The sequence below is a fragment of the Lissotriton helveticus genome, chromosome 1_2 (assembly GCF_964261635.1).
Source record: "Lissotriton helveticus chromosome 1_2, aLisHel1.1, whole genome shotgun sequence".
Taxonomy (NCBI): domain Eukaryota; kingdom Metazoa; phylum Chordata; class Amphibia; order Caudata; family Salamandridae; genus Lissotriton; species Lissotriton helveticus.
The window spans coordinates 247,601,703-247,673,791 of NC_136058.1; positions in this window are offsets into that span (position 1 = coordinate 247,601,703).

Genomic DNA, 72,089 nt, shown 5'->3' on the forward strand with positions numbered 1-72,089 from the left:
CCGCCCGCCACAATGCTAAAAATGCATGTTGTGCTTTTCCAAGCACAATGTGACAGGCCGCGTGCGGAGCCTGCCACGTTGTGCGTTGAAAGGCGTTGGGGGCCCGCAACGTGCGTGCGCAAGTTGAGGCGATATTTTCTCTGCGGGCACGCAAAAAGCGGCGCGAATGCATAAAAGCGTTCCCGAACAGGAAATACGTAACGCGAACGAGCGCGAGCATGCATTGCGTGACCCGGAACAGGCAGTAAGCAGCGCGAGCGGATGGGACAAATGAAAACAAGATGGCAGCGCCAATAAGCGACTGCATGGGTAAGTTAGCGAGACATTTTTCAACGCGATCACGCAGAAAATACAGTGAACGGCCAGGAAAAAACATCCACGTCTTTGAGATATTTCTGCATGATCGCGGAGATTTTTAACATTTTCGCGATACTTTGCGAAAGTGAATTTCGCAGATTCCGCCCACCCCTAATATCGGTAGACGTGGTATTGGTCATGGTGGTATTGGTGGTGGTATTGGTGGTGGTAGTATTGGTGGTATATGTGGTGACGGTGGTATTGGGGGGTGGTGTTGGTGGTGGTATTGGTTATTGTATTGGTGGTGGTATTTGTGGTGGTGGTATTTATAGTTGTGGTGATAGTGGTGGTTGTAGTATTAGTAATGTTGGTGGTAGTATTGGGCTGGTGGTGATATTAGTAGTGGTGGTATTGTTATTGGTGGTGGTATTGGTAGTGTTGGTGGTATGGGCATTGGTGGTGGTATTGTTGGTAGTGTCAGTATTGGTGGTGGTGGTATTGGTTGTGGTAGTATTGGTGGTGGTGGTATTAGTGGTGGTATTGGTGGTTGTTCTTGTATTTGTGGTGGTGGTATTGGTGGTGGTGGTATTGGTGGAGGTTGTGGTATTTGTGGTAGAGGTATTGGTGGTGGTATTGGTATTGGAGATGTAATTGGTGGTGGTGGAGGTATTGGTATTGTTGGTGGTGGTATTGGTGGTGGTATTGGCGATGTTATTGGTGGTGGTGGTATTGGTATTGTTGGTGGTGGTATTGTTGGTGATGGTTTTGGTAGTGGTGGTGGTGCTTTTGGTATTAGTAAAACACACAAGATAATGGACGAAATTTTGCACAATGGCATAACATTCACCCCCAGTCACAGATCTCAGTTTAATCCATCGTTATTTTGCTCACCAAGCCACCCCAGGTCAAACATGGCCATATGCAAATCAGTCTTGACCCTGTGCCTCATGGGAACAGTCTAGCCCGAACTGCCAAGCCATGTCTTCCCTGGACCAGAATCAAGCATCCTAGGACCGGTTTCTGGCTATCAGCCATCTTCAGCCAGGATAGCTTGACTCCAGTGGCTTAGTGAGCATGGAACCCACGTCTGGGCATACCCTTCCCACATAGGGTGAACAGCAAAACACACAAGATGATGGACGGAATGTTGCACAATGGCATAACATTCACCCCCAGTCACAGATCTGGGTTTAATCCATCGTTATTTTGCTCACCAAGCCACCCCAGTTCAGACATGGCCATATGCAAATCAGTCTTGACCCTGTCCCTCATGGGAACAGTCCAGCCCGATTTGCCAAGCCATGTCTTCCCTGGACCAGAATCAAGCATCCTAGGACCGGTTTCTGGGAAGGCTTAGCAGTTTGGGCTGGACTGTTCCCATGAGGCACTGGGTCAAGACTGATTTGCATATGGCCATGTCTGAACTGGGGTGGCTTGGTGAGCAAAATAACGATGGATTATACCCAGATCTGTGACTGGGGGTGAATGTTTTGCCATTGTGCAACATTCCGTCCATCATCTTGTGTGTGTTGCAGCTTTTGGTATTAGTGGCTGTGGTATTGGAAGTGGTGGTGGTATTGGTGGTGGTGGCCAGTGGTATTGCTGATGGTGGTATTGGTGGTATTGATATTGATGGTATTTGTGGTGGTAGTATTGATGGTGTTGTTATTGGTGGTGGTATTGTAGTGGAATTGCTGGGGGTGGCATTGGTATTGGTGATAGTGGTATTGGTGATGGTGGTGTTGGTATTCTGGTATTAGTTATGGTCGTATTGGTGGTGGTGGTATTTGTATTGGTGGTAGTATTGGTGGTGGTATTGGTGGTGGTATTGGCGATGGTATTTTTAAGTGGTTTTGGTATTAGTGGTATTGGTATTGGTATTGGCAGTGGTATTGGTGGTGAAGGTGGTATTGGTTTTGGTGGTATTGGTAGTGGTGGTGGCATCGGTAGAGGTGGTATTGGTCATGGTTATATTGGTGGTGGGATAGGTCGTGATAGTGTTGGTGGTATTGGTGGTGGTATTAGTGGCATTGGTGGTGGTGTTATTGGTAGTAGTGGTGGTATTGGTGGTGGTATTGTTGGTGGTATTGGTGGTGGTGGTGGTAGGATTGGTAATGTAGTTGTGGTATTGGTATTGAGGTGGTGGTGGTATTGTTGGTGGTGGTGGTATTGGTGGTGATGATATGGGTGGTGGTGGTATTGGTGGTGGTTGTGGTACTGGTGGTGGTTGTTGTGGTATTGGCTGTGGTGATGGTAGTGGTTGTGGTAGAGGTGGTGGCATTGGTATTGGTGGCAGTGGTATTGGTATGGGCATTGGTGGTGGTATTGGTGGTGGTATTGTTGTTTTTGGTGATGGTATTGGTGGTGGTGGTATTGGTGGTAGTAGTGGTTGTGGTATTGGTTGTGGTATTGGTGGTGGTGGTAGTATTGGGGGTGGTGATCAGTGGTATTGCTGGTGGTGGTATTGGTGTTATTGATATTGGTGGTGGTATTGCTGGGGGTGCTATTGGTATTGGTGGTGGTGGTATTTGGTTTTGGTGGTGGCGGTATTTGGTATTGGTGGTAGTTGTATTGGTGGTGGTATTGGTGGTGATGGTATTGGTAGTATTGGTGGTGGTGGTATTGGTGGTGGAGGTATTGGTGGTGGTGTTGTTGTTGGTGGTGGTCTTATTGGTGGTGGTAGTATTGGTGGTGGTGGTATTGGAAATATTGTGGTGGTGGCATTGGTAGTGGTGGTATTAGTTGTGGTAATATTGGTATTGGTGGTGGCATTCGTATTGGTGGTAGTATAGGTGGTGCTATTTTCAGTGGTTTTGGTATTGGTGGTATTGGAAGGGTGTTGCTATTGGTTGTGGTGTTGGTGGTTTTGTTATTGGTGGTGGTGGTATTGATTGGCAGTGGTATTGGTGGTGATCGTGGTATTGGTAGTGGTGGTGGTATTGGTGGTGGTATCGGTAGAGGTGGTATTGGTGATGGTAGTATTGGTGGTGGGATACGTGGGGATAGTATTTTTTTAACATTTTTTTATTGAGCGGAGCAGATGGCAATAAAACATTTATACAGTGAACAATGATCAAGAGATTGTAAAACATCAAGCAAAATCTAATAAAATCCGATAATTCATGACATTTAGCAATAATCATTAATCTATGGTTTGATACAAGGCAAGAAATACATAACAAGAAAGTGCAGAGTGAGATCATTTCACAGTCATAGTTTCAATAGAGTGCAGGTAGTGCAAAGTACAATTATCTAGCTAAAGCAGACACCCTTATATTGCTATTATAGCATTTACCTTTACCCACACGACAAGATGCATTTTATTAATTGATAAATCTTCTACTTAAGCAAGAACCCTGCCCAAGAGAAGTGTTACCGTGCCTGGCCTAGACTTCCTATATTAATAAAGTGTAATGTGCTAAAGTGCTACATATCCGAGATCTATTTTCTTAATTTGAAAACATTCTACTCAGGCAAGGGACCTGCCGCAAAGAAGTGCTACCATAACTGACCTGCACTTCTTATATTAACAAAGTGATGCTTGTTAAAGTGCTATGTGACGGTAGTGGGTTGATTACTATCAAAGAATTTCCAATTCTTGGTGAACTTTTTCATTGCCCCAACTCTTTTGGCGTAAGCCTCTTTAAACTTTTTTGTCCATCCTATTTTATTTACCCATTTAAAATAAGATGGGACCTCCTCTGATTTCCAGTTTTGTAGGATTAGGGAACGGGCAACTAAAGTGCTGATCGCCATATAGGGTTCTTCAGCACTGGATAAATCAGTTCTCTTTGTAAAGATGCCAAAAAGGGCATTCTCGGCTTCGGGTTCAAATACCTTATTAATAGCTTGGCTTATTGAAGAAAAGATTTTGCGTCAAAATATCTCGAGTTTCAGGCATGTGTAAAATATATGAAGCCAGTCGCCCCCCTCCTGAAGCTGACATCTAAAGAATTTGTTTACTACTCCCTGGAAGCATTTATTTAGAGCTTTTGGAGTGAGGTAGGCCAGCCAATGGGATAGAAAAGACATCCTTTTAAAATTGGTCGCTCTAAGAGCCTTACCTCCTAGCTGAGCGATCTGCTCCCATTCCTGCCTCGAGAAGGAGCAATTGGTTTCATGAGATATTATAGCCAGAATTTCATCGACCAAAGGAGATTCTTCACCCTTTCTCAGTGAGGTTTACTTATTCCCCAATCCTTTGAATAGTATTAGGAGAGTATTGGTGGAATTGGTGGTGGTAATATTTGTATTGGTGGTGGCATTAGTATTGGTGGTAGTATAGGCGGTGCTATTTTCAGTGGTTTTGGTATTGGTGGTATTGGATGGGGTATTGCTATTGGTTGTGGTGTTGGTGGTTTTGTTATTGGTGGTGGTGGTATTGATTGGCAGTGTTATTGGTTTTGGTGGTATTGGTAGTGGTGGTGGTATTGGTGGTGGTATCGGTAGAGGTGGTATTGGTGGTGGTAGTATTGGTGGTGGTGTTATTGGTGATTGTGGTGGTGGCATTGGTAGTGGTGGTATCAGTTGTGGTAATATTGGTATTGGTGGTGGCCTTGATATTGGTGGTAGTATTGGCGGTGGTATTTTCAGTGGTTTTGATATTGGTGGTATTGGCAGGGGTATTGCTATTGATGGTGGTATTGGTGGTTTTGGTTTTGTTACTGGTGATGGTGGTGTTGGTATTGGCAGTGGTATTGGTGGTGATGGTGATATTTGTTTTGGTGTTATTGGTAGTGGTGGTGGTATTGGTGCTGGTATCAGTAGAGGCGGTATTGGTGGTGGTAGTATTGGTGGTGGGATAGGTAGTGATAGTATTGGTTGTATTGGTGGCGGTATTGGTGGTGGTGATATTGGTAGTGGTGGCGGTGCTGTTTGTATTGTTGGTGGTATTGGTGTTGGTGGTGGTAGGATTGATAATGGTGGCTGTGGTATTGGGGTGCTGAGGGTATTGTTGGTGGTGGTGGTATTGGTGGTGGTGATATTGGTGGGGGTGGTATCGGTGGTGGTTGTAGTACTAGTGTTGGCTGTTGTGGTATTGGTTGTGCTGGTGGTATCGGTAGTGGTTGTGGTGGTGGTATTTGTGGTGGTGGTATTGGTGGTGGATGTTGTGGTATTGGTGGTGGAGGTATTGGTTGTGTTGATATTGGTGGTCGTGGTATTGGTGGTGGTATTGGTGGTGGTTGTTGGACTGGTGGTGGTTGTTGTGGTATTGGTTGTGGTGGTGGTATTGGTTGTTGTTTTCGTAGAGGTGGTGGTGTTGGTATTGGTAGTGGTGGTATTGGTAGTGGTGGTGATATTGGTGGTGGTATCGGTAGAGGGGGTATCGGTAGAGGCGGTATTGGTGGTGGGACAGGTGGTGATAGCATTGGTGGTATTGGTGGTGGTGGAATTGTTGTTTGTATTGTTGGTGGTATTGGTGGTGGTGGTAGGATTGATAATGGTGGTTGTGATATTGGTATTGGGGTGGTAGTGGTGGCGGTGGTGGTGGTATTGTTAGTGGTGGTGGTATTGGTGGTGGTGGTGGTATCAGTTGTTGTTGTAGTACTGGTGGTGGCTGTTGATTTTTTGGTTGTGGTGGTGGTATTGGTGGTGGTTGAGGTAGTGATGGGGGTATTTGTGGTGGTGGTATTGGTGGTGGATGTTGTGGTATTGGTGGTGGTGGTGGTATTGGTGGTGTTGATATTGGTAGGGGTGGTATTGGTGGTGGTATTGACGGTGGTTCTGGTACTGGTGGTGGTGGTGGTATTGGCGGTGTTGATATTGGTAGGGGTGGTATTGGTGGTGGTATTGGTGGTGGTATTGGTGGTGGTTGTGGTACTAGTGGTGGTTGTTGTGGAATTGGTTGTGGTGATGGTATTGGTTGTGGTTTTGGTAGAGGTGGTGGTGTTGGTATTGGTGACAGCGGTATTGGTGGTGGTCTTCTTGGTGGTGGTGGTTGTGGTATTGATGGTGGTGGTGGTCAGTGGCATTGGTGGTGGTGGTATTGGTGGAATTGATATAGGGGGTGGTATTGGTATTGGTGGTGGTGGTTGGTATTGGTGGTGGGGGTATTGGAGGTGGTAATGGTATTGGTGGTGATCATATCGGTTGTGATGGTAGCTATTAGTTGCGGTGTGTGTGGTGGTGGTATTGGTGGTAGTATTGGGGCGGTGGTGGTATTGGTGATAGCTGGTAGTGGTATTAGAATTGGTGGTGGTGGTTTTGGCTGTGGTATTGGTGGTGGTGGTGGTGGTATTGGTATTGTTATTGGCAGTAGTATTGGTGGTGGTGGTGGTATTGGTGATGCTGGTGGTGGTGTTGGTAGTAATGGTATTGGTAGTGGTGGTGGTATTGGTGCTGGTGTTTTTGTTAATAAAACAGGGTTTTGAAAACAACCCATCAGGTGTCATTAGACACAGATGTTCTGTTGTCAGCTTTAGCCCAGGATTATATGCTACCTGGAATTCACATGACTTTAGTTGCTAATCATTTCTAAATCCGTTTTTCTGGGGGGGGGGTTTAAACAGACAGGCTAAAGTGATTGAAAGCAGGCACCCTTGTGTCAGTAGCAATAACAAAGGTTCATGTAAACAAAAAGATTCTATCAATGTGTAGAGGTGCAAAATATTTTATGATTTTTTGTTTTTGTGGAATGATAGGCTCTCTCTTAACAATGGAAAGATGAGAGCACAGTGTGCTTTTTAAAATACCCCTCACACACTAAAAAAATCCGTTAGTGTCATGCTTCATCATAGGGGTCTTCCCGTCCCTATAACGGGGCGGGGCGTGCTACGACCAAACGAACTACGCGGGAGCACTATAGATATGACAAGGCTATGTGTGGGTGCAGTGGTGTAAGTGAAGTGTAGGGATCTAACAAGTGAATGCACAAAAAATTACAAAAATTAAAAATTCCCTGGCTAGTAGAACAAATACATTTTATTGGTTTCTCTAGCTGGAAATATTAAAAAGGGGATGTAAGGTAGAGCAATTACTAACTACCGAGTCGACATGTTTCATAGGCAGTCCCCAACTGCCTACACATCAGGACCTTATGGTGATCCCTACTGCTAATAGCTCGGTTCTACAGTAATAAGCCTACTGTCCTACAAATATAACAGCAAAAATAGGCTGAATATTTGTGCTTCAGGGCATGAGCTGGCCCAGGTGAAGCAAGGCACCAATAATCAGTGCCAAAAGAATGACCAGTGGTCTATTTCCGTTACTTTTCAGTGCCCCATGAGCTTGCAGGCGGAGGAGGTTTTTGCTCGGTCTAGTTACCGGCATAGGAATTTGCCTCTCGTTCCTACCGTGCAGCTCCGAGGACTGGCGGTCACTCGTCTGCCGCGTGACCGCCAGTCCTCGGAGCTGCACGGAGCCCAAAAACTAGAGGAATTTTACCTCTAATAGTAGTAAGGGAGGGTTCCCCAGGGGAGGGGGGTTGGATTCCACTTACAATGGAAAAAAGTGACATTTTCATTTACACATTGGTTGGGGGAGCAAGTGGTAGAAAAGCAAAAAAAATTCTCATGTAAAAACTTTAATCAACGGGATCTTTGTATATAAACATATAAATATTGCATCATTACTTCGAAAAAGACAGAAAAAATATCATCTAGGACAATTTAGACAAATTCATAATGCATTAATAATACACACAGCAAGGATCAATATAAACATTTACACAATCAAAAAATTCATAAAATTCAACACCGCGACCCGACCTACAGAAACAACATAAAAGCAGTCTCCCCCCCCTTGTTTTAATCAAAGTTGAAACCCCATATCTTGTAAAATTTCGTAATACTTCCCATTCGTGGTGCAAAAATGCGTTCACTTTTCCTAACTAATTTCATCTTCTGACCCCACTCCAAGACCGAGGGAATCAAGGCGGTGTGCCATTTTTGCAATAGCAGTGATCTAGCTACTGCCATTGCTATATGCAAGAATTTTATCAATGAGTCCATAAAAGAAAGGTCAGGATCAAAACCAAATAGAATTAATTTATAGTTAACTGCCAATTTGATATTGCACTCATGTTCCAAATAGCTGAAAAGATCTACCCAATACTTATAATCTTTTGGTCAGCTCAACATAGTATGCGACCAATTGGCTAATGAATGAATTGTACATCGAAAACATTGAGAGGACTGGTTCGCATACATTTTCGAAAGAGAATGAGGAGTTCGATACAATAACCATTTGCTGAAAAACAGCATCCTGCGCCAGTTTGCCCCTCTCAATGTGCTAAAATTAAGTTTATTAATAGTTGACCAAATATGGGGAAACATCGCGAAATTCTCATGATCCGACCATTTCTTAATAGCTTTCAGCTCAAGATCCACTCCCTTAGTCGAGGCTAGATATTTCTTCCAGGCGCCTGTTTTTTTATCCGATGCTCTAGCCAGTAGTTCATCAACCAGCTGGATCTGTTCAAATAAAAAAGAGACATCTAATTCTACAAAATATTTAACTAGCATACTATATGAATTTACCAAAGTAAAATCATTGGGGATCAACTGTGACATTTCAGCTATTGTCTTCCAATTTCCATTTCTCCAATAGTCTGAAACTTTGGTAAACCCAGCCGCTGCCCATTTTAACACCAGATACAAAGGCTGTCTTACCCCTGCCAAGGGCAAGATTCCTTCTACCAATGTGGCTGAATTAAGTGCAGGGACAGAGAACTTTTTGAGAAAGGCCTGTCGTTTTTAAAAAAACAGTGAAGGCACTTATAACGCACCAGTTTCGGGGATCTAACAATCAATAAAGGGGAGTGAATTCGACTGTCTTAACAAATTAAGTTCATACAATTATTGCAAAAAAGGTTTGGTTGCGGTGAGAGTTTGAATCTAGATAAGTATTGTGCAAAATAAGCATCATAGTATTCCCTTAGGTTTGGAAGGGCTAATCCTCCCTGATCCAAATCCTCATATAAAGTGCTGAGTGTGATTCCAGGGGTTTTCTTTGCCCAAAGGAATGCTGTAAACATGGACTCTACCTGAGTGAAAAAGGAACCTAATAAAGTGCATGGTATTGAGGAAAACAGAAAATTAAATGTTGGAAGAACAGACATTTTGATTAAGGCCACTCCCACCAAAATAGAAAGTGGGAGCATGCTCCACCGAGAAAGCAAGCCCTGCACTTTCTTGATAAGAGGAACAAAATTCAGTTGAAATACATCGTTGACAGATTCAGAAAAAATAAAACCCGGATATCTCTGATATTTACAGAATTACGAATGTCCGGGTGGAGTTCTAAAATTACCCTCCCACATTACAATACTTCAGTCTTCCCTTTATTTATACGACAACCACCTAATGCATCAAAGTCTTCAAACAACTGGAAGACTTTTGCTTGGACCTCAATTGTTGGTTTAATTATGAGCATGATGTCATCTGCATACAGTTTTAATTTTGGCATTGATAGAATTGGGGGGAAGATATCAGCACAGTTCCGAATAGCTATTGTCAAGGGCTCGATGAAAAAGGCAAACAGAACTGGCGATAAAGGGCACCCCTGCCTTGTACCTCGTTTAATTTTTAACGACCCTGTCAAAGCCGTATTGATAACTACATTGGCTACAGATTACGGATTAAAAATATAATCTGAGATGGAATACCAAAATGCTGCAAAATTGTAAACAGTGTCTCCCAAACCACGAGATCAAAAGCCTTCTCGACATCCAATAGTAAAACTAAGGCGGGTATCTTGTGTATATCAAAATAATCTAAAGCCTCTGTCAAAAAGTGGGTATTCGTAGCTAATTGTCTGCCAGCGATAAACCAGTTTTGATCCGGATGGATCAAATTCGCCGCATACTTATTAAAACTAAGTGATAAAAGTTTGGTGATGATTTTATAATCAGAATTAAGTAGCGTTATTGGGCGATAGGAATCGGGATCCCTCCTGTTCTTATTCTTTTTCACAAAACTCACAATATTCCCCTGTCTAAAGGATTCAGGTACTACCCCTCCTTCTAACATAGAATTTATCAACTGAAGAAAAAGTTCAGAAAATGAATTAAAAAAAACTTTAACCAATTCAGATAGAAGACCATCCGGGCCACAAGCCTTCCCATGAGGTAGGCTTTTCACAACTTCCTCCAGCTCTTTCAAGGAAAAAGCACTAACCATGGATGATTTCTCGGATTCCGAAAATTTAGGTGGCAGATTATCATGAAGACATTTTTCTATTAAATGATCATCCACCGTCCAAAGCTTGCTATAAATGGCCTTATAATGATTGAGGATTATGTCCCCGATTTTAACAGGATCTTCTGTACATTTGGCAGTCAAGGGGCAAGTTAGTGATTTAATTTGGTTCACAACTGCCTGCTCCCTGGCCTGCCACGCCAGGAGTCTACCAGTGAAGTTGCTCTCCTCATATGTCTTCTGACGAAACTGTTGATAAATGGTTTCGCTTTGAGTATAATACACAGAGTAAGGCTCACGCTTGGCCTGGTCAAGCTGGATTTTTATGGGAGCAGAGGGATTATGTAAAAATGACTCATGGAGTGCTTGGATCTTATTTTCCAATTTTTCTTTATCTAGCCGAGCTTTTTTTTAATTTGTTGCGTCATTTCTTATTATTAACCATCGAAAAAAAGCTTTGAGTGAGTCCCAGACTACATTTATTGCAGCAGACTTGATGTTCTGAATTAAGAATTCTTTCATCTCCGCCCCATAAACTTCACCAAATCCTCATCGTTAAAGTATTGTTTATTTTAAATCCAACGCTTCGGGTGTCTCGTACCTCCCCCCAGATTGATTTCTAGTGCCAGCATTGCATGATCAGAAAAACCATTATAGAAAAATTTTTGCTGGAAAAAATTAAGGGGCAGATTTATGATGGGAATGCGCCACGTTTGCTTCACGTAACTGCGGCGTAAACGTGGCGCATCCCTACGACCCATTTACAACGTGACGCATCTAGGCAGATGCGTCACGTTGTAAAGCCCTACGCCACTTGTGGGCGTTCCAACGTAATGAACAGGGGTTCTGCCCAAATTACCCTCCCATACCTGGGCAAGGAACATCACATGGATGAAAAAGTAGAAAGAAAGGTCCTGAGGGACAACTAAAGCAAATGCTACTTCAAAACAGGATAGTTTATTAACCTGTTTTCTTCAATATTTGTATCAGCAATAAATGATATGATTTTTTAAGAAGGACAATATAATGAATCACAGAGAAAGAGGTGACCAGAATATATACAGTAATCAAAAATTATAATTGCAATATATACAGAATATATACAAATGTGTACCCTAAACAAAAAGAAAAACAGGGGGGAAAAGAACACAATTAATTATCTGTCGACGCAGTCGCGGTCGCGTTTCCGCCAGTAGTATCTTGTGGCTTCATCAGGACAAAGGTACTTTGAAAAGATGTATAAGTGGCCCCCCCCATGAAGAGGGGACACCACCCTGAAGGATACAGCCAACCTCCTCCTATGGGACAAACAGCTCGATCTCTCCTAGATACTCCAAAAATATCAATTCAGGGTGTACAGAGCAAATTAATTCATTGGTGTGTATTTTTAGACGACAACCTAGGCGTATCACACAACCTCAGTAAAGTCAACAGGAACCACCTCTGAGACTACAGCTACCCCGATCACCAAAAGGCTAGAAAAGCACGCAGCGTTCGTCCTACCGATCCGCCGTCAGAGAGTCAAACAACACCTTGTGGGCGTTCCGGCGCAGGGTGGGCGTTCCGGGGCGGGGGCGCCTCGGAAAAGTGGCTGAGTGAAATCTATAAGATTTCACTAAGTCACTTTCAGGCCAATGCTGCGTCAAAACCCTGCGCCTGCTTGAAGCAGGCGTAGGTCTTGACGCAGCATTGTATAGATGGGGCACCCCCGAGCATTGCTGGAGCTGCATCGCGCTTGCGACGCAACTCCAGCAATGCGCCACCTTTACGGCACAGTTGCGTCACGCATCTGTGCCGTTATTTCCCCATGCGCCTCTGCTCCACCACCCATGGTGCGCCGCATCTACAATGCGGCGCACCATGGGTGGCGGAGCAGCGGCGCAAAATAACTGGCGCATCCCTGGGGATGCGCCAGTTATCATAAATCTGCCCCTAAGAACCTGAGATATCCAAAAGAAATCAATATGAGATGAGGAGCAAAACCGACCCGACCAGCACGTGAATTTGGTTTTCGAGAGAAACACTGCTCGCCAGGGGTTCCTTAGATCTAAAATTACTCCATAGTTTTGCAAGACCTTAATAGACTTAGGTTTTTTCTGTCTTTCCCCTGTACAGAGGAATCTAGTTAAGGATTCATCAAAATATTAAACCCCCCCCCCCAATTATATCACCAGGGACCTGAGTCAGTGATTGACAAAGCTCCTCATATACTTTAGGATTATCCTCCAACGGTGCATAAAGACTAACAAATGTCAATGGTCTGAGTCTTGCTCTTAAAGAACATGTACCCCAAGACCACCGCCCTTGTTGATCTTTACCTGAATTAATATAGTCGGCGTGTAAGTTTTTGTTTAAAAATATGGCAGTCCCTCTATGAGAGGCTGAGGATGACGAAAATCCCCTATAGGCTACCCAAGATTTAAACATTGAAAATTCTGAGAGTTTAATCATCGGAATGTGGGTTTCTTGCAAAAGAATCACCCCTGGACTTTCAGTTTTTAGCCAAATTTCAATTGCACGCATTTTTCTCTGATTATTCAGACCATTGACATTAAATGAAACAACTTTCAACATTGACCTGTTAGCAGTATGACAAACAAAATCCATAAACTTAACCCACCCACCATCTGACCAAAATTGCTTAGAAGTAGATGCAAATAATTAACACAACCTTGAAAAATAACCAGCTTCATTTTTCCCCTTTTTGTACTGTGCTCACCCCCATAAAAGTGGACCTTCCTCCCTCCACCACATCCACCACTTCTCCCTCCCCCAATTCAACTCGGGTGTTGTGTCGTTACACCCTGGTGATCCTGCCCCAGCCTCCCCCAGCATTGTGGCCTACCCTTCTCCCATAATGCCTTATAAATGACCCTCATGGTTAGACCTAACATGCTGTTTAATTTCACCATTCTGGCCATTCTAGCTTCTTAGTAATAAAAGGTAGCATTCCTTCCCCTAACTCCTCCTGTGGAGGGAGCATAGACTGAGCCAGGGATCTCACTAAGCATGGGCGGATTTTGCGGATCCACGATTCGCGGATTTAGCGGATCCACGGATCGTGGATCCGCAAAATCCGCCTATTTAGCGGATTCAGCGGATTTGCGGATTGGGGGCGGGGCTTCCTCGAGTGTGTGGGCGGGGCCAAACGGACGGGGCTTCCACGCGAGCGCACATGCCTCTTGTGTGTCTAAAAGGTCAGAGCAGCATCGATGGTATATTTGGGAAGAAGGCACATCTGCCCAGCCTCCCAACGCTCACGATTTTTTTGGGGCTGATGCATGAGTCACTGCATTTGCGCTTCAACTAGTTCCAGCGACCAAGTGTGTGTTACTATGCAATCGCGCCGAAGTGCGCAGGGGTCCCTTTAGTGAAATGTCCATCATAGTGGGTAAATGGCGGGAAGACGGTGCACACCTCGAGTGTTTGAGCGGGGCCAAACGGACGGGGCGTCCATGCGAGCATGCCTCTTGTGTGTATAAAAGGGCAGAGACCGATCAGAGCAGCAGATTAATTTTTGGGCTGATCAATGAGTCACTGAATTAAAGCTTCAACTAGGGCACCGTTGAAATAATTTACCATGGCGCCGGCAAGCTGCCAGCGCCTTCCTGCAATAGTTACTTAATTAGCTTCAACAGGAAGCTCCAACTGTTAAAATAAAGCAGGCGCTCGAGCCCCTGCTGTATCTTATCTATTAGAGCTTCCTGTCGAAGCTAATTAAGTAACCATTTGAGGATGGCGCTGGCAGCTTGCCGGCGCCATCGTAAATTATGCAGGCTTGAACTTTTGACCGCAAAATCCGCTCCGATCGCGGATTGCGGATTCTCGGTAAATCCGCGAGAGTTCGCGGATTTACCGAAAATCCGCAAAATCCGCGATCGGAGCGGATTTTGCGCTCATGCTTAGATCTCACCAAGGGTATCGGTACAATATCTAAACTTAGAGCATCTACAACCTGATTTATAGCCTGAGCACCAACTTGCGCATTTTCAGTATTTGACAAATTTGTTGCAATCAACTCGTCCTGATTAGCGAATAGAGCAGGCTCATGGCGAAAAGAGTTAGACTGGTCAGGCGTATCAATATTAATAGTAAAGTCAGCATTTGGGGCGTTTGGAGGTACTTGTGCATCACCTGATCTTGGGACTTCAGATCCTAATTCTGATACATCACTCCTTGCTGAGGTTCCGATGATGCCTGAATGCGCCTGGGTGTTCTGTATGCACAGACTGAGACTAGAACTAGGAGAGGAAACTTGCGGCATTGGTTTTTAAAAAAAGAGCGAAAACTGTTTGAGCTCCTTAATGGCACTCGCACTCTTTTGCATATGCAAGCCGCCTTCTTCTTGCAAATGTGGTGGGGGGCTTGTAGTAACTCCATCCTTACAATGTATTCCCCCTTGCTGGGCTGACTGTTGTATAGCTGCAGCCGCAGAAATCCCATCTTCTCCCTCGGAACTTTCGAATGTAGAATCAAGACCGTGTACATGAGGCGTACTTTCCAGCTCAGCAAAACGAGATGCCTCTTTTGCCTCTCTCACTTCCTTGGCTAGAAGTCGTGGAGTCTTGACCTTGGGAGGGTGAGTATTTAGTATTTTCCCCATTCTAGTGCCTTGGACTCAATCTCCCAGAATGCAATAGTTTTTCCAGGGGAATGCCCCACTTTACTGCTGATTCCCTTTCCCCTACTCGTCAGAATGTTCCAGTCGTATTAAACCCAGGGGCTTTTGCTGAAGCCAGTTCTCTATCCTGCTTGCTCCGCCGGGCGGCGCGTTCTGAAACCAAGATCTTACCGCAGCATGCCTGGGGAGTAGTCCGCAGCAGTCCGGAGCACTCCACAGCAATTTGTGGCAAAAGCCTTCCTGCCGCTCAAATCAATTATTGCACCACATTCCGTCTTCTCTCTTTCACGAGCTCCACCAGGTTCCGCTCGTTCAGCAGGCCTTCTATTGAATTACATTTGCGCAGCCGATTAACAAACAGGAGCGTGAAGATGCCGAACAGTCCATCCGTCCGGGCAGTCTGCCGTCGCTGAGGACGGGGGCCTGGATCACATGTGACTAAGCGGAGGCGTGGCTCTATGCAGTCATCCAACAACTCTTTCATGGCGCAGATAATTAAGAGCACTCTGACACCTTTGGCCTTCTTTTTTAAATGTCAGTAATGCCTGTTAAAACTCCTAGTATTCCATGGCTAAGAATGAAAGAGTAAAAGGCATGAGAATTATGTCTTGGAATGTTTTACGGATTAAGGGTCCCTTCTAGAAGAAACAGGATACTAGAGTATTTAAGACTATCGGACTGTAATATCTTCCTTTTTCAGGAATCACATTTACTTAGAGAGGAATGGATAATGGTTTTAAAACATCAGAAATGGATTGAACACTGTATCTGTACAACTCATTCCTGCACAGTGAAATAAGCAGCCATTTTAATTAAAAAAGCAGCCCTAGCGATGTTAGGTGAATGTATGGTTGACCCTTTGGGGAGGTGGGCAATTGCTAGGGTAAAAATTAATGGGGCTTGGTTGACTCTTGTAAGTTACTATGGGCCGAATTTAGATGATCCAGCCGCTCTATATACTCTACTTCTTTATCTAGCTAAAGTCATAGACCACATAATAATACGGGGTGATTTTAATCTGGTCTGTGACCCAAAGTCAAGATTCTACCTCACGTAGAGTAGCACTAAATACACAAAAATGAGAGCGGCTCAAAGGCAATTAATGTCGGACATTTGGCTAGTAGATATATGGAGAGAGATGGCCAATAAGTCCCAAATAAATGGCGGGAAATTTACGTTTCATAATAAGAAGTGCGGACACTGTTTAAAAATTGATTAATTTTTAGTGGACACAGTGGCAAGTAGAAACAGTATCTTAGTTAGCCATGTCCCAGGCCATATGTCAGATCATTCTGCAGTTATACTAGAAATAGCCATGAATGTGGCCCTCCCCCTCCCGGAGATGGAACATCAATCGAGCATTAGTATTAGAAAATACAATAATTCAAAAGCTAAAAGTAGAAATTAAAGAGTTTTTGGTTTTTGTTAACCTTAACTCAGCTCCATCTCAAATTGTTTGGGACACATACAAGGCTCACATGAGAAGCTCTTTAACAGCTATATCCATTTCTCAATCTAAGAAAGTATAAGAGGGGACCAAAAAGTTAGAGGCCAAGATATACAGGCTCCAAGAAAACCAAGTGAAAGATAAGGGGAACCCAAATATTTTAAGAGGCTAACAACTGCAAAGCATAAGCTTGCCAATTTCTTAAAAATTATAATTACAAAAAAGTGGGATGCTAGTAAGCTAGCTCACCATGAATACGGGGAGGGGTGTAGTGTGGAAAACAAAAGTTGATCAAACAAGAAATTGGATAAAGCATCTCTGATGTTCAGATACCGGCAATATAATCACAGACGACTCTGATATTGAGGAGGCCTTTCTTCAATTTTACAAAACTTATATACGCAGGAGATGATATTTGATAAAAATTTCATGGAAGAATTTCTATCAGAGCTAGCTCTTCCCTCGATTCAACAAAATGAAAAAGAGCAATTGTATCGCCCTATATCTATGGAAGAAATTATTCAAACTATCAGTTCTTTAAAAAAGGGAAAAGCTGCTGGCCCTGCCTTCATCCCTATTAGGATCTACATTATTTTAAAAGATGAACTGGCACCTATTCTTCTTCAACTATTTAATTAATCTTTTATAAAAGTTCCCCCCGTTTCATGGGAAGAGGCAACCATAACAATTCTGTTGAAAATAAATAAAAATCCAAGAATCTGTGAGTCTCATTGGCCTATCTCTCTTTTGAACTGTGATCATAAAATATACACCCAGATTATCACAAAACGTCTAGATAAAGGAATAGGCCCGCTAATACATCCAGACCAAAAAGAGTTTATGAAAGGGAGGCAGCTCAGTGAATTGACAAACAATCTAATTGAGGAAATAGATATGGCTCAGACTTAAAAGACCCCTTTGGAAGTAATGACATTCGATGCTGCCAAAGCTTTCGATCAGGTCAACTGGTCTTTCCTGTTCAAAGTAATCCAGCAATCTAATTTAGGCAAAACGTGTTTGACAGCAATTAAAGCCATATACAAACATCCTTCAGCAAAAATTCTCATTACGGGAAACTAATTAGTTCAATACAAATTGGAAGAGGAACCAGACAATGCTGTCCCCTTTCCCCTTTACTTTTTAATATCTACATTGACCCTGTGCATGTAAATTAAGAGCCTGCCAGAATATTATCGCCTTCAGATGTAATGGTAGGGACTAAAATTGGTCTGTATGCGGATGACCTTATAATTTACACTGGTAATTTGGAAAGATCGTACCAAGAGATGTGGTCAGAGATAGAGAGCTTTGGAAAAGTTTCTGGATACCTCCTTAATCAACAAAAAACAGAACTAATGAAATGGAATACTAATTTTAGGAGTATTTATACAAAAAAGGAAATTAGATATCTTGGAATCCAGATAGTCCAAAATATTGACAAAATGCCCCTTTAAAAAAGCTACAAAGAAAGTTAGCTCACAATTACAATCATGGGGGGCATTTTCACTTTCTTTCCTGGGCAAATCTAATTTATTAAAAATGTCAATCCTGCCAAAATACACGTTTTTGTTTATTACCAGCCCCTTAGATTTCCCACAAATTTGGTTTAAGACGGTGCAGGGGCTTTTTTCAAGCTTCATGTGGGGAAACAAAAACCCAAGAATAGCTCTAAAGAAACTTAGAAAGAAAAAAGAATATGGAGGCATAGCAACCCCTGAATTATATCTGTATTTGTGTGCCTTTAATTTAAAAAATGTCCTGCAACTAATGATGGAGAGTTCAACTTTTTAACCAGTCTATAAAGCTCTTACAACCAATTTTACTGAACAAGCAGGGTGCTTCCTTTTAAAATTTGGCCACCCAAAAGTTTTTAAAAAGGTAAAATTAAAGATTTTGTCATCAGCTATAAAGCTCTGGTCTCAGGTGAGACGCCTTCTAAAAATCCTGTATTATAATGACATCGCCCCATTGTGGGATTCCCCAGGTATGCCGCTGTGTTTGGAAGATGCCCTTGCGGTTCCCCTTCGAAGCTGTGGTATCATCACATGGCGGAACTTATCTCCTGGCCTCACCTTTCAGCGTTATGTTTGAACTCGGTCTCGAAGTTCAAAAATTACCAATTGTTAAGCTGGACAAAATCTATAGGTAAAGAGCTAAAAGGGAACTCAAATTTGGCATTAAAGATATGCTCCAGTCAAACAAAAGAATGACAGAGTGGTATTGGCTACTTGTCCAGAATGGAGAAGAGATGCAGGCTTTGTTTACTGAGATATGGAAGAAGGACCTGCCGGGCGAAGACCTTGAAAATATAGGGCAAGCATCTATGTCTTCTTTATGGTCATATGTAAATGCTGCACCTTTAAAGAATAATCTCCTTTTTACTGTACACAAAGCCTACTGGACACCTCTGAAAATATCAAAAATGGGGAACCTGGAGATTAAGAAGTGCCCTAAATGTGGAGAAGCTAGGGCAAATGAGGTCCATATGTTCTGGAGTTGCCCGGTAATACACTCTTACTGGAAGAAAGTGGGTAAGACCATTTCAGATATTATGGGGCTGGAAATAAAATTAACAACTTTGTCTATTATTTTTGGGGTATTACCAAGGGAGGTTGACGTCTTCTCACAAAAAGACACAATGCTCTCTTCTTCACTCTGATATTGTTAGCTCGCAGGGAGCTCTGTATTAAATGGATTTTGCCCTGCTCCCCTACGGAAGAAGAATGGATTCATTCCACCCAGAAGGTATCTGCTTTGGATCAATCTGGTAAACATAATAAAAAACAAAATACTGGGAAATATGGGATAAGTGGGTGGAGGCAGGCTCCCCCTAACACATAAAGTTTTAGACTGAGGCTTGATAGGTCTTTCGTCTCTATCTTTTGTAGGTTTATGGTATTTTTGTTGTTTTCCACCTTTTGACATTTTGATTTCTTGGTCCAATGATTAAGAATATGCTCTAGATAGAACCCTTTGATGGGGCAGTTACTATCCTTGAAAAAAAAGGATTATAATGGTCTAATCAGACAAAGCAAGATCAGGGGTTGGATGTCATATAAGAAACCGAAGGTGTGGTTCCGGAGATACGTGGTATCCTTCTCTAACTTGTGGAGAGACCAGGATTCTAAAAACTTCCTTCGGATACTTGAGATGTCAGAGTACCCCCTTGTTGAATTTATATCATATTGTGGTTAAATGAGGACAGAAAAAAAAATACACGCTTTGGTCACCAAATGAGATTACAGGAATTGGATCTTCATTTCGGTACCAGAATTTCAGCAGCCTGGGAAACTGAACTATATTCCATGGCAGGTCTCATTTCTTCCCACCCCCCCCACCTAGCCTAGCATGTTGCGAATTCCCCACTCAGACATCTGCGGAATACATTCAATACACTTTGCTTCCTACAAATATACACTCTGGCCTCACATCTATCACCAGTCATCTGCACGCTCCACACCCTGAGGTCCAAAAACCACCATTATACTCACTCCAACTTCAGCAGTAAGAGTCTGCCCATATCCAGTTAATGTTTTTCGCACTGCAGCCTAGCAGCTGCTACTCATCATCCTAAGCAATAGGTGCTGCGCTCCCCATCCCCTGCTCCATCCCAGCAATCACAACTCTGTGGCCCCCATGCCTCAGCAGTCACTTCTCTATGAATCTAATGACCGCAATCTCAGTCTGTTAACTCTTTCATCACTACTCACAAAAGTCAATCCCCCCTTATCCCTCACAACAGCATAAAGTGCTGATCCTCCACGCCTGGTCTCTAGGCCCTGCAAGCACGGTTCTCCCAGTGGCCGCCCACCACATTACTCTGGCTCTGTCTCAAAGGCCATTGTTGTATCCATAGTTTAGCAGTGACTATCACTCGCCTCAGCAGTCAGCATTAACCCTTGGAGTGGCCGTCACCAGCTCAAACCACCACAACCTTCACGCACCCAACATAACACCAACCATTGCTATGTGCAGGGAGGGCGGACAGCCACTGTTCTCCTCTGCCCCACCCCTCAAACCTCAGCACTCCTCCTAACCCCCGAGAAGAAGCACCCCCTTACCGCACAGCCCCCTGAGGACCGTGTTCCTAGCTTTAACTGTTACCGGTCTGCCTCCCTCGACCCTGCCACTGCTATGTCCTCACCAATCACCTCTTTTATGTGCAATCACTGACAACAACAAAAAGAGCAAAGGTCTATTTACAGAGCAGATTTGGACGTCTGATCTGGCAAATTCAGCACGGGGACAGGAATGACAAAAAACATTAAAAAGAAGAAATCTTTTTTTCTTCAAGCTCATCAAATGTAAAGATTCCACTACTAAAATATATGTTGTATATCTGACATATATTTTGACTTTTTAAAAATATTGTGTAATTGATTTAAAAATAAATAAATAAATAAAGCACATTTTTATGTTTATCTAATGATAACATGTGGTGTGGAGACTTTAGCAGGTGCGGTAGTCCCTGCACAATTGTCTGTAAATGCACCCTCTGCCATGGAGGTCCGTTCTCTCTTTTTAAAGTTTGAGAGTTTGAGGGATGAATCTCCGTCAAGCCTCCGTCTCCATCGACGGGTTCATTTTCGTCAGTGGAGTAAACTGCCAAACACAGCAGATAGATTTATCCCATGCTTAACTCTGTCCTCCATATTTAGATTTGGATTTCTGGGGCCTCATTTATGAGGCCCTGCGTGCCTTTTACGCCGCCGGTGCGTCACTTTTTGTGACGCACCAGTGGCGTAAACAATGCGCCTTGTTGCGCCATATTTACAAAGTGACGCATCTAGGTAGATGCGTCACTTTGTAAACCCCTGCGCTACATTATACCTGCGTCAGGTATAATGTATGCAAAGGGGGCGTTCACACGCAAAAAGCCTCGTAATAGTGACGCAGTGAAATCTATGAGATTTCACTGCGTCACTTTTAAGACGCTGTTGCGTCAAAATCTTGCGCCTGCCTCACAGCAGGCGTAAGACTGACGCAAGCCCTTTCACATGGGACTTTCCCCATGTGAAAGGACGCATTGCTGGAGTCGCTTCACTTTTGTGACACACCCCAGCAATGCGTGACTTTTGCGCTTACAGATACGTCAGAAATACTGATGTATCTGTAACTCCTTGCGACATGATGCGTCATATTATAAATATGACGCATCAATCATGTCGCAGGGAGAGCGCAGTGAAATGTGACGCATCGCTGTTTTCACGCAGCGATGCGTCACTTTTCATAAATAAGGCCCCGGATATCGTAAAAATGGCGGCCACCTCCGCAGCTGAGGTGCCAGAAGCAAAGTATAAATGGCCTAAAAATTGGCACAACTAATCCCCCTCAACTCTACAAAAATGCTGTTGTTGCGTCCTCCTATATCTAGCAATGCTCGATGAAGAGAAATCCAATCAAGTGGAAAATCGAAGGTAAGTTTATAATTTGAAAAAAAAAACAATATTTTAAGTTCCCCAAATTTAGAGATTGTCATACTAAAATGTCACACCGCGGGGGCTCAGATAGCTTAATATTTAGGTCCCCAGACTGGTAGCTGCTAGGAACACTACGTAATTAGGGATAGTTCCCCCGGGAGGGTCCGGAGCACAATCAAGCTATGACCGTCATCTTAGACGGCCAGCCACGCCCCCAACATTGGCTCCCTGTTAAACAGAGAGCCAAGTTTAAGGGCATCTACATTCGATGCCAATTTGGCTCTTGGGAGGGCCAAAAGGCCTGCTGTGGATGATCGCAATGTGCGTTCCGGAACATAATTCATGAAGCGCCTGGCCAAAAATGGCTTTATGGGCAATGTAGATGCCCTTAAACTTGGCTCTTTGTTTAACAGGGAGCCAATGTTGAGGGCGTGGCTGGCCGTCTAAGATGACGGTCATAGCTTGATTGTGCTCCGGACCCTCCCGGGGGAACTATCCCTAATTACGTAGTGTTCCTAGCAGCTACCAGTCTGGGGACCTAAATATTAAGCGGTGCAGAGAAGTACCTGGAGCGGTATCGGTGGCTGCCTGGCATCGCTGGCACAGTCTGAGGCCTGTACGCTGATTGCCATCACTGGAGGCTGGGGCACAGAGTAGAGGAGGAGCCCAAATGCGGCGTGCCCCGCTGCGTGGGCTACGGTACGGGGCTGCCCTCTTGGTCCAGGGGACGGTGGCTCCCTTCCTTCTGGTCCCGATCCGAGACGGTCCTTGTCTGCCCTGCAGCTACCATCGTGGAACGGACGCCAGGCTGAGGACCCCTGGTGTGCTACGGCTCTGCTAATCAAGGGCGCGGACGCCTACGGAAATGCGGCGGGATTATGGCGGAATCCCACTGAGTAAGTGTATCGGGGACTGCCGCGACGAGTGCGGAGGTCGCGTGGTCCCGCAGTGCTGTTCCCTGCCTGCCTCTTGTTCCATCTGACCGGGATGGGCTAAATACAGAGTCCCGGGCCCGGCCGAGAGAGGGCAGACTACCGCGAAATACCCCAGATGCGTGGCGAAACCCGCTGCTGCAGACTGGGCGGCCCCCGTATGTGCCTATTGTTTCATTGAGGAAAGTTGCTCTGTTGGGTTCCCCGGTGGACTGGCCGGGAGTACTTGTACGGAGTGGAGGATGGAGTGCGGAGGGAAGGAGGAAAGCGCCATAAGAAAGGACCCCTGAGGCTGAATCAGCAGTGAGTGCCGCAGTACTAAGACCTTGCCCAGGCCTGCACACATCACCCCGGGGCCTGATGGAACTGGGGGCACCTAGAGTCACTCCCCTACGGTGCACTGGTGCTTGGGGATCGGGGGTCAAGGCAACTTTTCAGACCCCGCAGTACTGTCCACTGAGCCCACGAGGTGGCGCTGGTTTGACCGGAGATCTCTTCTCCCCCTCGCTCTCTGCTGCAACACAAAGCTCCTGTCACTGGACACAGACACTTGCCCCCCCTGGTGCTGGGCCCACACACCGCATAGGAGGTGTACTTTGCCAGTCATCAGACTGTGGCCCTGTTCGACGCCCCTGAATACACCGGTCTCGCCCAAGCCGGTGCTGACCTTGGACGGCGGCAGAATCTCTCCTGTTCCCTACGTTGCAGGTGATACACTACCCACAAGAACACGCAGACGGTGCGACATCCGCCATCCGAGAATTCCTGCTGAGGGGGACCGGCGCCAGGACGCATGCTACAGCCACACCATGGGGAGAAACAGAGCAAAGCACTAGAAGGTCAAAAGAGACCGGACCTGTCCTCTGACATGCTGGGACGCAGTAGCCAACCACCCTCACCTGGAATGGCTTCTACTGATCATGCTGGCGGTGCATCGGACAAATGAAATCTTATCCTCAAGGAGATCCGTGAATCTCGAGTGGCGCTTGAATCACAGATAGGTACCCTCACCACAGGCCTTCCGCTACTTAAAGCAGATCATAACAAGTTAGCAGACACGGTCAAGACCCACGACCAGTCCATTGCGGATCTGACACCACAGGTTACGGACCACTCATCCACATTGCGGCAGCTGCAACAACAGGTGATGACACTTATGGATCAGGTGGAAGACGCAGAGGGCAGAAATAGACACAATAATATATGCTTCATTGGTCTACCGGAACGTAGTGAAGGGAATAAGGCAGCTGATTTTATGGAGCAGTGGTTTAAGGACCAAGTAGCCCCTGAGGACCTCTCCCCATACTTCTGCGTGGAGCAGGCCCACAGGATCCCAACCAGTTCACCTAGGCCAAGCGCACTACCTTGCCCTCTGATAGTAAACATTCTCAACTATAGAGACTGTGATACCCTCTTACAAAAAGTGAGAGAAAAGGCACTGATCCAGTTTGAAAACCAACGCATCTCCTTGTATCCGGATTATACTGTTATGGTGCAAAGACAAAGATCATCCTATCAAGCCGTAAAGAAAAGCTCCAGAATGCGCAACTCAAATATGCACTTTTATACACTGCCAGGCTGAAAATTATCCATGACAAAAAAACTCACTTTTTTGAAAGCCCTGCGGATGCTGAGAAATGGATGGAGGTGATGGGTATTGGCTCTAGCAAGGCTAGCCACGCAGACCTCTTCTCACAAGACTCTACTAGACCCCCACAACGGACACCTCCTCGATCTCAGAACACCAGCCGGAATAAAGGTTGTGCGGGCCCATCGCAGGAGCAGCAGCGACAAGATCAACAGGGAGCGATTGCTACAGCAGGCGCTTTCCGAGATGATACCAATAAAATCTCTACAGACTCGGACGAGAGTACCGTACATTCTGACTCTGAGCATAGTATCACCCTCTTCCCCTCCATCATGCCTGGAACGGCAGATGATATGCTTGATAACTGACCATAGACGCTGGGCACATGGAGACTGTGGAAAGCACAGTGACATTGCAGTTCATTGATGAGAGGGAATCCACGCTCCTGGAACTGGTATATCCTTTTATTAAGTTGATTTCTTTGCCTTTTATTACTTTGCTATGTCTGGTATAGTACTGTAGAAGGCGCAAATTGTAAGTTTTATAGATATAGGCTATTCCTTCTAGTGTGTTAAAAATATATAGTCCTTCTCTGTTGGTTTGGTCGGAAGGGGTATGCCCTACAAAAGTCTGTCAAGGACGGGCAGGCACGAACCCCCCAGGGGTACTGAACGCACCCCCCCCCCCCCGGATGGGGATCCGTAGAGCCGTCAAGCTGTAGACCCTGTGGTAAGCATGCCCGTGATTGGGGTTAAACACCTCCCTGTTAGCGTATGCACCGTTATCTGTTTTGTGTTATTTGTACACTATTGTTGGGCACAGCAGGTTTCAAATGTTGCCCCAAAGTTAGTTAGGGTTTTTGGGATGGGGGACTCCTGGTCAGGCTAGGTATACATATTCCGCATATGCGGAACTCTCTATCACTCACACAGACATGCCTGGGAAAGCTAGTACCACGGGGATGTACAACTTTGTCACGTGGAACGTACGCGGGTTAGGAGCCATCCAGAAGAGGCACCGTATTCATGCTTACCTTCTCAGACGACACACATAGGTGGCCTTCCTCCAAGAATCCCACCTTACTGATTCTGATGCTCAAAAAATGCGCAAAAAACGGAGAGGTCACATTTACTCGACCAATTACTCCGCCTTTGCTAGGGGGGCGACCATCTGGATACACCATGGGGTCCCATTCCTTGAGCTGGACAGAAGTGTCGACGATCAGGGCAGGTATGTTTTGGTGAAAGGCACGTTAGATGGCTCCGTAGTAGTCCTGGGCAGCATCTATGTCCCTAACTTTGATCAGGAACAATTTCTGTGTAGATTGGGTACAACACTGACAGACTGAGATGGCATACCCTGGATACTGGGTGGAGACTGAAATGCGGTTCTGAACACAGTCTTAGATAGATCATATCCCCCCTACAGGGCACAAATGTTGGTAAACTAGCTGACTTCTTCACTACGTGGACGGAAGGGTGGACACTCTCAGATGCATGGAGACACCTACACCCGACCCATAAAGAATATTCCTTCTATTCCTCCTTGCACAGTCTGCACACTAGAATTGATAGGTTTCTTTGCTCTAGAACCATCATTGATAGATCTCACCAGTCCACTTATTTAGCAAAAACATTCTCTGACCATAACCCACTAGAGCTCACGATTAGCTGGGGTCTAGTACCCACCCCAGTTCCTACGTGGAAACTGAACCCACAGCTGCTAGAGGATGGCCCGTTCTGTACGACCCTCTCTAACTGTCTCACTAATTATCTGACCGAAAACTGGAACACAGCCTCCTCCAATTTGATTGACTGGGATGCCCTAAAAGTGGTGGTAAGGGGGGCATCGATTGGTCAGACAGTCGGGGCCAGCCAGGAGACGCGTCAACGATTGCAAAATATAGTACAACGCTTAAACACACTGGAACGGGAAGCGATAGCCGACCCAGACAAGCGGGGAGCACTACAGGAGGCCCACATAGAACATGCAGACACATTGGACACATTGGACACATTGGGGACCATAGACCACAGTGCATTCGTCCAACGAAAACACTTTGACGCTGATAGATCAGGGTTACATCGTAACAAAACCCCTGGGATTGATGGACTCCCAGTGGAGTTTTACCATACCTACTCGGAGACCTTGGTTCCCACCCTGGAGTCTGTCTATAGGGTAGTCTTTGAGACCGGTCATCTCCCAGAATCCACTATGCAAGCTTTGGTCACATCGATACCAAAGCCAGGCCGAGATACCCTAGAGTTATCTAATTACAGACCCCTCTCCCTATTGTCTACTGAATACAACATTTTAAGTAAGGCCCTCGATAATCGTATACAACCACACCTTAATATGCTAATACATAGGGGCCAATGCGGGTTCTTACTGACTCGCAGTACTTCATTGAATATGAGACAATTACATGCCGTAATGCAGGCCACTCCTCGTGACTATCAAGCATCTGAATGCATAGCACTAGACCTTAAACAGGCTTTTGACTCTTTATCTGGGGATTTTATGTTTATGACGTTGCAACGCTTTGGATTCCCGAACGTATTCCTCAAGTGGGTCTATCTGTTATGTACGTCCCCCACGGCAAGGGCACGCACTGGCCGCTACATCTCGGGCCCCTATAATATCCATAGAGGCACTAGACAGGATTGCCCGCTAACCCCCTTATTATTTGTGCTCGCATTGGAACCACTAGCGATAGCCCTCAGAAGGTCAGCAGCTCAGCTCGGAATTCCCGATGCTGAGTCTCACCATCTAATATCAATCTATGCAGATGACATACTGTTATATCTATGGCATGTGACAGCAGACAATGCCCCTCTCCCTGACATCTTTGCCACTTTCGAACGACCGTCGGGATTGGCCATAAACCCGGAAAAATCGATCACTTATTTTTTTCCGGGATTCACATCATCCACCTCACATACAGTTTGGTAATTAGACAATACCGGTAGCCACCACCACCTTCAAATATCTGGGTATACAAGTATAGAGAACACAGATGGACCAGATTGAGGGTAATATTGCCTGAGCCATAACGGCCCTCTGCGCCAATGTGGCCTTTTGGTCTTCGCTACCACTCTCGGTGATGGGCAGAATTGCAGTCGCGAAAATGGTAACGCTGCCCTGCCTACTATACTATTTTGTAAATATACCTGTGGTTCTTCCCCAGTCTATTTTTAATACATTGAATGCTATGCTGATTATACTCATTTGGGGAGCTGAGCGACGTTGGGTAAGTCTTTGAAAACTCCAAAAGGAGACACGCAATGGCGGCTTGGGAGTCCCTGACTTACGAGGCTACTACTACGCCAGCCAGCTCCAATAGCTGTCGTGCTGGACGGCAGGGAGAAGTCTACAGGAGATTGGGTTCACACCACAGAAAATTGATAGAGGCGATTGCACTCCTTACTTATGCCAAAAAACAGGATTCCTCCATATTGCCCACCCCTATTGAGAACCACCCTGCAATGTTGGAAGAAGGCCCTGTTATACACCAACACAGCCATCCCTTATGCCCAAAAAATCCCCCTTCTCGGAATTCCTACACCACAGGGTAGATTATCGAAGACAAGGATGCGTGACTGGACAGATGCGGGGGTGGAGGACATAGGCGCCTTCTTTGGAGATGGCACCCTACTAGATCATGACTCCTTTACAGAGCACTGACACTCTTATTCCTAATGCATGCCACCGTGATAGACTACATATGGACTACCTGGGCCCCACAGAGGGAAGAGCCTCCACAACACAATCTGGTGCATCTTCTACATTATATCGGATCCATCACATGTTTCCAAGCTCCCCCCACTGCTGTGCCCGCTGTCGAGAAGATGAGGCGGGTTTTCTCCACATGCTGTGGTCCTGCCCATGCCTCGGAGATTACTGGGGAAAAATCTGCACCTCACTGAACACAGTTACACAACTCCCAGTGCCATCCGAAGCTCTAAATTGTCTCAAAGGTCACCGGAGACGTTCAAAGACACAAAAGGTACAATTAAGGTTCTTAGATCTTGCATTTATCCTAGCGGTACGAGCTCCACTATAAGGTGGAAATCCTCGAGATGCCCAGCCGTATCCATCTGGCAGACGGACTTGCTTCAATGGGGGAGGGCAGAGGGAGCAACTCTCCGCAGAGAGGAGGAGAGGGGGATGCGGAAACACCCTATTTCCCTAGAATGGGAGGCTATGCTGCTTGAATTTGAGACACTTGATTTGTTACCCGCATGAATTACATCACCCACATTGCATACTAAGACGTCAGAGGGTCATGGACCCCTAGGCTCTGAGACCAGGAATAACACTCTCTGGCCCTGGACCACATCCGTCCTTGGAGCAATCTGTCTGTAGTTGAATTACTCTAATTTGTATGACCTCCTAGGAAGCCTTTGACCGGGAGTCAGGGGGGAGGGTTGGGTGGAGGGAGGGAACGCAAAGGGTTATGTTCAGTTCTGACACTTATATTCATGCACTGTTCTAAATTTGATGTAGATAATACACTACTTTGTTGATAATAATGATGATAGAGTTCAGGTCCCAGGACTAATTTATAATTTAGAACCCACAAAATATACTTTGTATATATCACCGGTATAATAATGTATGGAAGGAAAAGAGAAAAGACTGTCTCTGATGTACTCAATTTATGCAATGTAATATGCCATGGTCACTAATAAAGTGTGTTAAAAACAAAAAAAGGGAGCCAATGTAGCATATGCAGCAAAGTGGTGGCATGAGCCCAGCTAGGCAGCCTAAAAATCAGCCTGGCAGCATTGTTCGTGATCACCTGCATCTTGCTGATTAGCTTCTCAGGGAGGACGATATACAAAGCATTGTCATAGTCCAATCTGGATCTACCATATTTCTTACAGATATTGCTTTGTTACAGTAAATTATGTTAAACATGTTTCTTCTTTAGTGATAAATATAGCTAAAAACAACTATTTTGTCCTTTCTCCTGTGGTATACTTAATTTTTTATTTACTTTCCTTGTGCTTCAATATCCACATAATAATTCATGGGATCCTGAAATCCCTGTTTAAGAGACGTTGGAACTCGACTATTATAAGTTATTACAGTCAAGTTCAGACTGCACAATGTCAGCTGCCAGAACCAGCAGCTGAGGTGAAAGGCAGGTAAGGTCAAAGAGCATAAGTGAAGCAGCTATTAACAGCAGTGAAAATTGAACATTTGTTTTTCTTTCTTCTGCTCTATTTGTATAGCTTGTTAAATAGAGATGAGCTGAAAAGAAACGTTCTCCTTATTTCTACACACTCCGAGCAGCTGTGGCTTTTTAAAAAAGCAAAGAAACTAACTTGTATTCAACTGTTTCTAATATCTGTTTTCATAAATATCTAACAGGCTTTTTTATGAGTTTCATTTTTCACTGGAGGTTTTATTTTTATTTTTTCATATTTGTAAACATGCTCATTCTGTTATATGAAATAGCTTTGCACCAAGGCTTAATTGCTTTGTGGTAAAGGTTTTGGTGTTACCGTGCATTTAATAGAATAAAGTACTCTGTGGTGTACATGGTAAAGATATTGCAAGTCTCCTCGGAGGTCCATAAACCTATAAAACTTATAAAGGAACTTGGCTTTCAGCTTCATTCCTTTATATGGTTATAGAACTCATTGGTGAATTGAAATATCCTTATAATGTACTGCAGGGGGACTTTATCCCTTATATAATTTTTTTATTGTTGCACATAGTGCTAATAATCACGAAAATCACTTCTATTATTAAAATGGATAGTTCAACTAATGTATTATACTGTCACAGGGTGATAAACAAGCACAGCTGTTATCAAGATAAAATTCTAAGCCATCTTGATTGATCAAATTGATTTCTTTTGTGTATGTTATATTTCCACTATGTTTAATATCACCCAGATATATTTGAACAAACAGGCACTTATACATTTTGCATGTTAACATGTCTCAGAGAAATTGTACTCCTATTCGCAATTGCCTGCTTTTTGTTGTTCAGAAGCATATATGTTTAGTTACAGAAGCAACAAAACACTATATTTATTTTACTTTATTAAACTTTGGAAATATGTAATATCTCACTTTTTTTACATATGTTATATATTTGTATATTTTACAGTAGTGTATATGTTCAGAACTGTAAAATTACTGGATGGGCTTGAGGCTTTAGCTGACCTATTATTGTGTATCAAATTGAATGTTTTATGTTTGTAATATGTATTTAATATTAAAACTGCCCAAAAATATGTTGTTCGTACAAATGAATCCCAGAATTAGATTAGTATGCTAAAATGGTGTATCTTATGTTACAACTTCACTAGATATTTTTAAAGCTATTTATATTAGCATTTTAGCAATAAGAATCAAGACAGAGTGGCATTAATGGAACAAGGCAGTTTGTCTTTTAGATACAGTTGTTCGCAAGTAGGAAATACACAACAATAAATTAAATATCTTAAATCTGTCCTCCCTCCTCTACCCTTTCCCTATCTCCCCCACAACTAGAAGACCCGTAAATTCTTTCAAAAGTCCATAGTGGATCTCATATCTTAGTCCAACTGATCTGATCATTGGCCTGCCCAAAGAGGTAGCTTCGACTGTCGTCATAGGAATTCTTTCAGGTTATCATAGTCATGCTGAAATACCATCAATCTACGTACGCAACCTTTCGCCAGTTATTTCTATATAGGTGTCTCATCTCTAGGACTGGTTCTCTTTTAATCTATGCTTAACAGGTAGTTGGTACCACCTAAAGAGCTGCACCCTTATGTCTCAAGGTGGCCTTTAATCGCTCATCCCGCCTGCTTCAAATCTGTGGACAATCTCCTCCCAGTGAAATTGGCTTCATGTGGAGTCCCTTTCACTCTACTTTCTATATGTAAATGTAAATGTAGTTGAGCTTATATAGCGCACAGCTACCCGCAGTAGGTTTCCCGGCGCTTGCTTAGGGAACCCTTCCTGATATTCCCCTGTGAGATAGCAGGGTATCCACAAGGTGAAAGTCAGGCATCCCGCCGCGAGGGGCCGTTGTGGAGATTAAGCAAGCTATTGCCCAGAGTCGCAGAGTGTCAACCCGTGAGTCGAGGAGGCACCGGGGCGAGACTTATCGAGTCCGAGGAATTTTTAGCCCAAGACCCGCCGAGGCGGGGAATTGAACCCTGGTCCAGGACCGATCTCAGCTTCCGGGTCTGCCGCCTCTAACCCCTGAGCCACACTAATCCACCCAGTATGGCACTTTGGATTAAATCTGACCTAACTTGTGGACACACACATATATATGTCTATGTACAATGCAGTATACCACCAACACGTTGGAAGAAATAAGGGAGATCTCCAGTGATCCAGACACCGAATCAACGGCCACATCTCTAACATCAGGAAGCTCGGCCTCCAGCAGTGAGACAGACATTCGTCCAAAGACTTTTTTAGATGCGGACCTAACTTGTGGACACACACATATATATGTCTATGTACAATGCAGTATACCACCAACACGTTGGAAGAAATAAGGGAGATCTCCAGTGATCCAGACACCGAATCAACGGCCACATCTCTAACATCAGGAAGCTCGGCCTCCAGCAGTGAGACAGACATTCGTCCAAAGACTTTTTTAGATGCGTACCAGCTCCTACGTCGGGCCGTCTCACAACGAGAGAAACCATGATACCGGAGGGCAAGAACCAGAAGACCCAAGGATGAGGCAGGGGAAGAGGCCGGGGCACCAGCCAAAAAAGAAGAAAAGACTCAAACAGAGGTGGAGGAAGAGGCAACAACATGGAGCACATGGGAAATTCATCAATTCGCTCCAGATCGGCCATATAATGGATGATGAACAGGTAAATCATACCATCATCAACCTCACAGATAAGCCCATGAACCAACTAGAGAAAAGAAAACTCTGTCTGTGTTTATCAGTCTGTCCTACTCAACCAATTTACTATGTAGATACCCGTATCGACTTATTAAAATTCTGTTGCAAACTTAAACTTTAAAAGTGGCATAAACTTAAATCAAATGAGGATAGAATATCAAGAAATATTCAGAGGACGCATAATGAGTAAGAACTTAACGTCAGTAAAATCGATACACTTTTAGCCATGCATGAGTTAGAGGGTGGTTCTAGTGAAGATAACATCAACATATGCCAGATCCTAGACAACCTTGAGATTGTATACAATCGTTCATCATCTATCACTTTCAGACCCTAGTCCACTTTCCTTCCCCTTAAGCCGCATGACAATACTGATACATTCCAAGATCTGGTATCCAACCATCTAGTACGATTTAGGCAAAAATATTGGTTGAACACGAAGAAAAGGATACAGCATAATCTCACCAAAACTCAGAAAGAGGCCATCAAAACCCTGGCTGATGACAATACCTTCATCATCAGACCAACAGACAAGGGAGGCAACATTGTCCTGCTAAGCAGAGATATGTATCTCACTGAAGCTTTACGCCAACTCAATGACCAAACGTTCTACATCAGAGCCATTAAAGACGATTATACCAACTGTGTCATTGGCATCTGGAACATGCTCACGGATTGGAAAGATAGAGGACTATTGGAATGGGAGGATTTTTTTTTTTCAAAAAGGATTTTCCCAAACTCTCTGTCCTCTATCTTCTTTCCAAAATCCACAAAAATACAACAAACCCTCCTGGCAGACCCATTGTGTCTTCCCATGGAAGTGTACTTGAGAATGTGTCCAGATATGTAGACAATTTCCTTAGCGAGTATGTCAGCAGTCTACCCTCCCATGTAAAAGATACCAAAGACTACTTGAACAAATTGATTGGCACACAGATTTTCATTTGATCACCATGGACGCCATTTCACTATACATCATTATTGAACATGAATTGGGGATTAAGGCCTGTGCCAAATACCTCAGCAAGCACCCCATTCGGTATATGGAACACACCAACATGGTTCTTGAGATGGTATGTTACTGCCTCAATAACAACTTTTTTCTTTTTGATGGGAGTATATACAGACAAGTCCTCGGTACAGCAATAGGGACTTGCTTTGCCCCAGGTTTTGCTAATCTTTTTCTGGAGGCATGGAAGGAGGACATCAGAAATGACATTGACTTAAAAAAAGAGTTTGAACATATTGTCATATGGTTAAGGTACATCGACGACTTGTTCGTCATTTGGGATGGCTATGCATCTAAAGCAGAGGTCTTCAATCTGTGGGGCGCGACCCCCAGGGGGGTCGTGGAGTCCTGGGAAGGGGGTCGCAGATTTTGTTGGAGCGTGCAGCAGTTCCTGGCGTCAGGCTGATTGAGGCCGGGTGATAACGGCGGAGGCCTAATTCACGCCTCATTAACAAGTAAAGGTCTTCTAAAGACCTGTGAAGTACTCGGGTGTGCCTTTCGGTGTGTCCCGAAGCTGTTTCAGCCGGGCTCACTTACACGTGCTGGGGAGTGGGGGGGGGGGGGGTCTGGGGGAGGAGGCTGTAGCCCTTGGAGTTCAATCAATGGACTTAGCTGTGGGGTTTATTTTTATTTTTTACGTTTTATATAGCGCTAGCTTAACCTGTAGGTATCAGAGCGCTTTACAAACACACATAGTAAACAGCAGAAGGAGATTAGAGACATTGGTTCAAGTCCCACGAGCCCTCATACCTGGAGCCTGTGCAGGAGAAATGTGCCTGAGACTGTTCTTCACGGTGAGGTGTTTATACAGCCTCTCTGCTCCCCCCCTAGCCCTCCCCCCAAGCAGGGAAGCACAGAGATGCCCTCCCATGAGAGAGGAAGAAGAAGGAAGAAGACGCAGAGAGATACTGACCCCACCCCCATGAGAGAGGCACAGAAAAGGTGGGTGGATGAAGGATGAATGTATGTGTGGATGGAAGGATGAAGGGTGGGTGGATGATGGATGGAAGGATGAAGGATGGATGGGTGGATGGAAGGATGAATAGATGGATGTGTGAAAAGGTGGGTGGATGAATGATGAGTGGATGGATGTAAAGATGAAAGGGTGGATGGATGAAGGATGGATGGATGTGTGAAAAGGTGGGTGGATGGATGCATGAAAGGGTGGATGGATGAAGGATGTATGGATGGATGGATGGACAAAAGGGTAGATGGATGAAGGATGGATGTATGGATGGATAAAAAGGTTGCATGGATGAATGATGGATGTGTGAAAAGGTGGGTGGATGAATGATGGGTGAATGGATGGATGAAAGGGTGGCTGGATGAAGGATGGATGTATGGATGGATGTGTGAAAAGGTGGGGGATGAATGATGGGTGGATGGATGGATGAAAGGGTAGGTGGATGGATGAAGGATGGATGGATGAAAGGGTGGATGGATGAAGGATGTATGTATGGATGGAAGGACAAAAAGGTAGATGGATGAAGGATGGATGTATGGGTGGATAAAAGGTTGCATGGATGAATGATGGATGCATGGATGGATGTGTGAAAAGGTGGGGGGATGAATGATGGGTGGATGGATGGATGAAAGGGTAGGTGGATGAAGGATGGATGTATGGATGAAAGGGTGGATGGATGTATGGATGGAATAATGAAAGGGTGGATGGATGAAGGATGGATAGGTGAAATGGATGTATGGATGGAAGGATGAAAGGGTGGATGGATGAAGGATGTATGGATGGAAGGACAAAAAGGTAGATGGATGAAGGATGGATGTATGGATGGATAAAAAGGTTGCATGGATGAATGATGGATGTGTGAAAAGGTGGGTGGATGAATGATGGGTGAATGGATGGATGAAAGGGTGGCTGGATGAAGGATGGATGTATGGATGGATGTGTGAAAAGGTGGGGGATGAATGATGGGTGGATGGATGGATGAAAGGGTAGGTGGATGGATGAAGGATGGATGGATGAAAGGGTGGATGGATGAAAGGGTGGATGGATGAAAGGGTGGATGGATGGAAGGACAAAAAGGTAGATGGATGAAGGATGGATGTATGGGTGGATAAAAGGTTGCATGGATGAATGATGGATGGATGGATGTGTGAAAAGGTGGGGGGATGAATGATGGGTGGATGGATGGATGAAAGGGTAGGTGGATGGATGAAGGATGGATGGATGAAAGGGTGGATGGATGAAAGGGTGGATGGATGAAAGGGTGGATGGATGGAAGGATAAAAAGGTAGATGGATGAAGGATGGATGTATGGGTGGATAAAAGGTTGCATGGATGAATGATGGATGGATGGATGTGTGAAAAGGTGGGGGGATGAATGATGGGTGGATGGATGGATGAAAGGGTAGGTGGATGAAGGATGGATGTATGGATGAAAGGGTGGATGGATGTATGGAATAATGAAAGGGTGGATGGATGAAGGATGGATAGGTGAAATGGTGGATGGATGTATGGATGGAAGGATGAAAGGGTGGATGGATGAAGGATGGATGTATGGATGGATGGGTAAAAGGTTGCATGGATGAATGATGGATGTGTGAAAAGGTGGGTGGATGAATAGATGGGTGGATAGGTAAAGGATGGACGTATGGATGGAAGGATGAAAGGGTGGATGGATGAAGGATGGATGTGTGAAAGTGTGGGTGGATGAATGATGGATGGATGTGATGAGGTCTAACAGGCGCATTTATGGTTGTCGATAGTTGATGATGAGGAGTACCAGTTTCTAGAATCTTTTGTCGTAAGGGGGTCCTTACGCCTAAAAAGGTTTTACAAGGGGGTCTCGGCATCAAAAAGTTTGAAGACCTCTGATCTAAAGTAACCCTTTGCAATGAACTCCACTCAGCTAGTGGAAGTTGCGGAGATTTAGTAACCACGCATTTCATTGAAAACACAGAATTCATGCAAGAATTCCCACTCCGCTACACAATGGAGTTACCTACTGTATCCACAACCCTTTGGTAAATCAACCTTATCTTTACATGCTAAAAAACATATAATCAATTCACAAAAGTGAACTCTGAAAAACATCATGTAATGAGAGACATGATGATTTTGGGGTCACCCCTTACCTAGGGGAGGGCAAGCAGATGCCTTGAACACATGGAGCATATCATGCTGAATTATTCAGTGGTGGTCCCATCCTTCTAGGACCACCCCAAACAACGTTATGGGCAAAAATACAATGTCAATCAAAGGCCCAGCAAAGCATTAGGGGGCAAGAATCTAGAGTTTAGTGAATATTATAGTATTAGCTCTCAGTTGAGCCCGAGAGCCTGCCCCTTGAGGAATGTTTTGATATTGGATACTATAATATTCACTGCACCCTAGAATATTGTCCCATAATGCTTTACAGGGCCTCTGGTTGGGATTGTATTTTTTGCCCATAACTGTGCTTGGGGTGGTCCTAGGAGGATGGGACAACCACCAATCGTTCAACTTGATGTGCTCTTTGTGTTCAAGGCATCTGCTTGGTTCTCTCCCTAGGTTAGTGAGGACATCAAAATCATCACCTCTCTCACTGTTTACTGTATTTTCAAATTCACTTTTGTGAGATGATTATTTGCATTTTAGCACATAGAGTTACTTGTTGTTTTACCAAGGATATGTGAGGTTTCTGGTTTATTAATTGTGGTGAGATGGAATGGAGTTGTGGAGCGGAATTCACACAGTTTTTGATCAATTCCACAGAATTTCAAGTAGTGGTACTCTACCAACTACGCCCACCCTTAATCTGAAGCTAATGATTTCTTAAACAAACTGAACCTCAATGCCATCAACTTCAAACTGACTAGTAACATCAGCAAAGCTTCTGTGGAGTTTCTGGATACTAAGGTCAAAATCATCAACCAAGAAATTTACATCAAATTATTCAGAAAGTCTACAGCGGGCAACACGCTGCTACACACTCTGACCAGTCACCCGGAAAATCTCAAGTGGAGTATTCCCTATAGGGAACTGCTCAGAGCCAAGTGGAACTGCAGCTCTGAAGAGATGTTTAGCATAGAACAAGACATCATGCTTGCTAGATTCAGGGAAAGGGGGTACCTCACGTGGATTCTCAAGAGGGCAGTTGAGAATGTCAGTAGGGTAACTAGACAAACTACCCTGACAAACAATGAGACCATGGACCAAGAAAACGACAATGAGGGAAGTGACACCAAGACAATCATATTGACCTATAATGGCAATTCCAAAAACATTCAGAATATACTGGCCAGAAACTGGGAGATCCTTGCCAAGGATCCCATCATTGGTAAATCACTCCCAGAGAGACCTAGAATAACATACAAAAGAGGCTGCAATCTGAAGGACTTGCTAGTGTACAGCAATAATTCCACCAAGCCCGGTATAAACACCATGAATCTACAAGGCTTTAATCCGTGTGGCCATTGCAAGGCCTCCCGGGTCAGTCTTATGAGAAAGGAATACCACAATGCCTTTACCAACAAAATCATACATATCAAACAGTTTCTGACCTGCAGTTCATCTTATGACATTTAAATCTTAGAATGCCTGTGTGGTTTCTTGTATGTGGGGAGTACCACAAATCACGCCAAAAAGAGAGTCGTGGAACATATGAGGACTATTAACAACAAGGACCATCACTGCCCCATAGCCAGGCATTTCGAACAGCACCATTACTCTGACAGTTATAAATTGCAATACTTTGTTATAGAACAGTCAATGTTGGCATGAGGGGTGGCAATAGAGAACGTATTCTCAGACAAGGAGAGTCCAGATATATCATTGAGTTAGGAACCCACCACCCAGGGGGGCACAATAATGATGAAGAAATAACAGTACACTTACTTATAGAATAATCTTCGTAGGTTAAAACACCATGATTAGTACTAACATGTAAGATTGAAGTGTGTACATGTATGATTTTCATTTCCGCTCCAAGTCCGGTAGTGTGTTTTTAATATGCTGTGTATTTATATCTTTACAGGAGGAAAGGAAGGGGCCTTTGGATCCAACTTGGGACCTCCTGGGTTCCCTACCCATTTCTTCAAAGGATCTGTTCATCAGAAGTCCATTGCCAGACAGATAAGGATTCTTTTTTGTATATTTTCTTGCATAATTTGTGGTGGTTTAAAAACATTTCATTTTCAGCGTCTATGAGACACATAACGAAGTACCCACTATGGGGCTATGAATCTTTTGTAAATATGAAAAGCCTATTCCTACAAACTGTTTTACATTATGCACTGCAAGGCATATTAACAACAAAGCTCATGCTCCTTGCCATACAATTTTGTGCCATACTCAAATATAACCCACTTGGGTAATGTATTTTAGATTACACTTATCTGCAGCTGTCACCCTCTTGGGACATGAAAGTTAGAATGCACATGTGAGTAATTGCATTACACATTCAAGACATGGAACTTAGTATTCTTAAGTTTCTTTTTATGATCAATGGACTATGCATACAATGCACTTGAGACCAATGCAATATTATGTCTTTCAGACCAACATGTGAATTTTTACAGTTTTTTACCATTCCAAGATGGCACTCATACTTAGTGGAGCACAATCCTTTGTTTATGTTGACATGTTGGACAACAGGCTTTAGTCCTTCACTTATGTTGTATGTATATTTATGACGCTGTCTATGCACTTTTCAGTTTGTGTGAGCAAGACCTCTTGATGGACGAAATGCATCACGTTGGTGGATTTATGAAACAATGAATCCTCATTTGGCCTCACTTTCCTCGTGATTTATTCCTGAGAGCGCACGGGCTACGCCTTTGTGTTTACGGATTGATTTGCCAGTGGCTCTGCGGGCGTGCATGCCACCTCCCACAAGTTTCCCCAGTGCCCGAAAGGAGTGTTTGCCTGATCTGGAATATAACAAGCAGGTACCCATGCACACTGTAGATATATGGAAAAGGTAAAGTCAGTGTGGACTCGAAGAACGTTATGGAGACAAAAGCATGGAAAATCATACAGCAATGGTTGTAATCATGAGACAAATTAAGCGTTGATGTGCAGTGTCTTTTAATGTTCAGACACGGAGAGGACCAGCCGACACTGTCCGAGAAAGAATAGAAGTTGAAAGGTCGCTCTGACGGTGATACTACCGACCCGACAGGGCTTTGGGCCGGAGGAAAGCTTCTATTCGAGAGGATTGCGATTGGTGTGTTCTTGTACAGAAAATTCCCATCGAGTTGAGGGAAATTTAAAAAGTTTCAAGGCGAGGGTATGTATCTTAGGACGGGTGCGTCAGCGAAGAACATCCTCTTATGTGTAAACCGTGTAAGGTTACCTAACCTATATCCGTATATCTAGAGTGTGCATGGGTATCTGCTACTTTTATAGATAATGTGTTAGCCTAGGTTAGCACTACATTGGGGGGTTATAGGGTTTATCCCCCACCCTTTTTGCACCTCAACCCCACAGAGAATCACTACCCTTTTTGGGAATTAGCGTTACCGTATAGCAGTGCGCCCTTCACCTAAGATATATATATATATATATATATATATATATATATATATATATATATATTACCTACTGGCGGTCGCCAGTAGGTATATATAGTTAGGATTTTTTCTCTATGGGTTTTTTGAAAATTCTATGTCTAATAACTTTGGCGTTTGTGGACGGAATTGGCTGGAATTTTCAGGAAAATGGCACATTTTGTTTCTGAGCAGCCCTTGAAAATTTGGGGGGGGTTCGTCCAGTGGGGGCCGAGAAAAAAGGGGGGTCCCAAAACGTGTTTTTAACATTGAGTTTTCCATAGGGCGGTTGGCCTCACTTTTAGCCCGAACGGCTGAATGGATTTGCACGAAACTTGGCAAAATTGTAGGGACTGGTAGCCCGATGTGCCTTTTGTAGGTCTCAATATATGTGCTCCAGTGGATTTTGAGAAATTAACGTTTAAAAAAAGATATATATCTGTAACAGCGGACCGGGCAGCGCACTGGTTCGCGGACTTTTCGCGCAACGGAGCTTTGTGAAGCGAAGCTGATTGGTTCTCCGGCGTCTGTCAACATTCCAAACAGTCCGTAGCGGCCGCCATCTTGTCTCTCGGTAGGATCGAGAGACAAGAGGAGGTCAAAACAAAGGGGGAAATAACTATAAGGGGGCATAGTAGATCCTCGCTGACCCCCTAGGTTTGATGTGGAGGTTTTAAAAGGGCCCCGCGGGGCAAAAAAAAAAAATAATAATAATAATTGAACGGCTGAATGGATTTGCACGAAACTTGGCAAAATATTAGGGACTGGTAGCCCGATGTGCCTTTGCTAGGTCTCAATATATGTGCTCCAGTGGATTTTGAGAAATTAACGTTCAAAAAAAGATATATATCTGTAACAGCGCTCCGCTTCGCGTAACGGAGGTTTGCGAAGCTGATTGGTCATTCTGTCACTGGGCTATAGTTGGGCTACATCTGGCTGATATTTGGGCTACATTTGTTTTTTTGTGTGTCTGGCGGCCATCTTTGGGCTACATTGGGCTACATTGGGCTTCATTGGGCTACATTCGGCTAATTAGCAAATAGCTCATCGCAAACTAGGAATGGTAAAGAATCGCTATTTATTCCTTAAAGTTCGCTATTTAGGAAATGCAAATAACTTTGATGATACATATGGCGGTTCATCTCTAACAAGATAAGAAGCATAGGGATACATTTATGATGACTGGCGCATCACCAGGGATGTGTTAGTCATTTTGTGCCGCTGTTCCGTCACCTATGGTGTGCTGCATTTACAATGCGGCGCATCATGGGGCAAAAACAGCACAGATGCGTGATGTATCTGTGCCGTAAAGGTGGCGCATTGCTGGAGTTGTATCGCAAGTGTGATGAAGCTCCAGCAAGGGTCGGGGGTGCCCCTGTCGCAGGGTTTCTGTTCTCACACAGAACTGTGGACAGAGGATTGGAACCTCGGCGAATTAGGGTGTCCCAAAACTCACGTTAGTAATCAAAAACTCCTTAGCAAGCTAGGTACAGTGTCACATTGGATATAACAAACTCTCAATGTTTAGACAATCCAGAATATGAACTTATAGTACCTCAGGATACGTGGAACTCATGAACAGTCGGTCGTTATAGATTTCTTAGAAACCAGAACATGGAGTTAAGAAGAACAGATGTGTATTTGAAATGTTTATTTACTAATGCCGTCTTCTCAGGCGTAGTACCTTAGATAATAAAAGTACACATATTATCAGTAGCAAAATTACCAGCATAGTTACTAGTACATAAAAAGTGAATGGTGATAGTATGTTAACATGCTGTAAATGAATAAGAGTTAGCAACACTTATAAGCAGCCGCGGGCCGTGGAGGGAGTTACGGTGAGGCAGGGAGGCGGGGAGGGGGAGAAGCAGGGTGGAGAATACAAGTACACATATTATCAGTAGCAAAATTACCAGCATAGTTACTAGTACATAAAAAGCGAATGGTGACAGTATGTTAACATGCTGTAAATGAATAAGAGTTAGCAACACTTATAAGCAGCCGCGGGCCGTGGAGGGAGTTACGGTGGGGCAGGGAGGCGGGGAGGGGGAGGGGCAAGGTAGAGAGGGCTCCACCCTGCTTCTCCCCCTCCCCGCCTCCCTGCCCCATCGTAACTCCCTCCACGGCCCGCGGCTGCTTATATCTCACCCTCCCTAATACACATATTATATTATTTGCTAAGAAGGTCTCTTTGTGTTGGTTTAGGGCGTGCCCATACTTTAGTGTCTTAGATTTGAAGGAATCACATCAGCATACACCAGCTCTCTCTTCATGTGAACCGCATCAACTGTTGTGTATGTGTGTTCGGCAAAGCAATATAAAACCCGCCTCATGCCCAGAATTGGCAGAAGTTGCACTTATGTTATGAGTATGAAGTCGTGGAGATCAGACCTCATAACAATTCTGTATCGTGTTGTTCTTGAAACTTTAGCACTCGCTGTACAGATATAGTTTAACAAGTAAAGCAGATAGTAGACCAATAACATATTATTCTCATGTAAACCACGATGAACTACTAGGTGGAAAGCTAAAGCAACAACTAAGTGTCGTGTGCAGAAGTTGCAAAAAAGGAAAAATGGCGTTTAAACCGGTAATGAGCCCATGCTAACTTAACACGGTGTAAAGATATCCAGGACCTAGATGACACCTCCTCATGATCCGGAAACGAACTGAATAAGATAATAGAAGTGCCATCTCATGAGAGCAGATTGCAAGTTTATATGTGGACGGTCCGCAAGGTAAAGCATTAAAAACTAGGAAAATTTAATGCTAAAGAAAAATAAAACAGCCAAGTACTTTATCGAGTCTTAAGCCAATAGGCAAGGTAAATAATAAAAACTTGACAAATAAGTCAATGAATTGTCAATGAAATGCTAGTACTCAGCATATCAAACATGAAAAAGGTCTATGACATAACTGTGTATGCAAAATAAGCTGCAACAGCCTCCAATAGGAAGTCACCGTCTTCATCCGAAAACAGTTCAGCCATCCAATTTAAAAGCGGAAAAGAACATACGTGCTCTCCCAGCACCGGATCCTCTATCACCATCAGAGGACAGCTCGGTGGGTTTTCAAGAAAGCTCTGTTCCAAGAAAGACTGTGCTGCCGCCAGTAAATTCCAGGGACCAAGTAGTCCATGCATCAATGCCACAGCCATAATCCTTTCGCCAGGACAAACCAACTCGTGAGTAATGATAGGAGTCATCAGCTGATTAAAGTTGACGTCAGGAGAAACCGGTCCGCAGAGACACAAATCAATGGCCCAATCGAAATCACAGGTCAGGCAGTGAAATACAGGCTGGACACAGGTGAAGTAGGAGAACCGAAAAGATAATCCATATGCCGTGCTTAATATCGCCAACGGCATTGTGCCATAATATTCTAGCATGCGATTGCGGAACAGTGTCAGCAGCTGCAGGGTCGGAGGTTGCATAGGAGGGACATCCATATTTAAAAATGTAAAAAAGCACAAGAGCGTCCACTGGTAATGCAAGTAAAAATGCCAATCTACGAACCAGAGTGCAGAAAATACAATGAAAGGAAGCAGGGATGACTCCAAAGATTTTCTCAAATGAAGTCACGAGACCACTGGTAACAACTTTAAAAAAGTGTGCCAGGGACTTTGTGGAGGATGCGTTAAAGATAGTCGGAAACATGTTGCTGAAATTGAAAGGCAAATCTTAATTGAAAAGGGTGTGCACCTCTGTATGGGTGTTCGCTATGTGAAGTACGAAAGTTTCACGGGCCGAACTCAAGGCCACCTCTCTCTGAGACAAAAGAGCTCTTATTCTTGCCATGCCGTTGAAACGTGTCCCAAGGTTGGTATTTGTGGCCAGATTGAAAACTCCCTATGTTCATGTGTGGGAGGAAATAGAACATTTCTGCAGCAAATAACCCGTTCACTTACTGTTACGATAAAAGGAATACTTTTAATTAACTCAGAACAATCTTCATTATTGAGCATCAAATAACTACCATTTTCCAACAACTTGAACGTGGGGATGATAGCAGGAACTGGCGTGCCTTGCAACACGCAAGCCATATTTGGTCGGTGTTTGTTGCATGAACCGTGTAACTGTATGTGCCTACACATTAGTGAATGATCTGGCGTCTCAGTGCATTCCTCTCCATTCAGATAAACTTCTTGATCATCTTTGAAACATCTGTATGTGTATGGAAGCGACCAGACCTCATGAAGAAAAGCACTACCTAAAGGTTCATAATGACCTATTGGTATATATTTCATACAATTTGAAAACTTATATAAAGCAAAAGGCAGCGTTATTAAACCGTGGATAAGGCATGTTGCCAAAAAACCCGCAATCCTCTGCTGATGATGTCACTGAGCATGTCATGAATGATGTAATATGTGACATCATCAGCAGTGGATTACGGGTAATGGTATCTCTAGTTTACTCCCTTATAGCTGTGTTTCTTTTAACATAAGTGTCTGTTTCCTTCCCTTATACTTACTGTTTTTGGTTCGCTTCCGGTTCGCGTACCAGCGAGCGAACTAGGAAGCGAACTAAGAGAAATAGAGGTTGGCACAATTCCAAATATTGTACCAATTTTTTAATAACGGGGAGGTAGTTCTGAAAAGAACTTTTTTTTTTATTTTTCTGAACATTTTTTTACTGTTTTTGAATTTTTCGGAACAGTTTTATATTTTTTTGGGTTTTTCTTGGAGGGGGCAATGAAAACGATTCATTGTAAAGGGCTCAACAGGAGCAACAAAACAAAAAAAAGAAGTATTTATTATTTTGGGCGTTTCGGACAAACTTGCATATGATAGTCAATAGCTCTGTTGATCAGAGTGATGCTTTTTTCTCCGTAGGAAATGAATCCATCGCAAAATGCGCAGATGTGTTTTACATCACCAAATCTCATTTGTATATTTGGCACCATCTCCCTGCCCTCTGGTCCCGTTACTTCCGGTACAACAGATCTTCTGGCCATAATAGGGAGATTATCTAGGTCGTTCCGAAACTGTGCAGCACTGTAGTTGTTAGGATGCCACCTAGTCATATGGCGATGCATTGTGTAGTTTCCGAAACTGTATTTTTTGTCGGTCCCTCTGGACAGTCTATCTTGACATATAAGGCAAGTTACGTATCTTGCATTTACTTTTTTCTGACCTTTGGGAATTTTAAAAAATTGCCAAATGAAGTTTTCTTTCCGGTGAGACGTCCTGGGCTGCTCAGGCAAAAACTGCCTCTCTTCGTGCTCGTCCTCCTGTTCCTCTTCTTCTTCTTCTTGTTGAATTAGAACTTGAGCAGGTGGTCCACTCTTCCTTGGATGTGGTGGAGGTGGTGGGGAAGCACCAGCTGAAGCTACTAAAGAAGCCATTGCTCAGTGATCACAAAGGGTCTTTCTCTCACAATGATGAAAGTCAGAGTGAGGAAAGAAGGAGGGATTTTCATCATTTGGGAAAAACAAGAGTTCTCAACCAATCAAAAGTGTTCATTTTAGATTATATGACCTAGTCTTACATCATTAGGAAACCAAAAGTGAAATGAACCAATGAAAAGTGTTATTACCAAGTCACATGACTTGCTGTGTTTACGTTAAGCGCTTTGCAGGGCCTCCCGGTTTGCTTCCAGAAACCTGCGCTTTGCGACTCGCTTCGCGTACCAGTTCGCTAACGTAGCACGTCATATGACGTATCACGCGACAACGTGAAACGTCATGCGGACGGGAGGCGTCACGATGTTGTTTTCTAACGCGGCACTTGCGGTAAAGAAACGTTTACCGGCTCGCGGTCTATTTCGCGGCATCAAGGTCAGCTAACGGGAAGCTTCCCGATTCGTGAAGCGGGAACGAAGAAAAAAAAATATTAAAAAAAAAAATTATTCATAAACATATAAAATATATTTTTGGATTTAAAGAAGAATACATTTTACAGCTACAGATATTAGCTGTTAAAAAACCAATGAAATTCACAGAAAAAACCATAGGTTATAGACCATATATAGTTAGGAATTAGCATTTACAAAACCTTGAAAATTCACTGAAAAAACCATAGGTTATAGACCATATATAGTTAGGAATTAGCATTTAGAAAACCTTATTTTACTCACACAAAACCATTGAAATTCCATATATAGTTAGTTGCACTAACTATATATCGCGCACCCGCAATCCACTGCTGATGATGTCACATATTACATCATTCATGACATGGTCAGTGACATCACTGATGACATCACTGATGACATCTCAAATGACATCACTGATGACATCACTGATGACGTCTCATTTGGCATCATTCTTGTGCTAATACGATAAACCTCTTCAGACTCTAATATAACCTTAGATACACTCAGTGTATACAGACACTCACACACTGCCACTCATCCATGGAGTTACTCACACACCCAGTCAGTCATGCAAAGAAACAATCTCACCTCCATTTCTTCAACTATACAGTTATACACACCTTACTTATTGAAACATATACTAACACATATTTACTCTCTTATACAATCCCTGATACAAGTTCACAATGATCGATACAACCACTCACTCAGTGGCTCTCATGCACAGTTATTTATATATGCCAACTCTCACATGTACTGTGTTTTACATATGTACTTACTATGACATGTAGCATTGAGATATCCATTCACTCATCAATACACTCATGCACACAGTCAACTGCCCATGTAGCTGTTTCCACATGCACTCTTGAACTCATACACCTAGTGAATAAACTGCTCACACATCTATGCACAGAGTCACACACCTTCCAGCCACCCCCACACAAACTCAATCTCCCATAGAAATACTTGGGCAACCAATTAATAACACATATAGCCTCTCGTATAGCTAATGATCAACACATGCAGCAGTTTACATCACAACAGACATAATGATGCACAAATTAAGACAGTTTAGTCACTAACCCATGCATTCAGTGAGACACATTTAATCACTCACTCATACAGTCAGTCACGCACCTACTAAATCCTTCATCCAGACACTTATACATCCACTCATTCTTCAATATCTAAGACATATTTTAACTTTACAGAAACATACAGTCACTGGATGTTGTCATCAGTGATGTCATTTGAGATGTCATCAGTGATGTCATCAGTGATGTCACTGACCATGTCATGAATGATGTAATATGTGACATCATCAGCAGTGGATTGCGGGTGCGCGATATATAGTTAGTGCAACTAACTATATATGGAATTTCAATGGTTTTGTGTGAGTAAAATAAGGTTTTCTAAATGCTAATTCCTAACTATATATGGTCTATAACCTATGGTTTTTTCAGTGAATTTTCAAGGTTTTGTAAATGCTAATTCCTAACTATATATGGTCTATAACCTATGGTTTTTTCTGTGAATATATATATATATATCATGGAACTGAAACGATTATACAAATCTAATAATGCCCGCCATACATGTAGCAGACAAAATCATTGCTCTTTGCAACTAATGAAAAAATTACAAAATGACGACAACCTGCTAGTGAGCCAATCGGACAAGGGAGGACATTTAGTGTTGTGGCATCGCAAGCTTTACATGGAAGAGGCACTACATCATTTAAATGACATTGAATGTTATAAGAAAAGCAACATACATATTGTAAAATCAGCATGGAATGACTATTATCGGAAGCTATTAGCATGGAAGATTGGGAAGCTGTTAACCATGATGAATACCGTTTTGTTTTAAAAAGAGCATCCAGTCATCCCTGCTTCATATTTCACCTCCAAGATTCCCAAAAATGCAAATAAACCTCCTGGCAGGCCGATAATCTCGGCCATTAATAGTCTGATGGAAAATACGTCGAGATACGTGGACTATTTCTGACAGGACTGGGTCAAAAGTTTGCCATCATACCTGCAAGACACCTCAGATTTCCTAAGAAAAATCAATGACATTACATGGAGTTCAGACCTACTATTAATAACATTGGATGTAACTTTGCTTTACACCTCTATCCGCCATTGTGATGGCATCAAGGCTATTGAACACTATCTAAATCGTAGACCAGTGTATCTATATGTGCACAACAAAATGTTAGTCAATAAGATCTCCACATGCCTGGAACAGAATTTCTTCCTCTTCGATAATCAAATATACCAGCAGACCAGGGGAGTTGCAATGGGGCCTGCTTTTCTCCCAGCTATGCCTGTTTGCATATGGGGCTGTGATAGGAGCAGGTCCTCAGGGAGCAATGCAAGGACACAATAGACCAGCATGTGCACATATGATTGCGCTGGCCCTGATGAGAATCCTGGTATTCAATAGGATTCGAAACGCGTAGGGCTTTTGGTCTGCTCATTACACCTTGGTGCTTATTTGTTTCGCACCTCGAGTTTTGTTTATAAACTTATTGTTGTAATTTATATGAAAATGATTGCGACTTTATTGAATTATCAATGGTGCACTGTTTAGAACACTATTGAATGCTTTAGACTCTCGAGCAGACCATATACTTCACCACCTGGTTTACTGTAGTTCCAGGTTGTGTGAAGTATCCAGTTTGAATGTTTGAATGATAGTGGTTTGAATGTGATATGTCTGAGGATTAATGAGTGTTAGTTTGGATGAGTTTTTACCGTACCATTTGGTGTCCTGATGTCCTTTGTTGTTTTATGTTTTGCTTTTGAACTTGAACACTAAATCAAAATTGTGCATTTTCAAAAAAACTTTCTTGAATAAACAGCTATTTAATAGCAGTCCTGAATATTGAACTGTTGTCTGTATTTGGGTTCGATATTTTTGCTTTGAATTACGTATCAGTATTGGCTTTTCTTTTTGTTATTCAATTGTGAAGAGCAGCACAAAATCAAAGAGCATATCATCCTAACACCAACATAAGATTGATGTTATCATTCAAGGTAGAAAAGTGTTTTTTTTTTTTTTTTCATAGTAACACTTTATTGACAAACTCTTGTGTTTATTATTGTTTTACACAGGGTTGTTTCAAAATGTGCAATAGAGATCGTGATGGGCTTTTGACCAGATTATAGTGTTATAAAAGTGGCATTTTTAGCTTTTTACAATTCTTATTTATGAATGTTTTAATAGATTTTAAATGGCACGCATCAGGTCTTAGGTTTACATAAATATTTATATTTGTCTATAAGTACATTCACATATTTATTGTATCAAATGTATGCTTATTTGCACATGGTATACCCGTTGTATTTAGCGCTCATAGGAAAAGAATGCTATTAGTATTTTTTCCATATCTTTGAAAAAGTCACCTGTTTGAACACGTAATGTTATGCACTAATTCTTTAAATAATGGGTAAACATCAAGCAACGCGTCATGTGATCAAGGCCCGTATGGGGCTGAAACGCATTATGGCGGAGATGCAGGGCTTGGAATAAACTCACTTTTTGCACCAGGAACTTTGGGTCCGTGTTCATCATTCCCGAGGGGAATTGGATGTTTTGTGGTGAATCAAGCAATATATATATATATGCTGGGAGTAGTAGTCCCACTGGAGGGCTGTCTAAATGCTGAAATGAAATTGAGCAGAATTATTAAATGTTGAAAAACTGACCTCACCGAAGAGGAATAATCAAGACTACTACTCCCAGCATACTGCTCACTGGAGAGCACATGCCTCATGGGTAATATATGTGGCAGTTCACTCCTGCTGTTTTCAACGTGCCCGCCCTATGATGAAGGTGCTTGAAGCACTGAAACGCGTAAGGGACAAGGATTAATTGGGCTTGAAATGCCGTTTCTTGTGAAATAAAGGTTCTGTTGAACTTTTTCCCGTGGAGTGCATCTTTGAACAGTACAGCCTGTTCCAGCACGAGAAATGAGCAAATGGAAGTGGCATTTCAGACCTAAGGCCCACTGGAGGGCTGTCTAAATGCTGAAATGAAATTGAGTAGAATTATTAAATGTTGAAAAACGGACCTCACCGAAGAGGAATAATCAGGACTACTACTCCCAGCATGCTGCTCACTGGAGAGCACATGCCTCATGGGTAATATATGTGGCAGTCCACTCCTGCTGTTTTCAACATGCCCACCCTATGATGAAGGTGCTTGAAGCACTGAAAAGCGTAAGGCACAATGATTAATTGGGCTTGAAATGCTGTTTCTTGTGAAATAAAGGTTCTGTTGAACTTTTTCCCGTGGGGTGCATCTTTGAAGCTCAGGGGCTTTTCTTTTGGATATATATATATATATGTAATTATATATATATATATATATATGTGAAAACAGAGCCTTTCAACAAGAGGAATTGAGCCGCACACTTCACGGTAAATCAGGCAGATTTTATTGCTGTTACAAAAGCGCTGGCGTTTTTGTTATTCCCTGATACATTTTGTTCTTCCAGACTTTTTTCAAAGGGGGTGCCAGAAGCATTCGAGAGGCTGCAACAAACCACAGAACCCCAGTATGCTGCTTTATCCAAAAGGAAGATGTTTGCCCACTGGTGGGCATCGCGATGGATTTGGCAATTAGGCATTATGGTTACTGTAGTTCGTTCTCAGTCTCACATTAATTACCCTCCAGTGGGTGATGCTATTAAGGTTTATGTTGCTTTCGAGTCTGATTTCGTAAACCCCATGCATACTAACTTTTGAGTCTGCTGGGGCCCGTTCCAAAGTCCAGTCTTTGGTGGCGCCGCTGTCCTTGTTGCTCTCGCAATCCCACAAAGTTGGTCCTTACTCGGGCAGCGATGGCGCTCTTTAGGTCGATGGTGCGTCGCTCGCGGCAGGACCAAGCCGCTAAACATGAAAACAGAGCCTCTCAACAAGAGGAATTGAGCCGCACACTTCATGTTAAATCAGGCAGATTTTATTGCTGTTACAAAAGCGCTGGCATTTTTGTCATTCCCTGATGCATTTCAGTCTTCCAGACCTTTTTCAAAGGGGGAGCCAGAAGCATTCGAGAGGCTGCAACAAACCACAGAACCCCAGTATCCTGCTTTATCCAAAAGGAAGATGTTTGCCCCCTGGTGGGCATCGCAATGGATTTGGCAATTAGGCATTGTGGTTACTGAAGTTCGTTCTCAGTCTCTGTATATATTTATATATATTACATACTGGTGGTCGCCAGTAGGTAGTTGTAGTTAGGACCAGGTTGCATAGGAAAAGCATTTTTTGTTTTGCTTATAACTTTGGCGTCATTTGATGAACCTTTGTGAAATTTTCAAAACTAATTACTTGGTCATATCAGCTCCTATGTTGAAAGTCTGGGGGTGATTTGTCAAGGGGGAGCTGAGAAAAAAGGGAGTCACAAAATGCGTTTTCGCCATGTTAATTTCCATAGGAAACTTTAGACATGACTGCAGGTCGAATGGGTGAACGGATTTACCCCAAATTTGGCTGGGAGAAGGGTCTTGGTCTTGAAAGCACGTTTTTGTTTATTTGGTGTAAATCCGTTCAGTAGTTTTTGAGAAATATCAAAATTTACAGATATCGATATTTGGGGATTCTGCCATCTGATTGGCGGAGGTGTTACAAGCACGACCTTGCTGCTAATTGGCTGCGAGCACTGCAAGCGGTTGCAACTAGGAAGTGTAGGCTGTCATTTTGTGATTCCGTTGAAGTGAGTAAGGGGGGAAAAGGGCAAAAACTGTGGGAAAGAGGAGGGTAGGAGCACTGTAACCTCTGTGGGGTGTTTAGGGTGTGCTATAGAAAGGGTGCGTAGGGAAGTATTTAACCCTTACCCTGTGAAAGTGCTATTTTGCTCACTGTGATATGGTGCTGAGGTGAGATGCTGGTACACTCGGAGATGAAAGTGTGCGTGTAAACCGCGAGTTGAGTGCTGTAAACTGATGTGCTCTGGGCGCTGTAGCATACTGGCTGTAGCAAAGTATTTACCCCTACCCGGGTGAAAGTGCTGTTTTGTCCACTGTGAGATGGTGTGGAGGTGAGGAGCCGGTGAACTCGGTGATTAAAGCGTGTGCCTAAACTGTGAGCTGAGTGCTCTGTAGCATACTGGCAGAAGCGAAGTATTTACCCATACCGGTGTGAAAGTGTTGTTTTGCCTAGAGTGAGATGGTGTTGAGGTGAGGTACCGGTAAAGTCGGGGATGAAAGCTTGTGCGCTCAGTGCTGTAAACTGATGTGCTCTGGGCGCTGTAGCATACTGCCGGAAGCGAAGTATTTACCCCTACCTGTGTGAAAGTGCTAGATTGCTTACTGTGAGATGGTGCGGAGGTGGTGTGTCGGTACACTCGGGGATGAAAGCCGGTGCCTAAACTGTGAGCTGAGTGTTCTGGAGTATTCTGGCAGAAGCAAAGTAATTACCCGTACCGGTGTGAAAGTGCTGTTTTTGCCTAGAGTGTGATGGTGCAGAGGTAAGGTACCGGTTAACTTGGGGATGAAACTGTGCACCTAAACTGAGACCTGAGTGCTGTAAACTGATGTGCTCTGGGCGGTATAGCATACTGGCTGCTGTAGCATATCTATGTAGGTGGTAATAGTATGCGTTTAGAGTATAGCGGGAGTGGGAAGCAAACTACTCACTGGTACTGGTCTGAAGACTTGGGGATGAAACTGAGAGAGTAAGTTGCGAGTTTATTACTATAAAGTGATGTGCTGTGGGCGCTGTAGGATACTGGCTGCTGTGGCATACCTGTGTAAGTAGTGTTAGTATGCGTTTATACGATACAGGGACGGGGAAGCAAACTACTCACCCCTACCGGTCTGAAGACTGGAATGAAGTGTTCTAGCAAGCTGGAATAAAGAAATAATCGTGAAGAATATAATGCAGAATGTTCCTATGGCACAGAAGACAAATGGTGAAATGAGGTGTGTCTAATGAAAGTGGATGCGTATAATAAAGGAATGGAGTTTGAAAATTATATAGGAAGTGTCTTTATTTAAGTGCCATATGTGGACCCACTGGTGCAAGAGCTAGAGCGTCCAGCTGATGCAAAGTTGAACCCCTTCTTCTGTATTCAAACATAAGCTCCTGCATCAGTGAATTCCATATTACATGTCACAGTTGCATGTGACTTAAACAATAGCTATTACACTTGAATGACTCTAAATTCTATAAGGAAACTAAAGATAGGATATGATTACCACATGTATCCTTTAAGAAAAAAAATTGCAAAATGTAATCATCAAACTTTTTTGGTACCTGGCAGTGCTTTTTTTAACACAAAATTATCAACAGAAGAACAGTCAGCAATCTGTTGTACAGTAAATTCAATGTGGTGCATGTCAGAATTGGTACTAGTTCTACCCACATTGGAACTTTGAGGATGAATACAAAGATGGTGCTTCTGAGAAGCACATTCGGTATCTTTCTAGTGAAACCATACATTAGTGTCTTCAGCTGTTTCAAAAAAACATTCTTGTGTAGAGAGCTAAGGCATCGAGCTGAGAGAAAGCCCAACCGCTTCTGCTGTGGTCAAATCGAAGCTCCTCCATTAGTGAATTCCACATTATATGTTACAGTTCTATGTGACATACAGAATAGCTATTAGACATGAATGACTAAATTGTAAAATGAAAATAAAGGTGAGGTAAGATTACTACACAGTGCCAACCAGTTCCTTAACAAAGTGGTCTTGTGAGCAGAGGCTGTGTATGAGTAAATTTGTGTGAAAGGGCTTCATGAATAACAGGCAGGCAGAGAGGCGTGTGCACAAAGAATAGACATGGTTTCTAAATGGGTGTCGCGTTTAGGATAATTTAGCAAGTAAATAGCGTATTTGCAAAGGCCATACATCACTGATCCCTGGTTTGAGTGGAGACATAAGGGGTAATAATGAAGATAAAGTTCAAATGTCTGAGTATACTTAGAAAGTTATTAAATCAAAGTAGTAAGATTGAAGTGTATTATAAAAAATTTAAAGGAAAAAGTAAAAAAAGATGGAAAAAATCCATCCAAGAATCACGTGAGTGTCTTATAAGTTTTGAAGATTGCAGTCCAGGAGTTCTTCAGCGGCTTGAGATGCGTAATGTTCCAAGAGGCTATTGTTGCCATGGTCCGAGAAAAGCGGAGCGATCCAATTCATATCCTCGAAGGGACAGTAATGTTCCTCGAATGTTGGAGCGGCAATTTGAATAGGGAGGCAATCTGCGATGTTGTGAAAGGTCGCACGTTGCAGGAGATCTTTCGCGTCTGCTCAGGAATCCCATTCCGCTACGATACCTTTTTGCATTGCATTCGCCATTGCTTCACTGCCACAACAATCACGCTCATGGTTTTCAAGATACTGCATTAACTGCTGGATATCGGGAGCGATTGTTGGGATGTTGGCAAGGCATAGATCCATTCGGCTGTCGACTGGGCAAGTTTTGCAATCAAACAATGGTTGTAAGCATGTTGCATAACTATAGATAAATGTTATGTTGTAGCTGGCTCCGATAAAAGATAGAGGCAGGTAGCCGAAAAGTTTTTCCATTTTTTTACAGTATTGATGTAACTTGGCGTAGAGGCGTATTCTGTCGGACATAGTTGTTACCACAGAGAGCATAGCCATTTTTTACAAGCAGAATTAATAGTAGGATGGCCTCAAAGAGAGCAAGAATTATGGGCACTGTTACTGTTATTCCAGAAATGTTCGAAATGAACGAAGTGTGGTATCAAAAAAAGAACTGTTTGTAAGCATGTTAGAAGGCCATAGGAGACCGTGTTAAAAAAGTGTGCCATGTTGGTCTGATTGTCGGAGTTGGCGTCCTTTTAAGAAGGGATGCAAGATTGGGGGCTTTAAGCTTAGAAGCGCCGTGCAGTTGGACATTCTTGGATAGTGATTGATTGATTGCTTTATTTCGATATGCACATATCATAAAAGCAGTACAAAAAATAAAAACAGCATGTCGAAATAAGTAAGACTGTACATATGTGTGAGAATTAAAAACACGTTAGGTCAGCATAAATTAGATAAAAAAGAATTAAATTGATGTGGACAGTCTTCTAAGTCTAATCAACCAAGCCCATTTTAAAAATTTAGCAACAGCACAAACAATGGGAGGGGCTGTATTGGTTAAAAGAATCCGAAGTGCAACGGAATGCTGACGAGTCCCCAGTTCTCTGCAGATGGGACCAAGCCAACGTGATCTGGGGCGACCATAGTCCGGGCATTCGAAAAGGAAATGTGGCACCGTCTCTGGCTTATCCTGGCAAAGAGCACAGAAGCGTGATGTGGGCTGGGCTTTATTCCACCTCGAGCAGAGGTCGGCCAAGGGCAAGGTTCCTAACCGAAATTTAATATACAAGGACCTATCCATAGCAACTGATATAATGTCCATGTATGGCTCGTACAAGGCAGCGTCTTTGAACAGCAAGAAAGCTGCGGTGGTTTTGCAGTGCTGCTGACTTCTAGAGCGCTTCACATAAACCCACTCCCAGAAAAGTTTTTTTAAGATCTTCTTTGGAGGAGCGGAGTGACTATGCCAGCAAGAGTCCAAACCTAGTTCCCCTAAGAGGTGACTGCCATTGTGATCACAGTTTTCACCTGTGAGAAAAACGTCTGTATGCTCTTTAAGACAGCAATATGTAAATGAGAGAAACCACTGCTCGTGAATAAATGCACTAGTTTATATAATCATATTCAACATGACAAACAACATGTACACCTAGCAGACACAACAACACTATGTACTGTGGAAACAGTGGGTAGCCTTGTACACAAACCAAACATGGCATGGCACCTCTGCCACACAATGCAGAATGCGGGGAGAAATGGGAGCAAAGTATGTGCAAAGGTGGCAAGTGATTCTCGATTTTAAAAGTATACAATGCAAAGTCTTGAGGGGATGTGCCGGACAGACGTGAGCATACAGAGCACAGACATGTACCTGTCAACATACAATGATGGTCTATTGAGTGATGGGGACAGTGAACGCAACCATGATAGTATAGTCAGTAGGGAAGATTACGGAATGGGAGCGCGTTCGTTCCTCCCCCCCCCAAATGTTTAGGGAAGTGGGATGGCTCGGCGTCCGCAAGGGTAGCGTAGGGGTATGAAAAAGAGGCACGTTTCAGTGGGTGTGGTTCTTTTTCAGAATGGCGAACGTGTCTGCCTGGTCTGCACAGCTTACATCACCACGAGGCTGACGCCTTGAGCCAAGGTGGCTCCATGAATGATGCTCTCAGTGTATTGGTATCCAGAAACCGTCATGGCCGCTGCGACACATATATGCCACACACTTCACCTTTCGACACAGCCATATGTGAAAGAGGGCCCTCCATGTTCTGGCGGAAGCTCCTGGGCTGAGATGTGCGACCTCGGAAGGCTCTTGAGATTAATGCTGGCTACAGCGAAACATACACAAAACGCCCAGCCTGAGGTCCAGGACGTGGAGTGCTCTATTACTACAAACACAGTAGTCCAACAGGTACCAACAGTTGAACGGTGTTTTGATACCATAGTGGGCGATGCTAGAACTGTATCTGAGAGTAGAGATGAAGGTACTCCTTTCGACCAGGTGCAACCAACTCTAGGTTCCAACAGTGGAGCGGTGTCTTGATCCCACAATGGAAGATGTCCGATATTACCTGCGGCTTGGTTTTCACAGAACTCCCTCCATTGAGATGCATTAAACTCTGTGCTTCTGTAGTTAACTGCTGCTCATGATTATTAGGCTTGGTTGATTGTAGTGACTGGACTACAGCGTGGTACAGCAGGTGTGAACAGTTTAAGTGTGTGATGATTTTTGTGTACCCACTCCAATCAGGTGCAACCAACTCTAGGTCCCAACAGTGGAACGGTGTCTTGACCCCACAATGGGCGATGTTAGAACTGTATCTGAGAGACGAGATGGAGGTACTCCCTTCGACCAGGTGCAACTAACTGTAGGTCCCAACAATGGAACGGTGTCTTGATCCCACAATGGACAACGTCCAAAATGACTTGTTGCTTTGTTTTCACAGAACGCCCTCTGTTGAGGTGCATCACACTCTGTGCTTCTGTAGTTAACTGCTGCACATGATTATTGGGCTTAGTCGACTTCTATTGCTGGAATACACCGTGGTACATCAGGTCCTAACAGTGAAACAGGGTCTTAATTCTATGATTGAGGATGTCAGAAGTTAAAGGTTGGGATGGTTTCTGTGTACCCTCTCCGATGAGGTGCAAACAACGCTAGGTCCCAACAGTGGAACGGTGTCTTGATCCCACAATGGACGATGTAAGAACTGTATCTGAGAGTGGGGATGAAGGTACTCTCTTCGACTAGCTGCAAACAACTCTAGGTTCCAACAGTGGAACGGTGTCTTGATCCCACAATGGACAATGTTAGAACTGCATCTGAGAGTGGAGATGAGGTTTTCTTTTCGACCAGGTGCAACCAACTCTAGGTCCCAACAGTGGAACACTGTCTTGCTCCCACAATGGACGATGTCCAATATTACATGTTGCTTGCTTTTCTCATAACTTTGTCTGTTGAGGTGCATCACACTCTGTGCTTCCATAGCTAACTGCTGCACATGATTATTGGGATTGGTTGACACTAGTCGATGGAGTATACTGCCGTAAAGCAGGTCCGTATTGTGAAATGGGGTCTTAATTCTATCATTGAGGATGTCATAAATTAAAGTCTGTGATGATTTCTTTGTACCCCCTCTGATCAGGTGCAACGAACTCCGTGCTTTCGAATCCAACGGTACGTGGCTGTGAGGTGTTAATGACCACTGCCTCTGGCCTACACTGTGGTTAGCAGGGTTCACAATTCAGATTGAGTGGTGATTGTTTAGTAACAGAATCCAGTAGTTAACGTCTATTGAAATATACACAATATTGTTTTATTAGAACATTGGAATGTTGGGAGCTCGATTGAAAACAATGGAGTAGCTCCAGGCTTATAATGGCTGGTATTAGCCTGGAGCTGTAACATTGCAGTGTTTCTTTGTTCACAGCTCTGGTGGTGAACAAAGGCTTCAGGGAGCCTGAGGAGATTCCAATCCCCTCGCGCTCGCTTAAGACTTTGCCTTATTTGTTAGAATATTCTACCCTCTAGTGGTAGAATGTTCTAATAGCCATATAGCCTTTCGTAGCTGGGTTATACCGGCTAATAAAATCCCTCTCCCTTGTTAAAGGCTCTTGCCTTCGGCTTGAGCCTTTAACGCTGGTAAGGGCCTTTAATAGCCGGTATAGCCTGCTATGGCGGGCTATAAGTATAGTGTACTTGCTTGAAGAACTTTTTGTAGATGAGTTATAGGTTTCCAAAAATGACCAAATTCATCTTGCATGTCCAAAGGAACAGTGAATAGTGCAGACTGTGGACAGATGAAATACCAATTTGAATTGTTTTGATTTATTTATTGTAGAGTTTTCTGTCATTTATGTTGTTGTATTTTGTGAAGAGGCTGTGAGAAAAAGTATTCATGGTTGTGTGTGTGAGTACTGCCTTCAATTAACAATGTAGACAGTAGTGTTCACAATTCAGATCGAGTTGCTATTGTAGATGACGCAGTCCTGTAAGAGAAGAGATTGCTGTAGTGCGCTCTGTCTGCACCACTCATATGCATCATTGCAGGCTCTGCACACAGTATTTGTGGCTTCACAAATTGAAAACTGTGGAGCTCAAGACAATGCTACGTGGCTGTGGGCCCTTGTGAACGCTCTCTCTGGTCTATACTGCAGACAGCAGTGTTCACATTTGAGATTGAGTCGGTATTGTAGATGACGCAGTCCTGTAGGAAAAGACATTGCTCCAATGCACTCTGTTCGCACCATGCATACGCATCATTGCAGGATCTACACACGCTTTTTTTTGCTTTACGTATGACAAACTGGGCAGCTCAAGTCAATGTCACGTGGCTGTGGGTCCTTGCTGAACGCTCTCTCTGGCCTATACTGCAGACTTCAGTTTTCACATTTGACATTGAGTCGGTATTGTAGATGATGCAGTCTAGGAAAAGACATTGGTCCAGTGCGCTGTGTCTACACCACTCATACACATCATTGCAGGCTCCGCACATGTTTTCTTTGCTTCAGGTATTGCAAATTGTAGAGCTCAAGTCAATGCCACATGGCTGTGGGCCCTTGCTGAGCGCTCTCTCTGGCCTACACTGAAGACAGCAGTGTTCACATTCACAATTGAGATCGAGTCACTATTGTAGATGAGGTAGTCCTGTAGGAAAAGACATTGCTCCAGTGCGTACTGTCTGCACCATGTATACGTATCATTGCAGGTTCCGCACACGCTTTTATGTTGCTTCACATACGACAAACTGGGCAGCTCAAGTCACTTTATGTAGCTGTGGGTCTTTGCTGACCGCTCTCTGTGGCTTACAATGCAGTGTTGATGGCAACAGATATTGCTTCTAGTACGGCCCGCCTGCAGCACGTATCATCGCTGGCTGTGCACATGTTGAATGCTTTTGTGATGTGGCTATGGTATGGCACTAGAACTGATGGAGCGTTTATGATATATTTTTGTGTATTATTTCAGATCTATTGATTGTCTGTCAGTATACCACAAGTTATGGTTCTTTTATGCTAGAATTATTGTTATTGTTATTGTTAATTTTGATGTGTAAAGCGCTTAATACCGGAAGGTCTCTAAGTGCTTCAAGAAGAGCAGCGACAGTTCCAGGGAGAGTGATAACAGTTAGGACCAAGCTTCTGTGAAGAGAAGAGTTTTCCGTTTTTTTCTGAAGGGGAGAATGCGATTTTCTGCCCGGAGCTGGCTGGGAAGCTTGTTCCACAGTGTTGGGAGGAGGATAGAGAAGGCTCGGCAACCCTTGGTAGTGTATTTGAAGTAGGGCAATGTAATAAGCCCTCCTAAGAGGATCTTAGCGAGTGTCCTGGGACGTATTTCTCAAGTAGTTTTTTGATATAGGTTTGATATAGGTTGGGCCCTGACCGTATAGGGCCTTGTGAGCAATGCAGAGGCCCTTGAATTTGCCCCTCTGTTTTATGGGCAGCCAGTGAAGACGTTGCAGTAGGGGTGAAGCCCGTGTCCATCTAGGTAGTTTAAAAATTAGCCTGGCGGCGTCATTCATGACTATCTGAAGTTTGCCCATGAGGGAGTCTTGTAGTCCAATATAGAGCGAGTTGCCATAATCAAAGTGTGACAAGATCATGGCGGGTACCACCGTTCTCATGGTGGAGAAGGAGATTTCTGTATAATTTTACATCTACTGTCCCTACCTTACTGCAGTACAAATTGTTAATATTGTATCTCTGTGTGTGATCCAATGATTACTGTTGTAGTTGATGCTACCAGCAACCATTCCCTGAGGGATGGTTTACACTCACCCCACACGCATCCAGAACAAACGTCACTGGATATGTGATCCTGGTAATAAAAAGAAGTCGAGCACACGTGCCCGTACCCACTTCCACTATCTATCTGTGTCCTTGTGTTCATTATGTATGCATGATACTGTCTGTGGGCCGTACTATATCACGTTGTGCTGTGCACAGCATATGCAACTATGTTACCTCTGTTATTGGAGAAAATGTAGGTAATGTAACTTTTAGGTGTATGGCTATCACAGGTGGAAGGCTACTTTACAGAGCATGAATATTGATGAAGATGATGGTTGCATGTTGTGTGTAGTGTAAGACATGTGTCTATTGTGAAAAGTTTCGATCAAAGCTCTCTAAGCAAAAGAGGTGTGTCTCATGAAATGCAGTACAGATAGTGACTAAAATGGGTGGTGTTTTTGAACTGTTACAATGGGAAATGTTATGAACTAATGAAATGGATTTTTTTATAGTCACATGGCAATCGCGCACCCAGTGCACAATGAGACCGCACCCAATGCGATTTTGAGAAAATATATTTGCTATAATATAAGTTTATTACAGTTAGAAATATATAAATGTTTAAAATATTTTTAATTATAGCTTTCTCTCTTATACACTTTAAAGTTATTTAGATATAGTCTTGAGACAAAAATAAAATGATGGAATGGCGTATGCGGCGTGACACCATACTTCTATGATGTAACACAGGGCATGGCAGCGTGCATTCGTCGCATTCGTAACGCAGAGCGGGTGCCACCCCATATGTACATGAGGTAACGTGTCGCTTGGTAATGCGTACCGGTCGCATAGCACAGTAGCAGCTGGTGCTACCTCATACGCACATGTTGTTATGCGGGACTCAGTGTCACAACCCCGTCAGATACGAAATGCGCATCATTTAAATGTGTTGGATAGGATTCGCGTGCTGATCGAACTTGGTAGACTACCGGTACGGGACTGTAGTTTTCTCAACAACAAAAAAAATATATATACATATTTTGTGGGGAAGATGTAAAAAATTACATCATTTCTAAAGTTGAAAAAAAGGATAATCGAGGTTGCAAAATATTAAAACACAATTAGGAAAAAATATAGGTTTTATAAATATCAAAATATGAAATTAACATTTAAAAAACCTTTGACATTCACTGAAAAAACCATAGGTTTTACAGACGTTATAGTTAGGAATTAGCATTTAAAAAACCTTAGAAATTCACTGAAAAAACCATAGGTTTGAGGGACGTAATAGTTAGTTGGACATTTGACTCATATAAAACCAGAGAAATTCGCCAGTTATAGTTAGTTGAGCTAACTATAACTCGCACAGCCGAAATGCACTGCTGATGATGTCACATAGTACATCACTCATGACATTGTCAGTGACATCACTCATGACATCACTGATGACATCTCAAATGATATCACTGATGACATCATCCACATGATAATCTGATGCACATACTGATATAAACTATGATACACGCACTCTAAAATAAACTCTACTATTTTTGAGAACATACACAACAATGCCAGATATGACATACCACCGACTATTTCCTAGGTGTATACACCCATGCAGTGTCTTATACATACAGTTACTCATCAATACAGTACTATAATATGTACTCATACACCTATACATACAGTCACACTCTACCACTCATCCATAGAGTTACTCACACACCTAGTCAGTCATGCAAAAATGAATTATGTACTCATTTACTCTTTTATACAGTTATACACACCAACTGAGTTATTTATACACACACCACATCACTTATTTATGCAGATAGTAACACATACTTAGTGTCTTATACAATCACTGATACAAGCCGATAGTCATTTATACACCCACTCTTCAAATAGTATACTCTCATGTATAGTCATTTATATACTCAAACACTGACAGATACTACCTTAAAACATATTCAGTTACTTACACATACTCCACTGAGACATTCATTCATTCTCCAACAGATCCATACACACACTCACTCACCGATACAGCCCTTTACAGATGTACTTTTGAATCCATACAACTAGTGAATCATCCAGTCAGACATCTATGCACAGAGTCACACACCCTCCCACCCACCCACACAGACACTCAGGTACCCATACAGATACTCAGACAACAAATCAATAACCCATATAGACACTCATGTAGCTACTCACCAAACCATGCAGCTGCTTACACACCAACTGAGAGACTAATACAGACTTTCACACAGTTTGGTCACTAAACCATGCATTCAGTAAGACACATTCAATCACTCACTTATACAGTCAGTCACGCACCTACTAAATAATCCATTCAGGCACTTGTAAATCCACTCATTCTTCAATACACCTTGGCATAGATATATATATATATATATATATATATATATATATATATATATATACATGTATATATATATATATATGAAAAATATTTAAACTTTACAAAAACACATTCACTGGATAATGTCATCTGTGATGTCATCAGTAATGTCATTAGTGATGTCATCAGTGATGTCACTGACCATGTCATCAGCAGTGCATTGCGGACGCGTGAGTTATAGCTGCATATATTGCCTTTTCCTGATTATGGATCCCCCAGAAAGCGTGTTAACCACATTTGAAAATTCGGGGGATCGGCCTCCTTCCATCGTGCTGCTAGAATTATTCTGTAAACTGCCATGCCCAAGAACAAACATGTTTCCTCTTCCTTACTATGCCTAAGAGTATTATCATATCCTAATAGATAAAGGGTGGATGATTCAGCTACTTTGTAGCCAAATACGTCCTCCCAAAATTCAGATATCCTTTGTCTAAAAGATGTTAATTCAACACATTCGTAAAACATATGAATCAGATGCGCGGGACCCGTTCGACATCTAGGGCATTCATCATTAACTCTTTTTCCCCAGGTATGCAGCTTGGCGGGCGTGTAATAGAGATTATATATAGTTTTATATAGTTGAGCATTTAAGTTAGTTGATTGAAATAACCTAGATATGAGCAACAGTGACATGTCAATGTCAATATTGGGATTGTTAAGTTCTCTTGCCCATGCCGACTCTGTATGTTCTAGATCATCCTTTTGTTTTTCCATTAGTATATCATACAAAGTGCCAATCCTAGTGGATAATTTTCCTATATTTTCTAATAAAGGAATGCTCGTCAATGTAATACTTGGGGTTTTTAAGCTTAAGATGGTATTGACTTGGATGAACTTAAAAAAGTCTGCACTCGGGATAGAGAAATTATTTTGAACGTTCAAGAACCTAGTATCCGGATCTCCTTTAAGAAAGTCTTCCAAAGTTACTATCCCAAAATGTTCCCATCTCTTGGAAATATCATCATTAGCTTGTCTAGATAAAACAGAGGAGTGCCATAATGGTGTATACTTGTTAAACTTTGGAATAGCCAGATGTCTGGAGGCTTTCTTCCATACTCTCCAGACACTGTTTATAATCTTGAACTTGACCTTCTTGTAATATGACGGTTCTACTTGTCTCAAGAGGAGGCCCTTTGCTTTGTTTCCTATAGCCAGGTCATAAGTCGATGGTATCACGTTGTCCCGGTGTTTGCACTTGATAGATTAACCTTTTGCTGGAGGAGAGTGGCCCACAGGTAAAACGTTATATTAGGTATTGCCAAGCCACCTCTATGCTGCGGTAGTGATAGGCAATTCAAAGCCCTCCTGATTTTCCCATAATTCCAGATAAACTTGGACATTTCTGATTCTATTGCTTTAATGATGTTATCTTCCACTATTAGGGGAATAGCACGGAATATGTATAGCAGCCTAGGGAGAATATTAATTTAAAAAAAAATCCCTCTACCAATGATTGAAAGGTGAAGACTGTTAACCCTCTTTAGATCTCTCTTTATGACCTTCATTAGAGGTTCATAATTTAATTTATTAATATTTTCTACCCTGGGGGATATACATATTCCAAGATATACAGCATTTTATGCCTTCTTTGGATCGTCAAACTGAATATTGTCAGTACAAATGACCATTGTTTTGTTTTGGTTAAGTGAATATCCAGAGAACTGACCAAAACCCTGAGTAATGCATTCTATTTCTATTATTGCCTCGGTTGGGTTAGGTGTTACTACCGCCACGTCATCGGCATATGCGAGTATCTTAGTTTCATGGAGACCAACAGTAATAGGTTTTATTGCCTCACTTGATATTAACTTCTGGATCAGGGGGATTTATATACATGAGGAACAATATAGGAGAACATGGACACCCCTGCCTCGTACCTCTTAGTATGTTAAATGACTTAGATTCAAGAGCCATGACTTGTACTTTGGCCTTTGGCTCCCGATACATTGCCTTGCCTGATTTAGAAAAACAGGGCCCAAAATTATTTGTCCGAGAACCGCCCATAAAAATTTCCATGAAACTCGATCAAAAGCCTTCTCAGCATCGAGGAGGATCATTGACAATCTGGCCCCCATCACACTCATAATATCAAACAACGAGATGACCCTGCGGGTGTGATCTGTGGTACCCTTGTCAGGAATAAATCCGTGCTGCCAAGAGGAAACCAGATGTTCAATGACCCTCCTGAGCCGATTGGCCAAGATCTTTGCATATAGGTTTGAATCAGAGTTTATTAAAGAAATTGGTCGGGATTCGAGGATGGAAGTTCGGGGGGCTTTCCTTTTTTCGGGAAGATAACTATATTCGGTTCCTTCCAGGACTCAGGTGGAGTGCCACTTCCTTGAATCCCTAAGTATAGATCTAACAAATACAGTGTTATATTCTCACCTAGAATTTTATACAGCTCTAATGGGAGTGTTATCTGGGCCCGCGGCTTTTCCTGAGGCGAGATCTGAAAAGGCCAATTGCAGTTCAGTAAGCGTAATATCTTTTTCCAGATCATCTTTGGTATTATTGTCAATGGTCCGGTTCGAACCAGTCTCGGCTAACCATGAGCTTAGGGACAATTTAATTTCATTCTGATGATTCATCCCTTCATTTTGATATAATTTTTGATAATACTGTCTAAAGACTTCCACTATGTCTCCTGGTGTGGTATACTCCTGCCCCTCTACCTCAATAGTAGCAATCGTGTTAAGAGACTGTTTCTGGCGAGTACATAGGGCTAGCTGCTTCCCTACTCTTTCTCCATCTTCGTAGATTTTATTACGGTTTAACTGGAAGATCTCAGCTGATTTCAGGGTAAGCCTACTATTAAGCTCAGTTTTGAGAATAAGCATTTTCCGTAAACTGGTACCCCCATCTTCGCCCCAAATTATTGAAGTGGTATGCTCTTCATCTACCTTAGCCAGCTCTTGCATCTGTAAGTGATTGACTCTATCTAGTTCTTTCTTGTTCTTAGCCACAAAACTAATTGTCTCCCCCATAAGGGCAGCCTTAAAACAGTCCCATACTATATATCCTGGGTGCACTATACCGATTAGAATAAAATAATCCCTGAGTCCATGTCTTTATATATTTTATATAGTCTTTATTTGCCAAAGGTTTTCTATTAAAAGACCAAATAGAGCGTGGCCTATTGAGATTGGCAATATCAATTGTAAGGGCTAAAAGGTTATGATCTGAAAGCGTAGTCTCTAGTTGTCCATATGTAATCAATCCGTACATATTTATTGTGGGGATATGAAAAATAGGTGTAGCCGTGATCCAATTAATGTTTGGAATCCCAGACGTCTATTAGAGCCAAGCTGTCTCGGAGTTGAGAGATGGCTCTAAATACTTTTGGTTTACGACCTGTATATATATAGGTGTCTTGTTTTGGTCTTATCTCTTCACAATCCAGGGAAATATTAAAATCCCCACAGAATATTAATGTTTTGGGCCAAGAGGCTAGCTCTAATTCTAGTTCTTCAAATGTATGTGGGTCATCCTGATTAGAAGCATACACTGTACAAATTGTAATGCCAGATTTTAATTCTATAATAACCCATCTTCCCAGGGTGTCAACTGCCTTACGTGTAGCCTGTCCCAGAAAAGCTCTAACTAATATAGCTACCCCCTGGATTCTAGATGTCTGCATTGTGGCTGCCAGTAGATTATACCCAGGGATCTTTAGCAGATCCCTCTCATCCCATGGTATATGGGTCTCCTGAAAGCAAAGTACATCATAAGAGCTTTGTCTGATTATACCATGTAACCGGGCCCTCTTACCCCTATGATTGAGTCCTGCCACATTCCAGGAACACAATTTCACCCTCCCCTTGGTAGACGTATGAAATGTATTCTCATTGTTTTAACCTTTAAACGAAATGTTCCTAACACTTGCATATTCTTTGTATTCTCTATATTTTTGGAGTTGCTTTTTTCCCCTTTTTCCTCCTGATTCCCCAGACCCACACCACCCTCCCTCCGCCCTCCCCCCTCCTCCCCTCACCCCAACACCCAATGTGAGGCATGTAGACCCCATAAGAGTCTGTTTGATGGGAGTGCATCTCATGACCAGGGCTAAATCAAATATAACTACCATTATCATCATACAGATTATACAATCTTATAACAAGATCTCACCATTTTTTTAAAAAACCATATATACAGATTGCTCCTAATCCCCAAATTGATTCTTTTCGGCATCACCGTTTATGCTACCCGTGTCCCGCATCCATACTGCATGGTACAGTTGTAATACAGTTGTACTACAGTTATAAATAATAGATACCCTCCTGCTCTGATTTGTTACTCAGTTAAGGCCATATAAATATTCTTTTGCTTTGATTTCCGAGGTAAAAAATGTTGTTTGCCCCCCATTTATCACTTTAAGGCGAGCAGGATTATTCAGGTATGCCTGCACCTTTTTTCCTGGAAAGGTTTGATCAACTGGCGGAACCGCCACCTCCTTTCCACAGTTGCGTGGCAGAAGTCGAGGTACACGAAGTAAGATATCGCCCCCTAACACGCTTTGCTTCAGGTCTCGCTTTTTCAGAAATTGCTTGTCTAAGAAGGAAGTTTCCAAAATAGACAAGAATAGCGCGTGGATACCCCCCAGGTTTCGCTGGATGCCTTAGAGTGAGTGGAACGCGATGGGCACGCTGGACTTCTATATCCCAGTTCCAGCTGGACTGTTCAGGCAGAGAGTCACAAAATAATTGTATTACATAAGAGCGAGCTTCTTCTCCTTCCGTTGCCTCTGGTATACCAAGTACACAAAGGTTGTTTCTTTGTAGGTGGTTTTTTAAATCCTCCAACTTCCACCTAACGTCTGACAATTCGGCCTCATGCGATTCAACCTGCTTGTGATTTGCAGCGATCTCAGACTCATTGTCAACAATTCGGGACTCTAGTTCCACCATTCGATCGCCAAATGCACCAACTGTTCTTGTCAGCTTTTGCACCACCCCTTGCACCTTACGGAGTGCTGCTTGGGCCTTAAGACCATCTTAAGATGTCTCTTCGTGATGTGCAGCTATCGCTTGACGTACCGTTTCTAGTGTGGGTGTGGTAGGATTCGAATATACTGGGCAGTCCGACTGTTGAGGTGGGCCAGGAGCAGAAATGAGCTGAGTTGACAGAGTGTAATTCCATGCTAAACCCGCTGCGCCGTGATGGCTCTTTTTTCGCTTTAAGACTGTTTTGAGGCCCCCCTTGGGGTCTCCCAATCGCGTACCATCTGTACTTGCGTCGGTCGAGGCGGAGCCAGTCTCATCGGACCATTCAAGTTCATCAGAAAATGAGTGGAAATCACTCGGGTCTTTGTCTTTATCTTGATCAGCATCAATTCCTCTATCCTTAGACTCAACTGTCAATTTGGCAGCACCCGTCTCTATCTGGTGCATATTTAGCGTATTTATTCCCCCCTCAGCTCCTGCCTGCTTACACCCACTAGAAGTGTTACTCAGATCTGCCCCCCCTTCTTCAGGCATTACATTGATCTCTATATCCAGCTGAGACACTGAGAGCGTATTGTTATCGGTGACTGCCGGCATGTGGGCGGAGTGGGTATTATACTTTCCACTGTGATTATTTCTGTATTTTCTGCCATTTCATTCAGACTTACTTTGCCCCCAATTGCTGCTCTGGTAAGAGCAGGACTTACTGTTTCAGAGCTGGCTGGTCCGGGAGAGTCCAAATGACTGACACTAGCAGCGGAGTGTTCGCCGGCTTCCTTCACGGCTGATGCTTGCGCAAGTAGCTCCACCGGCTTACTCTTCCCGCCCTGAACCGGAAGGAGTTTTGCCGGCGTCTTGCGGAGAAGATCAACCACCGATGGGCCGGTCACATTCCCCTTCCCTGCTGGGGCTGCTCCCTGCTTCGGGGTCCTGGGTCTGGAATTAGCGTCTGCCTCACATCCTTTGGCCTGCTTGTTCAGCTCTCCCTCTCGCAGGGCCGATCTGGCTGCCTTTGCCTTAGCAGCGGCTCCCGCGCCGCATTTTTTTGAGCCATGACGACTACGTTGATGTCCACTTTGATGCCCTCTTCAGCTACCCGCTCCGGAGCCCCAAAGAGGTATGTTATCTTTGTAGCTTTGGAAGTTATGGCGCTTTCCGAATTCTTGGCACTGTCTCTGTCTCTACACAGGTACCGAATCACTATTAGACCAATCAGCGATCCTAATGTCACGAGTTGCTTTCTGATCGATTCCTTCGCATTGAGGATAATCTCTTCTTCCACCATCTCCGCTTCTCTTGTCTGCTTTTATACTGCCACGATGCGGGATGAACCAGCAAGCTTGAACCCTCTCAGGATGCCTCTCTGAATACTTTACAGTGCGACCATGATCATTACAGAGTCTGTGTGGTCCGCTTAGGCTGCATAATCCTGATTCCTGTGTCCTTGAGCACTGGTCAGTGTGCACAGCGGTCTCAAGTGACCGCCATCTTGCCTCTCGACAGTGAATTTCTAAGGTTTTTTAAATGCTAATTCCTAACTATAACGTCTGTAAAACCTATGTTTTTTTCAGTCAGTATATATATGTTCATAAAATGTCATAGAAAATGTCATGAGTGATGTAATATGTGAGGTCATAAGCAGTGCATAACAAGGGTAAAAGTTAGTTTAGTTCTCTTAACTATAACTGGTTAATTTCGGTGTGTTGTTTTAGCACTGACATATTCACATAAAGATAACATTACTTCAGCCTTTCCTTTTCAGTACATTTCTAGGTTTTTTTAACGTAAGTGCAGCAGGGGATGAGCCACAGGACCTTATGTTTTTTTTCAAGGGGAGGGATCCACGTGCCCCCTCCCAAAGCCTTATTAGGCCCTGGGGACTGCATCCTCCAGATCCTTTTTTTAAAGGGAAGAGGGCCCATCCCCCAGGGCCATTTTTTTTATGAAAAGAGAGAGAGGCCGCATGGTCCCTCCCTCTAGCCTTATTAGGCCTTGGGGAATCTATTCCCAGGGCTTTTTCTTTATTAAAGGGGCAGGGGCTGTATGACCACACCCTCCCCAAGCAATATTAGGTCCTGGGGACCCCATTTGCCATGGCCGTTTTTTTTTAATTAGAGGGGAGGGGGCCGCATGGCCCCTCTCCCTGAGCCCTGTTAGGCCCTGGGGAAATCATCATTCAGGGTCTTTTTTCAGAAAGTGGAGAGGGGCTGCGTGGTCCTCCTCCCGAGCCTTATTAGGCCATGGGGACCCCAAAGAGAACAGGGACTGTGTGGTCCACCTCCCTGGGCCTCAGTAGCCTCTGAGAACCTGATCCCTCAGGGTCACAACTTTAAATAAATGGGAGCGGAAACACACTGCTCCCCTCTTTGACCCTCATAAGGCCCTGTGGACCCCATTCCCCAAGCCCACTGCTACAAGTAAAGATGAGAGGGGGCCGCATGACCCTCCTCACCGAGCCCTATAAAGCCATGGGAACCCATTACCCCAGAACTGTTTTTTAAATTAAGGGGGAGGGGGCCACATGGCCCCCCTCTCTAACATTTGTGGGCCCTGGGTATTTCATCCCCCAGGGCCTTTTTTTCAGAAAGGGGAGAGGGGCTGCATGGTCCCCCTCACCAACCCTTATTAGGCACTGGGGACCCCATCCCGGATGTTTTTTTTAATTAAAGAGGACAGGGACTGCGTGGGATCCATTCTCAAGCCTTAGTAGGCCTTGGGGACCCCATCCCTCAGCGTAACAACTTTAAGTAAATGGGAGAGGGGATACATGGCGCCCCTCTCCGAGCCTTATTAGGCCCTTTGGACCCAATTCCCATGGCTACTGCTACAATTAAAGGTGAGGGAGGCCGCATGGCCCTCCTCCTCAAGCCCTGTAAAGCCCTGGGAACCCCGGGGCATATTATCAAGACAGGTGATACAATTATCGCCGTTTTTGCTGCAGAAAACTGCCGCTAAAACGGTGATAATGGACTTGATAATATGCTCTATGGAATTCCAATTGAAGCTCATGTTAGCACACATCTAACATGGGCATCGATTGAAATTCGAATCGCATATTATCAAGGCCATTATCGCCGCTCTATCGGCAGTTTCCTGCCGGTAAAGCAGCGATAAACTACCGCAGCTTCCTTGATATAATGGCCCTGAGTTCCTGAGTCCTGTAATCCGCTGCCAGAAACTTTTTTCTGCACTTGCTCCTGCTAACTCCCATGGATCGAATTGGCCCAAGGGAAAAAAACTCCCTGGCCCAATAAGTATGTTCCATTTTTAAATTGGCGGTCCCACAAGACTTTCTCAAGCCTATCTCAAGTATCTATAACTCGTACTATAAAATAGCTATAACTTGTACCACTGCCATGCACATGATTATCAAAATTGATAGCATTTTAGATATGAATAGGGATGTTATAAATGCAGACAATGACTATGTCATGAGTGATTTCATATGCCTAAGTTATAGTTGCTTTAGGGTGTGAGTTATAGTCACTTGAGATAACTATACCTGGGCAATTTCAAATGGTATGTTTTACGTGATATTTTCACCTAACTATAAGATCCCTTTACCCTTTAATTGTGCTGTAAATTTCTAAGTTTTTTTAATGTTAAGTTAGATGTTCTCACAATTCTTAGCTATAATGTCACTTTAAGCTTTGTTACTTTCAGTGAATTCCTAGGATTTTGTTTAATGTAAAGTAAGATGTCCATCATAATGCACAACTGGGGGCCTGGGTGCAGGGTCTGATCTGGCATTGTCCATTATGCTGCCTCCATTCAAGCTTGCTGTCCTTGCCTCACCTTCTCCTTGCCTTCCATTGTCCAAGTCCATACCCTTTTTCTCTTGTCCAAAGCTGTGTGCCCATTGTTCTGCCACTGCCCTTCCCACCTGTCCTGACCAGTTAGCTTGCTGCCTCTACTCACTTCCTTTCTGCCCTTTGTTGTACGAGTCCATGCACCTGCCCACTTCTTTCAGCCCTGCATGGTCCAATGTGCTGCCACTGTCCTCCAGTTAGCTTGATGTCTCTGCCCACTCCTCCTGCCCGCCATTGCCTGAGGCTAATCCCCTATCATTGCCCTCCTGCTTAACCTCCATGCTTAGCTTGCTGCCCTTACGCTCCTTTTCTCTGGCCTCCAATGTGTGGTTGCATGCCCCTGCGCCCTCCCTTTTGCACACCATGTTCCATGGACCTACCAGTGCCCCTTCTATCTTCTCTGAGTGTTCTGTTGAGCTGCCCCTTCCACCTGTCCAGCATGGTCAGATGGCTGCCATTAGATGTGCATTTCCCTGTCTCTTCCCTGCTGCTTTCCATGGTCTGTTGTGCTGCAATGCCCTCCCGCTTGCTCTGTGTGGTATATTGTGCTACTGCAGCCCCTGGTGCCTGCCCTGTAAGGTCAGTTTGTTGCCCCTCCCCAAATCCCTCCTGCCCTCTATTGGCAAATTCATGTCCCTACCCCATTCCCCCTGCCCTTCATGGTCCAATGTATTATACATGTGTTAAAATCCAGGCCCAGTTACACAATTTCTCTCCAGAAAGGTTAAGTCTTTCTAGTCAAGTGAGTGTTGAAAAGAATCAAATCACTGGTTATCATTTCAATACAGTGTGGCTACACATTAATCCACTCGACTCTTTGATCTGAGTTTAGTAGGTTCAGAAACAAGTCAATGTAGATCATTCTCAGTAAAATCATATAAATGTACAAAAAACTCTATATAGTCCAATGCTAACGACTAAGGGGCAGATTTACAAGCCCCTTGCACCACTTTTGCATCACTTTTCCCATGCTATTAATGACGCAAAAGTGGT